This window comes from Humulus lupulus, chromosome 4 (assembly GCF_963169125.1).
Source record: "Humulus lupulus chromosome 4, drHumLupu1.1, whole genome shotgun sequence".
NCBI lineage: Eukaryota > Viridiplantae > Streptophyta > Magnoliopsida > Rosales > Cannabaceae > Humulus > Humulus lupulus.
In genome coordinates, this window is record NC_084796.1 from 16,375,034 (window position 1) to 16,447,122 (window position 72,089).

At 38.2% G+C, this 72,089-nt stretch overlaps 6 protein-coding genes across 9 annotated transcripts; 4 read left to right on the forward strand and 2 right to left on the reverse strand.

Annotated features, from left to right (window-relative positions):
* The first annotated feature begins 11,062 nt into the window (after window positions 1–11,062).
* Window positions 11,063–13,464, forward strand: LOC133830052 (acetolactate synthase 3, chloroplastic). Its single transcript, XM_062259954.1, has one exon. The coding sequence runs from the start codon at window positions 11,126–11,128 to the stop codon at window positions 13,130–13,132; it is 2,007 nt and encodes a 668-aa protein (XP_062115938.1). The 5' UTR covers window positions 11,063–11,125; the 3' UTR covers window positions 13,133–13,464.
* A 3,650-nt stretch (window positions 13,465–17,114) lies between these two features.
* LOC133830053 (uncharacterized) lies at window positions 17,115–18,970 on the reverse strand. 2 transcript variants are annotated; one of them, XM_062259956.1, is made up of 3 exons: window positions 18,696–18,970; window positions 18,488–18,580; window positions 17,115–18,384 (listed from the first exon to the last, which is right to left on the reverse strand). In XM_062259956.1, exons 2-3 carry the CDS (start codon window positions 18,575–18,577, stop codon window positions 17,431–17,433), a joined length of 1,044 nt encoding a protein of 347 aa, XP_062115940.1. In that variant the 5' UTR covers window positions 18,578–18,580; window positions 18,696–18,970; the 3' UTR covers window positions 17,115–17,430. The 2 variants fall into 2 exon arrangements, with proteins under 2 accessions (XP_062115940.1, XP_062115939.1); XM_062259955.1 differs by lacking the exon at window positions 18,696–18,970 and having other exon boundaries at window positions 17,117–18,413; window positions 18,488–18,581.
* Window positions 18,971–23,174: 4,204 nt separating this feature from the next.
* On the forward strand, window positions 23,175–24,292 carry LOC133830055 (glucuronoxylan 4-O-methyltransferase 1). The gene has a single exon (XM_062259960.1). The coding sequence runs from the start codon at window positions 23,189–23,191 to the stop codon at window positions 24,185–24,187; it is 999 nt and encodes a 332-aa protein (XP_062115944.1). The 5' UTR covers window positions 23,175–23,188; the 3' UTR covers window positions 24,188–24,292.
* A 135-nt stretch (window positions 24,293–24,427) lies between these two features.
* Window positions 24,428–28,369, reverse strand: LOC133830054 (TITAN-like protein). 3 transcript variants are annotated; one of them, XM_062259958.1, is made up of 9 exons: window positions 28,114–28,369; window positions 27,075–27,450; window positions 26,632–26,755; window positions 26,159–26,486; window positions 25,533–25,954; window positions 25,386–25,430; window positions 25,249–25,293; window positions 25,113–25,157; window positions 24,428–24,760 (listed from the first exon to the last, which is right to left on the reverse strand). In XM_062259958.1, exons 2-9 carry the CDS (start codon window positions 27,401–27,403, stop codon window positions 24,740–24,742), a joined length of 1,359 nt encoding a protein of 452 aa, XP_062115942.1. In that variant the 5' UTR covers window positions 27,404–27,450; window positions 28,114–28,369; the 3' UTR covers window positions 24,428–24,739. The 3 variants fall into 3 exon arrangements, with proteins under 3 accessions (XP_062115942.1, XP_062115941.1, XP_062115943.1); XM_062259957.1 differs by having other exon boundaries at window positions 26,632–26,758; XM_062259959.1 differs by lacking the exon at window positions 25,249–25,293 and having other exon boundaries at window positions 26,632–26,758.
* A 23,495-nt stretch (window positions 28,370–51,864) lies between these two features.
* On the forward strand, window positions 51,865–53,223 carry LOC133831937 (uncharacterized). Its single transcript, XM_062262340.1, has 2 exons — window positions 51,865–52,542; window positions 52,642–53,223. The coding sequence occupies exons 1-2, from the start codon at window positions 51,865–51,867 to the stop codon at window positions 53,221–53,223; spliced, it is 1,260 nt and encodes a 419-aa protein (XP_062118324.1).
* A 276-nt stretch (window positions 53,224–53,499) lies between these two features.
* LOC133831938 (uncharacterized) lies at window positions 53,500–53,955 on the forward strand. Its single transcript, XM_062262341.1, has one exon. The coding sequence runs from the start codon at window positions 53,500–53,502 to the stop codon at window positions 53,953–53,955; it is 456 nt and encodes a 151-aa protein (XP_062118325.1).
* The last annotated feature ends 18,134 nt before the right edge of the window (window positions 53,956–72,089 follow it).

The following is a 72,089-nucleotide window of genomic DNA, read 5'->3' on the forward strand; positions in this document are numbered from 1 at the left end:
AAAGGCAAAAGAAAGATGGACCATCCTTAAGTTGGAGAGCTTAGGTGACAATGCAGCTGCTCGACCGCCACGGCCGAGGTTTGAAGGAGAGGAACTAGGGTTAAACCTTGTTTTGCCGCTTAGATCGGCTGGTTGTAAATATTTTCTTGTAATAGACCTTTAAATTATATTTTTGGGATCCCAATGTCTACAGTAAACGTTCTAATGAAACATTATATCTTAACCGAAATTTGTAATCCCTAAACTGCTAATCATACTTACTTACACGATTTTGGCCAAATGACTCGATTAGTGAGTTTAGCACTGTTTATAAGGCACACCGTAACGGTCCCTGGAGTTTAAGGCGTTACATTGATGGAGAGTAAGGAATTGCGAGCACTGACCCCCACCGATTCTCAGAGTTGTGCAACATCTAACAAGAAAAAAGAGGGTGAGGGCCAGGCATGCAAGGGATCACAGAATATGATTTTGGTGATTTGAGCTTGAAAGCCTGAGATCACGAAGTAAGCTCAATCGAGACCAAGGTCTCGAAAGGACAGATCGAATTCAAAGTGGAACCCCAAACTATTGTAAAGTTCGGGCTTTGAGCGTGTACTTAACACGAGAGTGGGAAAGTTTGGATTCATTTTAAGAATCCCAGATTTTCAGGGATAAAATTGACAGTTACCCAAAAAAGTTTGTGCAATTAAAAACCCTATTACAGAACCCCCATTTCTTGGCTTACACGATACACTACCCTTAATCTGAAAAAACCCTATGTTTGCATTTTTTTACACTAAATCTTGGTGTCAGAATTGTGTTGTCAAAAAAAAACTTTGAATTGAAAGTTCGAGTGGTATCAGCTAAACAATGTGGCTAAAATTACTAACTACAACATACATTCATACAGGAATGCAAAACATAAAAAATGTATGAAGAAATAGAAGTACGAGAGTCAAGAACAGAAACTTACACAAAGAACCTTATGGATACAGTGAAATCGACGACTAGAGGAGTGGTTGCAAGAATGATCTCACGGAGTCGAAAATGCCAAGGTTGTTTTGTCTTCTCGGTTTAGAGAACATGCAAGAGGAACAAAGAGAGTTTTTCGGCACTGGTTCGTCTTTCTTTCTCTCTGAATCTTGAAACGTAAAGATGAAAGTGAAGAACAAGAGAAAGTGACTATATATATATGTCCCAAAAGGAAATCAAGGGTCGGGCTAATCAGGGCCTTTGGTTGGATTTGGTATTTGATCAGACGGTCGGGTGCAAACATGACAATGGTGGCAAAAAGCTGAATGCGAAAAGACATGGGCGTGTTGGAAAAAATACTCAAGTACTTTGTTTGAGCAACCCGTGGCTAACGCGTGTCCACACTCGAGTGTGGTAGGTGGCTCAATTTTCAAAGGTGGAAGTTAAAAAGTTTCATTCTCATAGGATTCGAACTGATACTTTTGAAGGGGCAAAATGTTACACTCAAATTTCAAGAATGGAGATTTTTTATCTCGAAACTCAGGCTCGTAAGGTGTAAGCTCGAGATAAGCATACTCTTCATGTAAATCAGCGTTGATGAAAAAGTCAAGGACAGTCTCGCTAAACAGTAAATGCGATAACATTGGAATTGGTGAGCGCGAAAACTATGTGGTCTCGGAGGAGTTCTGAGGTTATAAGTCAAGCTCGAAACCACAATGACAATAGTTCAACACTTGTATAAATCTCCTGAGTTATTTCCTACTATCAGACAAGATGGTTTGAGCTCGAGTGTTGTGAGCTTGGAGAAGATGATCTCGACAACATTAGTTGTTGAGAGCATAGGCGAACCGAGGTGTCGAGTTCGCGATGGATGAACGGTCTCCAAGGTGTGAAAGTTTAGTGTCCAGGCTTGTAAGTTGTGTGTGAACATGTTTTATTGTTGTAAAATCCTTATGTTTAAGGGATCAGATGTAATATGTTATTAAATCTCAAATATCATGAGATTTATACGCCTATGTAGTAACTGTATGCATTTAATTGTATTTATTTTAATTGATTTGTATCATAACTCCCTGAATTCTGTGGGAGGATATTTGCTGAACCACTCTATATATAGAGTGGAACAGTTCGTTTGTAAGGACGAAAAAGTTTGTATTGAGAAAACTCTATAAAATTGCTTCCAGAAAGCTTTGAGAGAATTTCAACAAGTGAATAACACAGACTCGTGTACTAGGCATATTTTAACTGCTGAACAACGTAAAAAATCGTGTCTATATTGTTTATTTCCTCTTGTATTTTTGTTTAATTGCTCTTCATTTCTAAGTTGACGAAAAACGGCGTCAACATGACCAAAATATCCTCATTTTTTATTAATTAATGAATTAAATATATAATGAAAAAATATATCTTAAAATAAAAAATAAATTAAATTGTTTTTTAAAAAAAAAATATAATTAAAAAACTATTTAAATAAGAAAAAATCCACATAAATAGTTTTCTAAAAATTAACAAAAATAATTAGATTTAATAAAAAAAAATGGTATACATAAATTAAAAATTAAATACCAAAATTAACTCAACAAACTTAATATTAATAAAAAAAATTCCTAAAACAAATTTAGAAAGAAAAAAAATTAAATCTTTGCATCTCCCTCATCCTCATCTTCTTCTTCTCCTTCTTGATGTTCTTCTTCAGCATCTTCAGATCGGGTTCCCTTTGAGTTTCAACCACTAGCTCTAACCCCAGCACCCAACCACCAGTCCCGACCCTAGTATCTTCGGTAGCACCCCATTCGCTGTTGCAGAAAGAGAACGATGACATCTTCGACAGCCTCATCACCTGCTTCAGGCATGGTGGTCCACAGAGTCAATGAAGACCCACAAATCTCCTCCCCCTTTCTCTCTCACATACCCAATGAAAATGCCACTGAAGATTAAAAAACCCAGATTCGGCATTGTTGATATCTCGCACCCAGTCGTATGACCCCGATCCAGTTGTGAAGCTGCCTAGGTCACCACCTCCATCTCCAGCTTCATACCTTGTGGTTGTGTTACCTGCAAAAAAATAAAAATAAATGAAGGAGGCATGGAGGAGGGAATCAAAAGAAGTGGATGATGATGAATGTAAATTCTATAATTGGCATTTTTATAGAAATATCTTTTTTTATAAAAAGAGAGAAAATGGTTGATTGAATTGTTTCCTTTTATTATAATTTTCGGAAATATTTGTTTTCCTTTTATTATAATTTTCGGAAATATTTTGTTTTTCCTTTCTTATATTTTTTGGATTTAATTGGAAAATATTTGGTTTCCTTTATTTTAATTTTTGGAATCTCTCTTTCCTTTTGTGTAATGGTTGGTCAATAATATGCTTCCTTATTTAGCATATATTGTCTCTTTTTGGTTATAAAGGAAACAAAGGTTATTGCAAATATTCTGTACTTACCCAAAGTTATTATTGGATTATTTGCTGATGTATTTTCGTGCAGCTCAAGGATTACAATCAGGAAACTGGTTTTTAATATCATTAATTATTGTTTCCTTTTTGAGCTTGTTTTGATCCGACACAGGTCTGAGCTGTCCCCTCCGATATCGCATCTGTCGGATCAGAATCTTCTAAATAAGGCAACTCTTTGACAATCAAGAATATCTTCTGCGATTCTTGCCTTTATTAGAAGAATTCTTTTTCTGCCTTTGTGAGCACGAAAAAGACTCTATAAATAGGGCTCTAAAGGCAGTGAGAAATATGAACTCTTTGGTGCATCATTCGTGAGCTTTATTGTAATATTTGAGAGTTCTTATTTATATTCAAGATCATAAGTTTTCGAGTGATCTTGTTGAATTATGTGTGTTTAGTTATAAGTGGTGAGCTTATACCATGTTCATGAGTGAATACACATTGTAATCTGAGCACAGCGTTTGTAGTCTTCGGGAGAAGATCTTTTACAAGCCTTGCGTCGGGAGGATGCAAGCACTCGCTGACCATTGAAGGGAGTTCAAGTGGTTGAGCGTTTCAATCAAAATCAGATTAGTGAAGAGAAGTACAACAAGTTGCGGCAAATCTCAAGAGGGAGTCTTGTTTTGTTTAAGTCAATGTTTTTGTACTTGTGATTCTTTATTAATTGGTTTTATTCTCTGGGCGTGGCCCCAAGGATTAGGTTATCCGAAAGGATTTCTGAACCTTGTAAAAATTCGCTGTGTTCTTTATTATTTTGCACTGTCTTTTTATTGTGTTCAGTTTCTGTCGTGACAAGTTTGGTTTCTGTCCCGACAGAACTGTAATCTGTGTAAACAGTTAATTACCATTCCGCACTTTAATTAATTTACTTGGTTTAATTAATTTGGTAATTACTAAAAACGGAATTTCAATGAAGAAGAAAACACTCCAGCCTCATGACCGTGGGTCTTCATTTGATTTCTTATTTTAGCAAAAAGATGATGATGATGATGATGGAGGCTCTTTGAAGAAGAAGATGGACGTTGATAGATTAAGAGTAGGGTTTAGGTTGATTAAGTTTTGATTTCTTTAGTTTTATTTGTTTATTTTAAATTATGTTTAGTGAATATTAAGACTGATAGATTAGGATTAAAACATGTTTAATATTTTTTAATTAAATCTGAATGTTTTTGTTAATTTTTAGAAAACTTCAAAATTCGATCGGTAACTTTTACAAAACATATGGTCTAAAATGATATTTACCCATAAAAATATATGAAATTAATTTAAATTTTATATGAACTTGACTAATTCTTAAACAGATTTTGACACTTACTCCTAACATTGAAATATAAATGTACTTCTAGAAACACACTTGGTTGGTGGCTGCTGGAATAAGATGTAATTAGTAAGAATTAATAAATTAGACGTATTCATTTAATTAAATAATTATATTACAATTATGTAATTGAAGATGATTAAGAATTCTCAATTATAATCTTTAATTCTCAAGGATCCAAGAAAATCGGTATGATTGGACTATGTATCTTGTAAAATGAATAAATTTTACTTTGTTTTAAGTTACCTTTTGAATATAATTAATACTTGACCTGTATTTTATATATTAACTTCCAACTCACATATATAATTTTACTTTATGTTCAAGATGACACATAAATTTAAAAACTGGGCGGACTGAAGAGAAAAAAATTAATAGATCTCCCATGATATATTCAATCATAGTCTAAACAAAGAAGCCAATTGGTACAAAATTTCGTTTAACATTCAAAACTATGCACCCAAAAGTTATTAGGAACTTCTTACGTGAGGCATTACATTTGTTCTTATCATTTGGGCATTTTTTATTTTTGGTACTTAAAAAAATTATAATCAATTTTTTTTATATAATAACGTATATTATAATTATAGTAGGCATCTCGCTAGTTTTTAGGAAATTCTAAATAATTTACAGTACTCAAATCTGAGTACAGATAGTCTGTTTTCTACGTGTATAAAAAAAATTAAGCACGCGAGCAACTAATTGTTTGAACTCTGATGACACCATGGTAAAATAGTCGAAATTTCCTAAAAATTGGCGAGATGTCTGTTATAACTATAATGTACGTCATTATGAAAAAATAATTGATTTATAATTTCTTCAAGTATGGAAAATAAAAAACATCTCTACGCTAATATCCATATCCCTAAAAAAAATTCCAAAGTTATTTATTATATTTAGAATAAATATTATGGTGTTTTTTTTTCCTTGAAGCAATTTAACGACATAACCTAACTTTTATTGAGCTAACTCAATTTCAACATAAAATTAATAAACTAAAAAAAATTTGGCAGATTTGTACATCACAATTTGTTAGAAAGAAATAGTGTTCTTATGTTTGCTTTACTCATTTAGACAAAAGAATCAGCTTTCTTTTAAAAGCATAATTTGGTGATCATTATATTCATTCTAAAAATAAGGATTAATGATTCCCCTTTTTCAGCACTATTATTTAAAACTCAATTTTTGTTTTATTATTACATCCAGTGAGAGATTTTAGTCACTCAAATTCAACCATTTTTAATTCAATTCATTACTAACATAATTCCATTCCATAAATTAAACATATATTTACGTAAAAATTATAAACCAATACATTTTATGTAAATTTGTCAATCATTGTTTTATATCTTTCAAATTTATGGTTCAGTACAGACTTACTTTGTCAAATAATTCTACCATTAATGTGACATTTTTAAGAAAAAAAGAACATTACCGATAATAAACTAATAAAGGTGTATGGAAATTTAATATTATGACTGCATGACGGAGCACCATAATAGCAAAAAGGCTTACCCTATTTTCAATTATTTTAAAAAAAAAAAAAATTGTTATAAATTATGAGCTAAAAAATAAATAAAAAAGTCAAGAATTTTTGTTTTTGAGCAACTGTAAGCTAATGTGTGAAAGAGTTATTAGAGAAATATACTTGCAAATTCTTGTAATTTAGGGGATCTAAGTTGAGTATGGAAGGATTTGTTGCCAGCTACCAGCTTTGATTGTTTATTATTATTATTATTATTTGCTTAGGCTATGTTTGGTAGAAGGGTGAAGTAGGTAGATGAATAAAAAACAAGAGAAAGAGAAATGACTAGTGGTGGAAGGGAAAGATAGAGACTCAAATATTGAAATCCTTTCAAATTTTCTCTTTAGAATCTTGTCATTAATGGAAGGATTTATCGTTTTTGCTCTAATTTATTTCAAAATATAAATATATTGAGTTAAAAAATTATTATAAAGACATTATTATTGATGTGCATGGTTTTCGCACACATAAAATGACAAGTAACTTTTCAAGTGAATCCATTTAGTTCTTCGAGTGCAGGGAAGACGAGCAAAATTCTACAAAAGAGCGAACGGACACCTACTTCTTGCGACAAACAATATCCAAACTACGAACATCACAATCCCAGTAGAAGTGCTTGCGACCTGGACATTTATGCCCATAATCACTAAATGATGTAGAATGTATTTGAGAAACGTATTCAATGCACGATGTCCACAAGCAAGTGCTCGAGTAATTTGGCGGAATAAGCAAAATATCAATAATCGAGGAAATTAATTACTTAATCACCAATTAATAAGATATTTGATGCGAGGTTGGTTACTATGATTATGGGCAGTGTCACCTCGGTTCGCTACCAAATTTGTCATGGGGGTCAGGTCTTTGGGGAAATTGTTCCTGGTCGCGGACTGCGTCAAGGAGATCCACTATCTCCCTACCTCTTTATCATCTGTACAGAGGGCTTTTCGACACTTCTTAATATGTACGAGCAGCGACATTTGATTAGTGGAGTGCAGGTGGCGAGGGGTGCGCCTAAAATTTCCCATATGTTCTTCGCTGATGACAGTTATATTTTCTGCAAGGCTCGCTCTGAGGAGGCTTCCCATGTACTTGATCTTCTCCATTCTTTCGAACAAGCGTCTGGCCAGAAGATTAATTTCGAGAAGTCTAGTATTTTCTTCAGTCATAATACCGATGTCTCTACTAGAGATACTATATGCGGCGATATGGGGATTCATGAAGCGGATGAGGAGAGCACTTACCTAGGCCTTCCTAATATTCTAGGTAGGAAGAAATCTGTGATTTTGGGATACTTAAAAACGAGAATCCAGCAGCGTATTGAGAGATGGGAAGGCAAGCTTTTGTCTAGGGCGGGAAAGGAGATTCTGCTCAAAACTGTTGCTCAAGCTCTACCAAATTATGCGATGAGCGTCTTCCTCTTACCACTTGAGATTAGCCATGATTTAGAGCGTCGGATGCGCAAGTTTTGGTGGCACAATTCTTCTTCCACCAAAGGTATCCATTGGATGAGTTGGAAGCGTATGTGTAATCCTAAGGCATTGGGAGGTTTGGGTTTCCGAAACCTTAACCAGTTTAACGTTGCTCTTCTTGGAAAGCAGGCTTGGAGGCTAGTTAAATATCCCCATTCCTTGGTTAGTAGGCTGTACAAAGCCCGTTATTACCCAAAGTCTACCTTTTTTTCGGCCAAATTAGGGGGGAGCCCTAGTTTCATTTGGCGTAGCATTCTTGAGGCTCAGAATCTGGTTAGGAGTGGGGCGAGTATCCGTGTGGGGTCTGGGCGTTCTGTAAGAATTCTTTCGGATCCTTGGCTTCCTGATATCACCAATCCCTTCGTTATTTCGTCCCACCAGGCGCTGGAAGATAAGTGGGTTTCGCAACTTATGAGAGTGGATTGCAATCAGTGGGATTTGGAGATCTTAAGAGATCTTTTCTGTGAGCGGGACGTTGATTTAATTGCTAATATTCCAATTTCTCAAGAGGATGATGATTCTTGGTTTTGGCGTCATGATAGATTGGGGGTTTACACTGTCAAGAGTGCGTACTCTCTATTACAAGCTTCAGCCCCTAACTCTGAGCTTAGTGATAATTCGGGATTCTGGAGGCGATTATGGAACCTCAAAATTCCGCCCAAAGTTAAGAATTTTTTATGGCTAGCTGCGAAAGAGTGCCTCCCAACCAAAGTCCAGCTTCAATTGAAGCATGTTGCAGTTGACTCCACATGTCCGTTTTGCCAAAGGGAGCCCGAGACTATTGCCCATATTTTGATTGCTTGTGACTTTTCTGCTTTGTGCTGGTACCAGTTAGGATTCGGGGTCTCCGTCTTTGCTCCAGGTAACTTCTCATCTTGGCTTTCTGCCCAGTTTGACATCTTTCACGGTGATCAGCGTGCCCAAGTAGCGGTTTTGTGCTGGGCAATTTGGCATTGCCGAAACCAACTAGTTTGGCATCAAAGGCATCTCTCTGCTTCTGAAGTGGTTCGTATGGCTCGGACAGTGTTGTGTCAATGGGTCTCTGCCCAGGATAGGTTGGTTAATTTGTCTCTGGGTCTTCTTCGGCCTGAAGATGGTGCTGAGAAATGGTGTCCACCTAGAGAAGGGGTTGTCAAGATTAATACTGATGCTGGGCTGTTTGATTCCCTTAATTGCTTCAGTTTTTGTTGTGTGGCAAGGGACCATTTGGGTCGTTTTTTAGGAGCTTCGGCTACCTGTCGAAGAGGTTTGGTTGCACCTGATGTGGCGGAGGCTCTCGGCATAAAGGAGGCTTTGAGCTGGATAAAGGATGAAAATTGGGACCATGTGGAAATAGAAACTGATTGTATGGTGGCTGTTCAATCTATTAGAAGTGAGATTTCTATGCATTCGTATTTTGGCCGCCTGGTCCTTGAGTGTAAGCGAGCTCTTTCTGAGTTAAAACCAAAAAATGTCTCTATTACGTTTATTAGGCGATCTGCTAATGCTTTAGCCCATTGTATTGCAAAGGCTACAAGTGTTGTTTCTGATCGTCGATTAGGAGTTGCTGATATTTCTCCTGAATTCCAACATGTATTGTTGAATGATTTGAGTTAATAAATTTTCTCTCTTATTGCCAAAAAAAAAAAAAGATATTTAGACAACCAACAAACTAGTCATTTAAGACTAATTGGTCAACTCTAACAAGTTAGGAAACAATATTATTTAAGTTTCTTGCTTTCACCTTTGTATATGAATTGGAGTTAATTGGAGAGTTTATGTGGATAGGGTTTTTGGCTCCATGTACTATATAAATGGAGACTTCATGTTGTAGAGGAAGATTCTCTTGTATGCCAAAATGTTGCAAAAATCCTTATTGAGATCAATCAATAAAAAACGCTAGTGGACGTAGGCTAGATGTTTGGAGTGAAACCACTATTATTTTTTGTGTTCTTCCCCTTTCACACCCTTATACACATTTCTTGTCGTTTATCCTAAATAAATTGTTGAAGAAAAATTGTGTCAACAATTATGATTTCATAAATAAATAATAATTTATACTTCCATTTCTCCATATCTTCTACCAAATAATTTAAAAGGATATAGTAAAAAAAATTACAGTCTTTTCCATTTTCCCTTTTTCTTGGTGAAAAAAAAATTAAAAAACTATATTTAGGGTTTTCCCCTCTTAGTTGAAGTGTTGTCAACACGTTTCTACGTGTCGGTGGAGCTTTGACTAAGGGGTCCTATATTTAGTGGTTTAAGGTGGCTCTAGTGTATGGGGTTTGGACATTTTTATTTTGCTGCTTCGACAGTGGTGTGTGCTCGAGAAGGTAATTTAACTCCTTTATTCTTTGGTTGATCTTATGCTTTCTAATGGTGGTCGTTTTTTGACTTCGACAAGTCCCGTGCAGATGGTGGTGGTCCAATGGGTGGTTTCATGGTGCTTTGTCAAGGATGAAGATTGCCTCTCGTCAAACTTAGTGAGTCTTTGGTCGAATGGATGGTGGTTGATTAGTGGTTTTCGACAATAATGGCTTTAGTGCGACAAATCTAGGGTTTGTGGGTCTAGTTAGGCCTCTCTTTTTGGCGATATAGTGTTTTGTAGCTAAATAGTGACTTCTCTCTTTTGGCTGCTACATTTATGATGTTGATATTTCTCATGTTTGTTGTTTCTATTGTTTTAGTTTTGAAGGTATTGCTTTTGTATGTTCCTATTAGGAATTTTTCGTGTGTGAGGTTTGGTAGAAAGTATTTTAGATGTTTTTCGTTGTCTGTTATCTTAGATGGTATGGTATTTGTTGATGGCCATGGCTTTGGCTTGTATGTCCTATTAGTATTAAGTTAGTTTTATTAGTGTTTGTCAACAATATTACTAGCTCTATCTATGCATTAATCCTTGTTTCCCATTAAATGAAATTCCAATTTTTACATAAAAAATAACTAAATAAATTGAGTGTTTTCTCTTTCATTTATACTCTTCATCTTTCACCAACACTCTATCTCACTATTCTCATATTAATAATATGAGATGTTAATATCAATCACTATTCTTTACACTAAATTTCCAATCAATTATATCTATTTTATTTAAGATTGAACATATTATATATACATATATAAAAAAAATAATTAACAATAAAAATTAATCCCTCCTACCAAATTTTTACCCCAATACATCCTCTTTGTATGTAATGCACTAAAGTCAAAACAGTAACCACCCTATATCAAAAGACCCCAAAGTCTGCCACTACTACTCAAGTCATTAAATTGAATATATAATATATATTTTAAAAAATATATTATATAAATATATATTTTTTAAAATAAAAAATAAAAACATAAAATTTTTGTGGTGGTTTGTTTAAAGCCATCCTCTTCAAGTATTTGCCACACAGATACTCTCACACTGAAACTCATTCTGCATGTCAACCATGGCGGCCGCCACCTCCAATGCCCCAACCTCCTCCTTCCTCACCAAGACCTCTACTTTCCCTTCTTCCTCCTCCTCCTCTTCCAAACCCATTCTCAGATTCTTACTCCCTTTCTCCTCCTCTCCCCAAAACCCCTCTCTCCTCCGCCGCCCCCTCCACCTCACCAATAGCTCCCTCCCTCGCCGAAACCCTCCTTCCGCCGTAACAACCCCCGCCCCCACCATTTCCTCCGAGCCCGAAACCTTCGTTTCCCGATTCGGTCCAGACGAGCCTCGGAAAGGAGCTGATGTCCTCGTCGAAGCCCTCGAGCGCGAAGGTGTTACCGACGTCTTCGCTTACCCCGGTGGTGCTTCCATGGAGATCCACCAGGCTCTCACCAGGTCTAGCAGCATTCGAAATGTCCTCCCGCGCCACGAGCAAGGTGGTGTCTTTGCGGCTGAGGGCTACGCTCGCTCCTCTGGTCTTCCCGGTGTGTGTATCGCGACCTCCGGCCCCGGCGCGACCAACTTGGTTAGTGGCCTCGCCGACGCGCTCCTTGATAGTGTTCCTTTAGTCGCCATTACTGGACAAGTCCCCAGGAGGATGATCGGTACTGATGCGTTTCAGGAAACCCCCATTGTTGAGGTAACTAGATCTATTACCAAGCATAATTACCTTGTTCTTGATGTGGAAGACATTCCTAGGGTGGTTAAAGAAGCCTTCTTTTTAGCTAAATCGGGTCGACCCGGTCCGGTTTTGATTGATGTACCAAAAGATATACAACAACAGCTTGTGGTTCCCAATTGGGACCAACCTATGAAGCTACCTGGGTACTTAGCTAGGTTGCCCAAGCTCCCTAATGAGGCTCATTTGGAGCAGATTGTTAGGCTGATTTCTGAGTCAAAGAAGCCAGTTTTGTATGTTGGTGGTGGGTGTTTGAACTCGAGTGAGGAGTTGAAGCGGTTTGTGGAGCTCACTAAGATTCCAGTTGCTAGTACTTTAATGGGTCTTGGAGCTCACCCTCTTTCTGATGAATTGTCTCTTCAAATGCTTGGAATGCATGGTACTGTGTATGCTAATTATGCAGTTGATAAGGCTGATTTGTTGCTTGCTTTTGGAGTTAGGTTTGATGATCGTGTGACAGGGAAGCTTGAGGCATTTGCTAGCCGAGCTAAGATAGTTCATATTGATATTGATTCAGCTGAGATTGGAAAGAATAAACAGCCCCATATATCTGTTTGTGGAGATGTTAAACCTGCCTTGGATGGAATGAATCAGATACTTGAGAAGAACAAATCAAAACTTAAGCTCAACTTCTTTGCTTGGACACAAGAGTTGGATGATCAAAAACAAAAACACCCTTTGACTTTCAAGACTTTTGGGGAAGCAATTCCACCTCAGTATGCTATTAAGGTTCTTGATGAGCTGACTGGTGGGAAAGCAATCATAAGCACTGGTGTTGGTCAACATCAAATGTGGGCAGCTCAGTTTTACAAGTACAACAGACCTCGTCAATGGCTGACATCAGGTGGACTAGGAGCTATGGGTTTTGGCTTGCCTGCAGCCATTGGAGCTGCTGTTGCAAACCCGGATTCAATCGTTGTTGACATCGACGGTGATGGGAGTTTTATCATGAATGTTCAGGAGTTGGCAACCATCCGGGTGGAGAATCTTCCTGTCAAGATACTCCTCCTGAACAATCAGCACTTGGGCATGGTTGTTCAGTGGGAGGATCGGTTCTACAAGGCTAACAGAGCTCACACGTACCTTGGGGACCCGTCTAAAGAAACTGAGATATTCCCCAACATGTTGAAGTTTGCTGATGCTTGTGGCATACCAGCCGCACGTGTGACAAAGAAGGAAGAGCTTAGAGGAGCCATTCAGAAGATGTTGGACACGCCTGGCCCGTATCTGCTGGATGTAATAGTTCCTCATCAAGAACATGTCCTGCCTATGATCCCTAGTGGTGGAGCTTTCAAAGATGTGATTACCGAAGGAGATGGGAGAACAAAGTACTAGAGATATCAAAGGACTAGCAGTTATGTTTTTTCCTTACTTTCTATGTACATTTTTGTTCTCTTTTCTAATCAGGCCCCGCTCAAAGCTGTGCCGGAGCTTTTAGTTTATGGATTAGAGCTAGTAGTTTTCTTTGTTTTTGCAGGCAACATGATGTACTTTCTAATATCTATTAACATAAAAGTGTGGTGGAGACTTTATCAAACTAGGATGTATTTCAATTTTCTGGTAGCATCCTTGTAATACTATTAAATGCCTGTCTTTCTTCAATAATATATATATATATATGTGGTATGCTAGGGATTATATTCAATCTCAAGCTTTAAGTTTTCTAACTGGTTTTGTGAAGCTGTTTTCATGCATGGTTTTGCGGTATGCCAAGGTTTTGCACGGCTCAATTAGGAAAAAAAAACAGCTTGGCTGTGTTGCTACTCGTTCTCGGGAGCATTGCTTGTTACTTTATTCTTGTCATCACTGGACTTGTTTGTACAGTAGCCTAGTTTTCATCAGACTCAACGTTGAATTACGAGGCAGGAATCAGAGAGCCTGCTCATTTATCAGTTGGAATATTGGTCTGATTCAGAGTTGATTTTAGTCTGGTTGGAATACTACTCAATAAATAGGGTGAGTGCGTTGTGATTGGGCGGTGAAAATGGCAAAAAAAAAAATCACCGACATTTTATTGTATCAAGTGCAAGCCTTGCACCTATTTGATTAATGTGGTCAATTTTTTTAAGAATATACATAGAAGTACTTTTTTTAAATATAAGTATACAAATATACAAAATAAAACATTTTTTTAAATAATATATACTAGTAATGCGATTTGGAATGCCCCGAGCTTGGGTAACCCTTGTGCATTCGGTCACTTGCTTGGGCTCATATAGAGCTTACAACCTAATATGGTGTTTTTAATGGAGACCTTGCTTCAAGGAAATCGAGTATGCCGAGTTCCCGAAAGGTTAGGCCTTCCTAATGGGAATCCTTGTCAATTGTCAAGCATGCTGGTACTTATTTTGTGCTGGGAGTTGATACTGATGTTGAAATTGTCAAGTATGGGGACAACTGTATTGACGGTGCAGTGACGCTTCCTAACGATCTTAAGTGGCGGTTAACTTGGGTATATGGAAATCCGACCACTTGCCATAGATGACATACGTGGGACCTGGTTCGGTGTCTTCATTCTTTGTCAACTTTTTTGTGGTGTATGGTGGGTGATTTTATTGCCATTCTTTGCCAAATAGAGAAATGTAGGGGGGATCGCCAAAGAGTACAAGTTCTTTGTCTTGCTTTTGAGATGTATTGAATGATTGTGGGCTGCACGACCTTGGCTTTGTTGGAGCCCCATTTACGTGAAATAGCAGTAGAGGAGGTCCGGCCAATATATTGGAAAGATTACATAGGGGTTTGGCTGGTTATTCGTGCTCTTTGTTTCCAAAAATATAAACTCTCTCATCTAGAGTTTTGGGGTTCCGATCATATAGCTATCTTGATAGATATGTTCTCGTCAACACCGGTACATAGTGGTATTGAGAAAGGGAGGGGCTTTCGTTTTGAACCCAGCTGGTTAAGAGATGAATGTTGTGTGGACACAATGAAAGAGATATGGAAGAATGAGGCATTTAGCGGCTCCGTTGAACCTTTCCTCACTGGACTTCAACGTTGTGGGGTTGCTTTACGAGCATGGAAAAATGCTAAATTTGGACATATTCCTGAGCGTATTAAGTAAGGGGATTGATCGAAGTGTTACACAATGGGTCTCAATCAATGGTGAAAGTGGAAAGACTTAAGGAGTTGAACAGAGAGCTACATAAGTTACTTTCCATGGATGAGCTTTATTGGAAACAACGTGCCTGGACCAAGTGGTTAGCTCACGGAGATAGAAATACAAAGTTCTTTCATGGGAAGGAAAACTCAAGACGGAAGAGGAACGAGATTAAGGGATTGGAGGATGCTAATGGGGTTTGACATGAAGACGTAGACAATATCACTCAGATCATTGCTGGGTTTTATGCAAAACTCTTTTGTTCTACTGGTGGAGACGCTAGTGCTACGAAGAAGAATACCTCTTTTATGACCAAGGCAGTCTCAGATGGATGAAGAGGGGAATCTATCCATCCGTTTACAAATCCATGGCTGCCTAGGTTAACCATATTTCATCCTAAAACTCTGTTAGGAAGGTTGGGTCCCAACTGGAAAGTGGTAGACTTCATTCATGGGAAACAATGGAATGAAGAGTTTGTCAGACAAGTTTTTTGGGAGGTGGATTATGAGTATATTCTTAATATACCACAAAGTTGTCGTGATATTGTTGATCAGGTGTTCTGGCATTTTGATACTAATGGTTGTTATACAGTTAGATCTAGATACAAAGCAATTATGGAATGTGCTCATGAAGCTTCATCATCAACTAAGACGGTGTCGAAATGGTGGAAGGGACTGTGGAGACTCCATATTCCATCTAAGCTTAACATATTTATGTGGAGGGTTTATCATAGGCTTCTTCCTACTGCCCAGGTGCTTAACAAGAGAAGTATAAATATCAATCCAAGATGTTTTCAGTGTTGGTCAGATGATAAAACAATTAAGCATGCTCTATTAGATTGTCCTTTCTCAACATCTTATTGGTAGCACTTTGCTTGGGGTGGTAAGGTGGCAGACTCGAGTAAGATCAAAATAGAAAATGTCATATCTAGGTGTATATTTCAACTGCCTAAAGAAGAGATTGAGGTTTGTGTGAGTGTTATTTGGATGATTTGGTTTGACCGAAACAAGTCTAAACAAGGTGAGAAGGTTCGTGAGCCTATCAAAGTTTGTCAGGTAGTTGGATACTTTATCTTTGAATTCCGGGAAACCGCTAAATGCATTATAGTCGACTATCCTACTGCCAAAATGGTTCGGACAACTAATACTAGCAAGGGTAGTGAATGTAAGGCAACTGGAACTAATGACGTTACTGCAGCTGGTTTGATCGAGGACCATGTAGGTGGACAAGCTACAATGATGGAGAAGGGTGGACAATCTACCATCTAGAAACCACCTGATCATATGCAATTCAAAATGAATGTGGATGCAGGGGTGTGTACTCGGCGGGGTTTGCTTGGATTTGGAGCGGTGATATGTAATGATAGAAGAGTGGTCATTCGATTACTCACTCATCAAGTGTGATCCAATCAGTCTCCTTTGATGGCCGAGTTGTTGGCTTGTCTTGAGGCGTTGAAATGGTGCTACCAGGATAGTCTCACTATCCACTCTTTTGAAAGTGATTGTCTAAACGCTATCTGGGCTATTCAGAGAGGTAAATGCTATTCTGTAGATAACACCATGGTTGGAGACATCCAACATTTTATGTATCTTTGCCAAGTTGGTTCATGCTACTTTGTTCCAAAAGTGGTTCATTATTTGGCAAAACTTAGTCTACAACAGGATGATTATGATCATTTGTCTTATGATGTATTTTAACGTTGTATTACTCATCTAGTTGATGAAGATTTTTAATCTATAAAATGAATTGCCTTTTTAAAAAAAAAAAAAAAACACACACACAAATATAAAGATATAAATTAACTAATAATTGATATATGCAATAATATATTAAAAATTTATGAAAATAAAAATTAAATATACGTAGTACCGTGTGATTTGAAATAATAAGTGCATTGCACAAAGTGATGTGGCTTAGGCGATTCCCTTTGCTAAGTGAATATTTTGATGAGCTCTAATATTTAGTGAATAGACCCTGTTACATTTGGGAAAATTCTATTTTGTTTACATGGTTTTAAGGCTTGACTTAGTGTAGCTTAATTTACCTAACAGAGGTAGCATTAGCAACTAGCAAGATTTTATCAGCCAAGAATGTTAAATCTTACATGAGTAGCACTTTATAAACCCCAAAAAAATTATTTTCCAAACATATTACGAACTTCCCCACTAATTATGCAATTTGCAAGCCAATGTATCATTTGAAAAAATATATAGAGCCAATGTATCATCTTTTAGATTCTTAAGAGTTAGATCCAATCCAAAATGAAAATGCTTGCTATTTTGGGAGCTTTTGGATTCTTGTGTTTCAGTGAAATGAAAATTTGTAGCCATATAAAGTAAGACTTAGTTTTGGGACTTCAAACCTGAGATCTTTCTTTATATTGTCTGTTGATCACAATTTAAAATGGTAATCTGAAACAAAATTCCTTATCCCTTTAGCCCAATTTGACACTTGGTTGCTACTTCTGTATGTGATTGGACTAAAGATAGATTTTTCCCTAAGCAGAGAAAACAAAGTCTACATTTACAAGTATTGTTTACTCACTGACTTGAGATGAAGCTGTGGTGGTATCAAAAGACTTCTTCCTGACCAAGAGGCAAGTTATTTTTGAAGGAATTGCAGGTGTATTGTCAAGACTGCATAACACAAAGTCAGGCCTATGCAGGACCAGATTCAAGTGGTCTTTGCCAATAACTAGTTCAGTGGCATCAAGAAGAACATGCCATGAATTCCGATGAGCTTCTGAAACCCAATGCAGTGAATAATGAGTCCCATTTACAACAGCAGGATAGGAGAACAGACCCTTTTGCTTGTACTTGCTTTTTTTCCTGAAGTACTGGCTAAGCTGTGAACCTTTGATCCTCAAGTCCAACCAAGTCACTGGTGCCAAAATCACTCTTGATTCTTTGAAACTAGCATACTCCCTTATGCAGTCTTCTTCGTCCTCTCCTATAATGGTCATGTAGGTGTTTCCCTTGAAGAATGGATAGCTCTCCCCTACTAACTTCATGGAATCGACATAATTCGGTGTGAAGAGAACTAGGTACTCTTCATCAGGCAAGCCGCAGTGCTTCAAAACCTTGTTTCGAGCTTGTATCTCAGGGATTGAGATGAAACTACCAGGAAAGGAGGATTTTGTTGTGAGGATATCGAGCAATCTTGATGGCGCTAACTGTGTCCTATCTAGCTCAGGAAGGTTGCCACCAGAGGAGGGTGTGGTGGGCTCTCTGGATGCTCCCCTTGGAGACTTTCTCTTGTCATCTGTGACAGGATCGGTAGTAGACTCATCATTGATGCAAATACTAGAGAGGTCAAATTTTTCACCTTCAACAAGGCCCGCATATTGTGGATACTTTGCTAGGACATATTGCTCAACATATTCCATTTCTGTTGGTGTAATTGGACCTGACCATCTAAGGCCAAGACCATCATCATGTAATGTTGATATTGCTTCGGCTATGATATGAGATGGAATTACAGTATTTGCTTTCTGTTGTTATTTGTCGACCAATCAAAAGTCTGGTCAGATACAGAACGATATTCAAGAACTTAATAAGAGAAAATTCTCAAAAAAAAAAAAAAGTTTGATTTACCTTAATAACCATGCTTCTTGGCCTGCTATCTTCTGTTGATGGTTTGTGAATTGAAGCAAAAAGAGATTTTTTACATTGACCTTGCTTCATGGCCTAATTTGTTCCCAAACCAACATTCAGAATCTTAAAAAAAATTAAACTGTATATAAATGACGTTTAACTAAGACCATAGTAAGAACATGGTCTTGGAATGATTATACTCACTCACCTTGGATTCAACTTGTTCAGGAATCTCTTCTTCAGTGTTCCTCCCCACAGAATTAAATCTTTCTGTGCTGCTAAAAGGGTTGTATGAATTTGTTTTGAATACTTGGGCTACAAAACAAAATATTGGGAGAGAAAAAAAGATGTCTTTTTTGTATGTGCAAAAAGTCTCCCAAAAGAATATCGGGTAAAAAATCTGTGTTTCCTCAGAGGTTGAAAGTTGAGGAAAAGAAAGAATTTGTAGGAATAAAAATAACACAAAAGAAAGGCTAAGGAAGAAAGTGTTAAGTTATAAACTTGGTAAAAGAAACCATGAAAATGGATGAAGAGGTCCACAGAGAAGAGAAGACCAAGCCAGATTTTGACTAAATGTTTCTTGTTGAAGTTAAGGATGTGAAATTTGAGGTATTAATTAATCAAATTAAAAGAGATCACATCAAAGAAAAGTTCCGGACAATGACATTAGCCATGAATTGTTTTGAGAACTTAACCATGATTTTGATGATGTTGTCGATCAACATGTGGCACGTAATCATTGGTTGGGTTTGTTCTCATACCAAAACCTTGATTAAACAAATGACCTATATAGCTTAAATTCCTCAGTTATATTTCAACCTAGATCATATGTCATGGCTTGAAAAGTCTTTTATTTATTGAAAGAAAAATGACTTGTTGAGGACAGTTTGTGGGCGGATATACTAAGACCTTATGGGAAGATTACATTGAGTTCAAACACTAAGCTCAATAATTGCATTTTTTTTTCCTTTTGTCTAATCCTCTTTTGGCTGAATTATTGGCTAGAACTCCACCTATCTACTTCTGATTTTTTTTATTTGTATTTTGAGAAAAAAGAAGGGGTACATTTAATGTTTAAGTACTATTAGAGCTCTCTCAGAAAAATAGTTTTCAACAACATAATTATAAAGGATTGAACTCACAATACACTAAAAGCTCGAAATAGCAATGTTATACGTATTCAAAATATGTACTAAATTTTTGCACGATAATTACACATAAAATATGCACTAATTTTTTTACAGGCAGTGACATAATATAAATCCTATTTTAAATTAAAGTTGAAGACATGTTATTGTATATAAAAATTTAGTAAGACTTTATGTGAATGTATTTACTCATATCCGAAATAAAAGCTTTTTGCTATGCCACTATCATAGTGTTATAAGTGTTTGAATACACAAGTAAAGGAGAAGTAACGGCATATAAAACGAGTGCTAAAATTGTGTCTAGCAAGAAAATTTATATATATACATATACAATACAACTGCTTCAATTATCTTGGTTTAGTAGAATTGAAACAATGAAGTTTCAGGAGTGAACAGAATATAAAGATGCCGTTTAGAGATGCCATAGACAGAAGCTTAATAAAGCCAAATTCTTAACCTCTAATTGTATATGCAAGTTGGCATTAACATAAAAACGAATATACTTCTAATTAGTCTTAATAGTTAATTTAAGAGGATTAAGTGTGAGATGATAAGCTTAATATACTAACTAAAGAAACCAAATGCATTATTAAAATCACATATAGCACCCTATAACACTCACATAATTAAAAATATAAATATAGTTCCCCTCAAAAAAAAAAATATATATAAATTTAGTTAACTTGTTCACAAATACTCCTTGGTTGTAATCCACGGCATGGGCTTTCCACGAAGGTGCTTTGGAAAAGGACTATAATTTTTTTTTCTTTTTAAATAAATTATATATATTTAGGGTAATACAACGGTATTAACTGCACTGGTGCAGCCAGTGGGTTGTTTTCTTCACATCGATAATTGTTTTTTCAATTTTTTTATATGACGGCATACATTGTAGTCATTTACGACATCCTGCAAATTTTTAAGAAATTCTGAATAATTTACAGTGCTGAAAACAAAGTTCAAATAGTTAAATTTTACACGTATACAAAAAAAAATAAGCACGCGTGCAATAAGTTGTTTGAACTTAATTTTAAATTACTCAAAATTTCTTGAAAATTTACAGAATGTTTTAAATATCTATAATGTACACCGTCAAATAAAAAATTTAGAAAAAAAAATATTATTGTGTAGAAAGCACTCACTGGATGCACCAATGCAACCAAAAAAAAGTGCTGCACCTTAGTCTTTCCCATTATATTTATATATTAGAACTCTGTCACTATCACTTTTTCGCACTTGCTGACTTTCAAGTAGTTCGAAAATAATAATAATAATTTGCGGCAATTGTTAGTATATTTTAAAGAAATATCAAATGGTGTTTTTGGTGTCTGGCAATCTAAATTACCACCGAAATTAGATAAGGTCCCACCAAATCATTTACAATCTTCAGTACTAAGTTAAACACACCGAGTTTAGCCTAATGCATACATGGTAGTGATTTTATTAGGACACTTCCATTTATTTAGACTATTAAAACCTGTCTAGTAATTTTTAACTATGACCTAATATAATAATATTCAAAATAAATAAATATAGTTCTCCTAAACAAAATATAATTACCTCTTAACTCCCTTTAACCAATAATTTTGACTGTATTAATAAGAAAAAAAATATCATTTTAGCTATACTTAAATATCAGTTTTAGAAAATTCTAATAGTAATTTTTAGTTTTACAAAACCTATTAAATATTTTTATTTTGGTTAGAATATTTTTGAATATGACTCTTAAATATTTATGTAAGTTATCTAATAAAAATAGAAAATATACATTATTATTTTGATCATCTCCATTTTAGCTAAATACCATACTTATCTCTTTGTTTAAAAAATTTCAATAACAACAATTTGTTTTATAAAACATGTCAAAATAATATTATGCTTAATTTTGGCCAAACTTTTTAAATATGACTACTTTACTCTAATTAAATGACTTAGCATAATTGAAAATAATTTATCGAATTTTTATACTAAATCTAAATTAAAATTAAAAATAATTAAATCTTTTTATTAATTAGTCTATCATAAGGAGGAAGACAAGGGGTAGTTAGAATTTTTTTATATAATTTTAATCTAGGTTAGTATAAAATTTGATAAATTATTTTCATTCATTTAACTATAAAAAATAATAACATTTAAAAAAAATGTGACCAAAACCAACCGTATAATTAATTTTGACATTTTTTGTAAAATAAAAAGTTATTATTAAAATTTTGTAAAATAAAGAGATAATGAGCATAATAGTATTTTATATGATTGCCATTTAAAAAAAATGATAAAAATCTAGTGTAAGTTTATATTCTCTAAAAACAAGTTTAATTTTAATATATTTAGTAAAACAAAACAAAGAAATTACACTATTTTAGTACTATATTGTTTTGTAACCAACTTAATACTCTATTGTTTACTTAGTAATATTTTAATACCTTGTATATTGCAAAATAGTTTAAAATTGTACATTTAACTAAAATTTTTATTTTTAATTTTTTTAAAAAAAATTAAAACATATTTATAAATATTATCCAAAAGATATAATTTCGAAAAGTTTTACAATATACAAAATATTAAAATGATACTAAATAAACAACAAGGTACTAAGTTGATTTCAAGACAAACGTACTAAAATAGTATATTCCTTAAAATAAATGACGAAAATGTTCATAATAAATTATTAAGTATGGTTTAACTAAAATGGGGTCTAAAATAATACTACTTTTATAAATAAGTAAATATGAAACTTCTCAACTAATTTTGAATTAATGGCTAATATTTTATTAATCATGATGAGACCACACCTCACCATCTCTTATATTTTAAGTAAATTAATCTCAACTAGTGTACAATAAACGGTATATAAAATAACATATTTTGGAAAGAAAAATGAACATCAATGGTCACAACACTTGAACAACCACAGTGACCTCAAATCTCCACAGTAGTAGCATATGACAATGAAATGCTGATTACCCAACAATATTAATGATTTTCTCTTTGCCATTTCAGCACCTGTAAGCAAATCAAAATTTGCCATGCAGAACTTAACATCATTTTACATCAAATCGACAATCAAGAGGCTTACCTTATAACTGATTAGCCTTAGAGAATGTGAAATTGATTGAAAGTGACCCAGCAACTACTGACAAGCCTTCTTCAACTTCACTCATTATCACCAAACAATCCCTAAAAAAGAACTTTTAATACAACTCTAACCATACAATTAGTATAAAGTTTCATGTCTAGTAGCATTTAAAAGATGAAGTGGGAAACCAAACCTCATGACTTTCAATCTTTCATATGGGCAGTTTGGTATCTCAAATGCAACTAGGCAACCTCACCAATTAGGTGGCAAGCTGATGGCGAAAGTTAAAAGACAAAAGAGAAACACTTGAAACAAAAGCAAAACCATTCCTTCTTTCTCACTCAATGAAGTAGACCCATCTGCATAACAACTTAAAATCACCCAAAAAAATAATCCCAGATATACTACTTCTTTCCACAAGGAGAATGTCTTGGTGGCTGTTTTGGTGTTGATAACAGATAGAGACTGAAAAAGAAAATGCCCCCAGAGGTGCCTTATTGCCGTTCTTTTGTAACTCCAGTACTAGTTCGATCCTTGAGTCCAGTTTCACCTGAGGCAAAACAAGAGTTACCTACTAGCCATAAACATTGGGAAAGAACCAAAAAGATGAACTTTTCCAAGAAAAAAGTCATCCCTTTTCTTGTTTTGATCCTAGCAACAGTTTCGATCCTCAGACTTATTAGAATCACAGTTACTTCGTATTCTTCTTCTTCTTTGCCACTGCCTGCTTTTCCTCCTCTCCAGAAAGAAAAATGTTCTTCGCCTTCAAAATCTTGTACTTATGTTCCATTACACGCATCTATGTCCTCCACAAATAGAATAAGTACTTTAGCAAACATGACTTGGCAGACAGAAAAAGAATTCCAACTCCTATCAAATCTGGTTACTCGTAGAGCTCCCTGCAACCTCCTCATTTTTGGGCTTGAACATCAATACACATTCCTTGCATCAATCAACGCTGGCGGTACCACCATCTTTCTAGAGGACGATCCTGATAAGCTAAGAAAGATCAAGATCAAGACAAAGCTCAACACTACAAAAATCTACAAGGTTGAATATAAGGTACCTGCAAAAGATGCATACAAACTGCTAAAGCATGCAAGAAAAAGCCAGGCTTGCACAGTGATCTCGGGACAGCTTCAAATGTCAAAATGTCGACTGGCATTGAGAAATTTACCACAAGAAGTTTATGATCTAAAATGGGATGTGGTGGTCGTGGATGGGCCTAGCGGAAATGCACCGGAGGCACCAGGTAGGATGGCAGCAATATATAGTGCTGCTGTGATAGCAAGAAATGGGAATGATACGAATGCAGTCGTACATGATGTGGATAGAACAATTGAGAAATGGTTCTCCTGGGAGTTCTTATGTGATGAGAACTTAGTTTCTTCTAAAGGTAAATTGTGGAATTTTAGGATCAGAGGTCAATTGAATTCTACAAGGTTTTGTTCTTTCGAACCAGTTATACTAGTTTAATAGCTTCTCTCTTTTTTCCCCTTAATTTTTTTGTTGTTTTGAGATGTAAGTACAAAGAAAACAAGTTCAATTCAAATATTCAAGCAAGAAAAGTCTAATAAATTATTCACGCATCAAGCGTCTTCGTGTACATAAATCATAGTAAAAACGAGTATTATGTTTACCTGATAGCTGATTCATGGAACTGCTACACTCAAAACACGGCACCACGTATTCTCAAAAGTGATAAGTCAAAATATAGATGGTCCGAAAAGAAATATCATTCACATTTGCCAATGTACAATATATAGTGAAAAGATTTATGATGAGTTTTCAGTGCTATGGACTAAGATCTCCCAGACTCCCACGGAAAAATTATTACACATTTTTCTGACCAACAGGCAGCAGCACTTAGCCACTTACTACAGAATTGCCTAAAACAAGTTCGAAATTATGGCTACATTCTTGCTAGGACTGCACATAATTTTTACAAAATTCTGGCTCAATTTGGTCTCAAATCGAAAGATGTAGGAGGAACAGCTCAGTCCCTCACATCGTACCCCTCAGCAACAGTCATTTACTTGCGTCTCTTTGCTGCAATAAGAACAAGTAGTAGTTAATTAAAGGGGCAGACAATATTAGCATATAGCCATACTATCTTTGAAAAAAGAATTAAACCAGCAGTGAAGACATGAAAAACAAAAACAGGCCAACTTGTTCATAATCCCAAAGGCTTGTCTTAAGCAAACATACCGCATCTCATTTGGATCCATGTTACTATGTTTTTTTATGTGAGATAGATCATGTAAAAAAAATAGTTATAATAGAGGCCAATAACAGAACTTCCACTTGATCAGGTTTCAAGTTGAAACGGATGGCACAACAGCATATTTTACATCTAGTGGGAATATGGAGAAGAAGCAATGAAGTGGAAATTTAGCCTTACCATTCGTTTGCTAATGTAAGGCTGTATCTTTACTGGCTCTTCATCCTGGTTTCAAGTTAAAACAGATAGCATAACAGCAGATTTTAGTTCTAGTAGTATACAAAAAACAAGCATTGACGTGGGAATTTAGCCTTACCATTTGTTTGCTAATGTAAGGCTGTATCTCTACTGACTCTTCATCCTGGTTTCAAGTAGAAACAGATGGCACAACAGCAGATTTTAGTTCTAGTGGGAATATGAAAAACAAGCAACAACATGGGAATTCAGCCTTACCATTCGTTTGCTAATGTAAGGCTGTATCTTTACTGGCTCCTCATCCTGGTTTCATGTTGAAACAGATTGCATAACAGCAGATTTTAGTTCTAGATCTAGTGGGAATTTGAAACCAATCAATGAAGTGAGAATTTAGCCAGGCCATACCATTCGTTTGCTTATGTAAGGCTGTATCTTTACTAGCTCCTCAAGATGACTTTCAACCTTGATTACGTTTTGCTTTTCCAACTCAAATTCTTTTCTAGACTCTCTTCGGCTACCTGATTGCCAAACTCTACCAAAATTTGGAAGCCAGTTTGCATCACACTCGCTCTTCACACGCTCTCCTCTCTTTTCCATCTCCAGCTCCAATTTTCTCTTTTCTGCCCAAGCTGCCCCAACCCTTTTTGGATTCAATTTCTTCGACTTCCCCAATTTACTTGATGAAGAAACAAAGCTACCTAAGTCTGGTTTTACTCCAACATTTAGTTGACCTTCGCCGACTGCTTCAAACCAAGGAGGAGGTGCTCCAGAATGCACATTTCCTCCAGCAACCTCAGATACAAAAATTTGGGTAAGATTCTGCATACCTGAATAAAAGAATCACAAGATGAGGATTGTTCCATGTGAAGAAAATACACTTGATCAATTTTCTGCAAAAAAAAAAAGCTTCCCAAACAATTGTCTGGATTTTACTGCAATATCGGCAATTGAATACAAAGCTCAAATTATGTATTCATGTAACAATGAAATAAAACAAAAAAGGGAACAAAATGTAAACAAGGAACGATTACCTGCTACACCATTCAAATTCTTGGATCTAGTACCGGAATTTGTCTCCAAAGGTAAAGAAGAGATAATATCTTCTGAATACATGCCAACATTTGAAACATCTGTGATTCCTGAATGAGATACCTGATACTCATTTGTAAGATTTTGTAAAGGCATAACACCGGTTGAAATGCTTGGATCAAAATAATGGAGATTATTATTTATATAACTATTATTATCTACATAGTTGAGTTCATTGTGGATATCATTGGAAGGTCCAAAAACTGGTCCATGAGATGCTTCTTTAGATGATACAGCTCCACTTTTCAATGATTTACACTTTTTCTCCCACTGCAATGACATGAATTCACAAATTATAAAAACTTAGCTTTGAGATTACGTAAGAAGATACATCACCTTCCCTTGAAAAAGAAAACATAAGAAATGTAATGAAGCCCAAATCCATGAAAATTAAGAAAAGCTCAGGAACATATACCTTAGTAACATCAGCTTTCGTTATTCTAAAATTATCAATGCAATCCATTCCTCCACCATTTTTCCACAAAAAGTGCTTCAAATTCTTCAGATGACTCACACTTGCCAAGTGATGAATTGCATTACTACTGAAAACACATTTCATAGCGAGTAAGGCACCAAAATCAAACTACATTGTTTGGTGCTAAGAAAACGAGGAGGGGAAAAAAACTAGAAGTTAAAAAATTTCCACAACAGAAGGTTGAGAAATCTCCAGTGTGCTCAGCCCGAAGAACCTTGATCAAAATTACCATATTTTGAAATAGAAACGACAATAATTTAATTGGGGAAAAAAAACAAGTTCCCTCTCAATTCTATTCTCTTCCTATTTTTAACGTTGTCCTCCGTTTTCTCACCACCCAAACATAAAACTATAAAAATTAAAAACATGAATGTAATTCTCACCAAGCAAAAGAGCTGCCAAGCTCATCGATATCTTTATTGCAAAAGACGCACCATACGCGGTTGTGAGAGGCGTGTTCCGGGAGGAGGAGTGTAGGATTTTTCAGAAAGAAACGAACATCGGAGAGCTTGGTCTGGAACCGAGAGAAGAAGATGGAGAGGGACTTTTTGTGGCTTGGGAAGTACTTGTGGCGCTGGCCCTGATCGTGATTCAGTTTGCAAACTTCGCAGTACTCGAATTCCGAAACCTTCTTCCTCTTCTTATCGTCTCTCTTGGTAGTGTTTGTTTCAGAATTAGGGTTTGATTTAGTCTCTGCATGCCCTGCCTCCATTATCGTACGGACAATCCTCTCACGTCTTCAGAGTCTTCTTCTTCCCGCTGCAACTCGTAAAAATAAATTTTTGGGTGGAGCTAGAAAACAGAGAAGAACAAAACTACGAAACATTGTCGTTTGACATCAACCGAAGCGACATAAAAAATATGTCGTTTCCGATGAAAGAACACGACAATTTTTTCTATTTATTTATTTCTTTTCCATAGTGAAAATTGACATTTTTTTTTTATTGATGCATTTTTGAATTGAGGATGGGCATACTTATATTCCACTTTTAGAATGACTCAACAATTTAAGTTTGCTTCAAACCCGTTGTGTGTAAAGGAACTCAATCAGTTTTTTTTTTTGAAGTGAGCCTTGCTTAAAGCAAGGCCACACTAATATCATTAAACCAAACGAAGGAGAACAAGACAAAGCACACTTCCATACAAACAACCCTTGATTACAGGACTAACCCAGCTACAATAAAACGAGTAGACATAACTAACAATAGAAGACAAGCAGTCAATTGCAGCAGCAACTAACTGAGAACAAACACAAACCATAACAAGATTACAACCGACTACTACATATAGAACCCGAGCTGGCAGGGACAAACATTCCCTGATAGCCACAAAGACGCTAAACATGACAACAGAGTTATTAACTAAAGCACCTACAACCTTGTTAAAGAATAGGCAGAAAACAACCAGAATTATGGGAGATACCACGATTTGTAGTTGTTGAGAAGTGAAGCTTCGGCATGTTTCCAACTGATGTTTCCTTCAAGACCGAAGTGCATAGCATATTTTGTAAAATTATGAGCAATATAATTCATTTCCCTGTCAATTTTGGAAAGTTCCGAGTGATTTAGCTTTGAACATAGTAGAAAGAATTTTGCTCTATCGCTTTCAAGTGTAAGAACTAGGGGTGCACATGGGTTGGCTTTAGCAACCCAATAATTATGGTTTGGAAATATTACGAGTCATTCACTTATTTTTATTATACAACCCAACCTTATCCTACGAGAATATAAGTTGGGTTGGATTGGGTTCGTTGGGTAGAGGCTAAAATGTTGGGCTTTGATTTTTATGTAAAAAAATGATAAAATTTAATTTTACAAATTTTAATTTTATAAGAGTTTAGATCATTCATAACAAAAAATCCTATCAAAATGATAATATAATTAGAACTCACTCATGCATGCTAATAACAGGCATATCAAGCAAAATATAAATATATTCAAATCAAACTTGGAGTTTATTTTATGCTTGAAGGTTAGCTTGGTTGATTTGTTGATTTGCATGCATGCATGTGGCTAGAGTTTTGTTAGAATGTGTAAAAATGCATGCTGCCAAGTTTTCGTGGTCTGATTTCTAATGGGTCAGATCGTACCCTAACACCTTTATTTATGGAAATAATTTGTATTTTTGCATACTTCTAGATGAGTACTTGAGTTTAGTCTTTTTAAAATCGAAAAAAATATATGTTTTCAAACTGAAGTTATGAACTTTTTGGCATCTTGATGCAATCTGGAAAATTTGTGGGCAGCATGCACTGCCTAGATTGTTTTGAATATTGAACAAGTTATACTAAGCCAAAAGCCATGAAATTTGGTCAAATGTTATTTTAAATATGTATAAGGATCACATAAATTTTTTAGAGGAAAATGCAAATTGGTTAAAGTGTAATGGTTTTTCAAAGTTTGCCTTAGTAATTTGAAAACGAATTTCTAGGTAGTAAACACTGCCTAGATTGTCTTACATTTTTGAATGGGTTCTCATATCCTAAAACTTATGAATTTTTTAGAGAAAATAAATTAGATATGATTAAATATCATGGTAGAATTTTATAAAAATATGGGCTACTATGTAAGAGAAATTATTTTTCTAAGAACCCTAAAAATCTGAGAAAAACTCATGGGCAGCAGGCACTGTCCAAATTTCTTTAAATGGTTTAATGGATTTTGCCTTTCCAAAATTTTTGAAACTTGGTGAGAAATTTTTTAAGATAGGTATTAAGGCCCTAGTAAAATTTTAGAATAAAATGTGTCACATTTTAAGAGTAATAATTTTTCTAAGTTACCTAAAAATGGGGAAAAATAGTAATTTCAAACCTTAACAAAAAAATGAGTTTTGAGAGGTTAGTTCTCCTAACCTAAATTGAATTTTTGACGTGAGCTTTTGCCTAGTTCTCGTCATTAGGATGCATAATACGTGAACGAAATTTTAAAGGGTTGTGGTTAGAGAACCTAACATTGAATATGAGCTTAAAAGCGGGATATTTATCACGTTAAAATGAATAGTGAAAAAGTTAGATTTGAAATTAGAAATGAAGTTGTTTTAAAAAATAGTTAAAGTTTTGGATATCTAACAAATTCCAAATTAGTTTAAGGTTATTGAGAATTCATTTTTTACCATTTTCTAAACTCGGGTTCCAATTTCCCTTTCTTTTCAAAAATGACGTAATAGAGATCCTAGGTTATGGATTTAAAGATGGTAAAAATGAGAGTTAGGTTTTATAAAACCGTAAATCAAAAAGTACTATCGTTAACAGATAATAAATTGAAAAAGGTCGAAATGCGGTATTTTTGGGTAAATAATGGAAAACGGTAATCTCCGTACTTGATTAGAAAATGGGTGGTTTTCCTAAGATTAAGAGTCGTTTAAAACTTCTTTTATAAGTAACCAAAATACGCGTAATACAATTTAGAGAGTCTTCGAGAGATAGAAGATTAAAATGCACAACACGGAGAATATGTTGCGGTAAGGACGATTTTCTCAGGAAATCGTAAATTTATTTAAAGCAGAATCTGGTCTTATACACTGTAAAGTGTATAAGAGAAATTTATGTATAGAGTCTCTAAGAGAACTTTATTGAATGTAGCTATTATGGAATATTAACTATAAGAATATGTCATAGTTTAATTCGAGTCACTGTGTGGTTTCACTACAATGTTATCTAAGCGTGAAGGCTTGCTTCTGGATAGAAGGTTTCCACAAGCAAGCGCTAAGGAATCCAGGCAAGACAACTTATGCTATGTTTGGCTACAACATGTTAATGACTAGTTGAGATAATTAAGCTATAGGCTAATAATTTGAATTAGTCTTAGAAGGTTTACTCAAGACCGTGGTCCTAGAGGGTTCGTGTAACGCCCTGGATAACCAAGACCGTTACACTGTGTGTTTGAAATAGTGCTGTAACGCCCTACTTCCTTAGAGCCGTTACAGGTGAGTTTAAAAATGTGCTTACAACTCGCTAATCGAGGTTTTAAGTCAAACAGTGTAATTAAGCCATAAACAGAGGAAAAATTTAGAATTAACCCCATAACATTGAAAATCATAAAAGTTTGACACCTGGGATCCCAAAATACAGTTTAGAAATGTTTACAACATAAAAATATAACCAAGTCGGCTAAACGACAAAATCTAAGTTCATTTACAAGCATCTCCCAATATCCTCTAGCTGTGGCTGCCAGGCTAGCCAAACATGTACATGCCGCCTCACGCCTGCTGTACTCATGGTTGGTTGACCTTCTCTTTACCCTTACCTGCACCACAGAGCATCTGTGAGCCGAAGCTCAGCAAGAAAACCCACAAACAGAAAACATATGCAACACATATATCAAGCATATAGATAGGCCACCAATGGGCTAAACACATACGGCCTAGCCGTCCCAGGCATTTACCAGGCTCTGGGTTTGCGGACCACGCCGTGAGGATATCCCAGGTATCCTTTTAGGGACTCGCCCTGGCAACTCGCACTCCACGTGCTCAACGCTGCTCCCGACCCCTTGCCGTTCTCGGCCTTGCACTCAACGTGCCCAACGTCGTTCCCGACCCTTCGCCGTTCTCGGCCTACACCGTTCCTGGCTCTTGCCAATCATTCACCTAATAACATACATAGTGTAACAAGCAAGTACAGAATTCTAGCATAATCAGTTAAAGGGCTACACCCCGCAGTTCTAACATGTTGGGCTCGGCCCTGCATATCAATTCTATTCAAACACAATGGGTTCAGCCCTGCACACAAGCTCTTTGGGAACAAGGGTTTTCTTACCTGAGTTCCAAGCTTTCTGAGCACCGATGCCCCGAGCACAGTCCTCTAACTTGAGCCTAGCCAAAACCCTAGTCACAACACATTAACAATATCCATCCATCAAGTTCTAATCCAATAAATAACTTCGAGCCATAACCCTAACCTTCGGGACCTTGAATTATGTCAATCCGGGTGATAAAATCCATCCCGAGTCTTACCCATTGAGTTCCCAAGCCTAAATACCCTTAAAAACTCAAACTGGCACTAAGGGCCGCAGCCCCACCCCCAAGAGCTGCGGCTAGCCTCAAAACAGAGGCCAGCACACCCCTGCAACACACACGGGCCGCGGCGCGCACACCAAGCGCCGCAGCGCACATGAGCTTCTCGGCCACCCTCGGCCGCGCGCGTACACGGGCCGCGGCGCTCCCATCCTAGGGCCGCGGCCCTCATCACCGAACCCAGATTTTCTCACCATTTTTCTACACCTTTCCTCAAGCCAATTCATCTTAAACTCATCTATCAAACCCAGATAATTAACACATATATTCCAGCTCAATAACAACTCAATAACAACATCAAAACCCATCAAAATCTGCTCCAAAACCCAACTAAAATACACAAACACAGATCAAGCTTAACTAACATGCATACTCTAACAAACCAGCAACAATTCTCAACATAATCCCCATAATTAGAGCTTACCTTGCTGAACTCAATCCCTGGGGTTGATCCTCAATCCTTAAGCTTCAAGCTCTTAAGATATCTTAGCTGAAATCCTTCTAGTTTCTAGCCAATTCCTCCAAGTTTTCCTTTGAGTTTCCCTTTGAGTTTGCCTTAGAGAGTAGAGAAGAGAAGAAGATAAGAGCAATCTCAGTTATGAAAGATTGTATATGTCGGTTTCCCCAAAGTTCTAAGTAATTCCTCCTTTTTGTTTTATTCAGCTTAAGTCTATGTGGTTACCTCAAGGCTCGGGGTACCAAAACGTTCCCGAGGGCAAAATAGTAAATTTCCCCAATATTCCCGCCTAGACATTCTATCCTCAAATATATCTCCAAATATTTATTTTCATGTCCCGATAACCCCATAATACATCTAGTACCCAAATCACCCCTTGACTCGCCCCGAGTCCGAATCTCAACCCTGTTGTGACTTTCTGACTAACCGCTCACCAGGACTGCTCGGACCGTGCTGCACAGACATATCACATATATATAACATTTATCACATTTATACCCCTAATATCCAGACGGGATCCACATGCACATTTAACTCAACTAAACATGCATCATAATCATATATCCACATAAATCCACGTATAAGCATATTAAATCATTTATTGCCCTCCAGGCACACTAATCAAGGCCCTAAGCCCGATTAGCAAATTCGGGTCGTTACAACTATCCCCTCCTTACAGAAATTTCATCCTCGAAATTACCTGAACAACTCGGGGTACCGCTCCCTCATCTCTGACTCAAGTTCCCACGTCGCCTCCTCAACCTTGTTGTTTCTCCACAGCACTTTCACAAAGGCGATGGTCTTCTTCCTCAAGACTTTATCTTTTCGATCAAGAATCTGAACCGGTTTCTCCTCATAGGACAAATCCTAATCAAGCTCCAGATTCACAAAAATTAGAACATGCGTTGAATCGGACATATACTTCCGGGGCATGGATACATGGAAAACATCATGAACCCCTGATAAAGCTGGAGGCATTGCTAGTCTGTAAGCTACCTCTCCAACTCGTTCCCAAATCTCGAAGGGGCCAACAAACCTAGGGCTCAACTTGCCCCGAACACCAAACCACACCCCTCATGGGTGAAACCCTAAGGAACACATGATCACCAACCTGAAACTCCACGCTCCTGCGTTCCAGGTTTGAATAAATTTTCTATCGACTCTGGGAGGCGAGCATATGCGCTCTAATCTTCTCAACTGCCTCATTGGTCCTCTGGACCCAGATACCTCCTCTCACCTGTCTCATTCCAGTGAATAGGTGATCTACACTACCTTCCATAAAGCATCTCGTACAGAGCCACACCAATGGTCGCCTGATAACTGTTGTTGTACGAGAACTCGATCAAAGGGAGATACTTACTCCACGATCCCCCAAAATCAAGCACATGACTCGCATCAGATCCTCCAATATCTGGATCGTCCTCTCAGACTGCCCATCCGTCTGAGGATGATAAGCGGTGCTAAACCGTTACTGCGTGCCCATAGCCTTCTGCAGACTCTCCCAAAACTTGGAAGTGAAGGTGGGGTCTCTGTCCGACACTATCGACCTCGGAGCCCCATGAAGTCGAACAATCTCCTTCACATACAACTCGGCATACTGCTCCACAGTATAAGTTGTCCTAACAGGCAAAAAGTGGGCGGACTTGGTATACCTATCCATAATCACCCACACTGAGTCATGTTGACCCACAATTCTTGGTAAGCCAACTACGAAGTCCATAGTAATATCTTCCCACTTCCATTCTGGAATCCCCAAAGGCTGCAACAACCCCGCTGGCCTCTGGTGCTCAGCCTTAACCTGCTGACAAGTTAAGCACTTAGACACATAATCCACCACATCCCTCTTCATGCCCGACCACTAATACAGAGCTTTCAAGTCTTGGTACATCTTCGTCGTACCCGGGTGCAAAGAATAGGGAGTGGTATGTGATTCATCCAAGATCTCTCGCCGGATACCAGAATCCATCGGAACACAGATCTGACCCTTGTACTTTAGTAACCCCATCTCCGAAATGGAAAAGTCCTTTGTCGCTCTGACTAAGGCGCTCTCCCTATGACCTCGCAAATGAGAATCTTTCCCCTGTGCTTCCTTGATCCTCTCAAGGAGTGTAGACTGAAGAGTGATGTTAGCCAACTGACCAACCTCCAACTCTATACCTGCTCTGGTCATCTCCTCAGCTAACTTATCAGATATCTGCCTCGAGCTAAACAGCTGTCCTGGGCCCTTCCGACTCAATGCATCAGCCACTACATTAGCCTTCCCAGGATGGTATAGGATATCACAATCATAATCCTTAACCAACTCTAGCCACAGCTTCTGGCGCATATTCAAGTCCTTCTGTGTAAAGAAATACTTCAGGCTCTTATGGTCGGTGTATATCTCGCACTTCTCACCATAGAGATAATGCCTCCAAATCTTAAGTGCAAACACCACCGCTGCCAACTCCAGGTCATGCGTAGGATATCTCTGCTCATATTCCTTCAACTGTCTCAATGCATAGGTTATCACCATGCCAGCTTGCATCAACACGCACCCCAAACCCTGCCTAGATGCATCACAGTAGAACACAAACTTTTCATTCTCTGTCGGCAAGCTTAACACTGGCGCAGTAATCAGTCGCCGCTTCAGTTCCTTAAAACTTTTTTCACATCTATCCATCCAGACATACCTTGTCTTATTCTTTGTCAGTTTTGTCAATGGCGTAGCTATTCTGGAGAACCCCTCAACAAACCGCCGATAATACCATGGTAAACTTAGAAAGATTCTCACTTCAGGAACACTGCTCGGTCTAGGCCAATCTCTGACCACCTCAATCTTACTTGGGTCAACCAAAATCCCCTCCTTAGTGATGATATGGCCCATAAATGTAACTTATGGCAACCAAAACTCACACTAACTGAACTTAGCATAAAACTTATGCTCCCTCAACCGTTGTAGAACCAACCGCAGATGTTGCTCATGCTCTGCTTCTGACTAGGAGTACACTAGGATGTCATCGATGAATACGATCACAAACTTGTCCAGATAATCCTTGAAAACCCTATTCATCATGTCCATGAAGGCTACTGGGGCATTGGTTAATCCAAAGGACATAAGAAGGAATTCATAATGTCCATACCTCGTTCGGAAAGCGGTCTTTGGTATGTCCTCCTCTTTAATACTTAGCTGATGGTAACCTGATCAGAGATCTATCTTGGAAAACACTGTTCTCCCCTGTAGCTGATCAAATAAATCGTCGATCCTAGGCAGTGGATACTTGTTCTTAATGGTTAACTTGTTTAGCTCCCTGTAATCAATACACATCCTAAGGGACCCATCCTTCTTCTTAACGAACAACACTGGAGCACCCCATGGCGAGAAACTCAGTCTGATAAACCCCAAATCAAGTAACTCCTGCAACTGAATCTTCAACTCCTTCAACTTTGCCGGAGCCATTCTATAAGGTGTCCTAGATACTGGCTCCGCTCCTGGTACCAACTCTATAATGAAGTCAATCTCTCGCTGCGGCGGCAACCCCGGCAGATCCACTGAAAACAAATCCAGAAACTCACACACCAATCTAGTCTCACCCGGTCCAACCAACACCAACTTAGAGGTATCCACAACGCTCGCTAGGAATCCTATGCTACCTTCTTGCATCAGGTCCCTAGCCCTTAAGGCTGCAATCATTGGTACACGCGGTCCATTAACTGACCCCACAAATACAAAGGCTACCTCCCCTTCTGGTTCAAAAGTCACCATTTTGCGCCTGCAGTCAATCGTTGCCCCATACTTGGATAGCCAATCCATTCCCAAAATCATGTCAAAATCATCCATCTCTAACTCAATCAGATCAACAGACAGCTCCCTACCATCTACCTCTACATGCAATGCTCTAATCCACTTCCTAGAGACTACCAATTCTCCTGTTGGCAACAAAGTCTGAAATCCCCTAGTATACACACCACTAGGTCTACAAAGCTGATCTATCACCCTAGCAGATACAAATGAGTGGGTAGCCCCTGAATCAAACAATGTAGTATACAAAGAACCAGCACAAGAGATCTAACCTATCACAACTGAGGGGCTAGCCTCCGCCTCAGTCTGTGTCAAAGTGAATACCCTGGCAAGAGCAAGACTGTCACTTTGCTTCTGCTCCTCCTTCTTAACTTGAGGGCAATCCCTCTTCAGATGACTAGCACTCCCACAAACAAAGCAGGCCCTGATCCTGCACTCACCCTGGTGTCGACGCCTGCACCGAGGACACATAGGAAAACACCTCTAGTTATCACTGCCACTCTGACGGCCAGTAGAAACACCCCGTGCCCTCCTATCTAAGCTGGGAGGAACAAAGGAATCTGGGGCCTTCCTCTTCTGCTCACTAGAACCACCACAACTGAACCCAACAAAAGGAGGCACTGTCCTCCTGGCATCGCGCCTAACAGCGCTATCCTTCCAAATCTGATCCTCATCCCTCTCAGCAGTAAGGGCCTTGTCCACAGCTTGACCATAGGTAGTAGTCTCTGGATCCAAGGTAATATTCACATCACGGGTGATCATCACATTCAACCCCCGCACAAACCTATCCCTCCTGGCTGCATCTGTCGGCACTAGATCTGGCGCAAACTTCGCCAATCTATCAAACTTTATTGCATACTCTGTCACTGTCGATCGATTCTGAGTCAGGTTGATAAACTCATCAACCTTTGCAGCTCGCACTGCCACACTGTAGTACTTCTCATTAAACAAGTTTTTGAATTCCTCTCAGGTCATAACCGATACATCCCTTCTCTGAACCACCACGTCCCACCAGATGCGGGCATCCTCTCTGAACATGTAGCTAGCACAGGCTACCCTCTCGTTCCCCTGAACTCTCATAAAATCCAGAATTGAGGCAATCATATTCATCCACTGCTCTGCCCGCAGTGGGTCTGATCCACCCTCAAAGGTGGGAGGATGCTGCTTCCTGAACCTCTCATACAAAGGTTCCCACTTATTCTCCATAGCAGACTGCACTGGCACTGGCGCTGGAACCTGCTGCACTGGCAGCCCAGTAACCTGAGGCGGGGTCTGTTGCCTCAACTGTCGTAACTCTTCCTCTGTTCGCTGCAGTCTCGCTTCCATCTCAGCAAACATCTCTTGCCAATTCTGTGGGGCAGGTGGAGGGTCCTGACCCTGGTTGTCGTCCTCGGCCTTACTGCCACGGAGTCTAGCTGATTGTCGAGGCATCTCAACAAATATGCCTGCAACCAACAATGCAGCTCATCAGGCATGATAAAAACATCCAAAAACCACCTCCCAAACACACCAGTCATCCACAATAATATCTCATATAACATATAACACACAACGGGCCATGCCCTAGCATCATGCATATGTTAACTCATTCACCATGCTCTATATAAAATAAGCAGGCATACAGGGCATTCAAACACATTTTCAGACATATTAGCCAATCTTACCAACCAACCCTGAGTTAAGCCTGTCACTGACTGCGTGTGTACATGTTCGGTCAATCTCCAGAACCAATAACCTTGGCTCGCTCTGATACCAAGTTGTAACGCCCTACTTATTTAGAGTTGTTACAGGTGATTTGAAAACGTGCTTACAACTCGCTAATCGAGGTTTTAAGTCAAACGGTGTAATTAAGCCATAAATAGAGTAAAAATTTAGAATTAACTCCATAACATTGAAAATCATAAAAGTTTGACACCTGGGATCCCAAAAAACAGTTTAGAAATGTTTACAACATAAAAATAGAACCAAGTCAGCTAAACGACAAAATCTAAGTTCATTTACAAGAATCTCCCAAAATCCTCTAGCTGTGGCTGCCAGGCTGGCCAAACATGTACACGCCGCCTCACGCCTGCTGTACTCATGGTTGGTTGACCTTCTCTTTACCCTTACCTGCACCATAGAGCATCTGTGAGTCGAAGCCCAGCAAGAAAACCCACAAACAGAAAACATATGCAACACATATATCAAGCATATAGACAGGCCACCAATGGGCTAAACACATACGGCCTAGCCATCCCAGGCATTTACCAGGCCCTGGGTTCGCGGACCACGCCGTGAGGATATCCCAGGTATCCTTTTAGGGACTCGCCCTGGCAACTCGCATTCCACGTGCTCAACGCTGCTCCCGACCCGTTGCCGTTCTCGGCCTTGCACTCAACGTGCCCAACGCCGTTCCCGACCCTTCGTCATTCTCAGCCTACACCGTTCCCAGCTCTATCTGATCATTCACATAATAACATACATAGTATAACAAGCAAGTATAGAATTCTAGCATAATCAGTTAAAGGGCTACGCCCCGCAGTTCTAACATATTGGGCTCGGCCCTGCATATCAATTCTATTCAAACACAATGGGCTCAGCCCTGCACACAAGCTCTATGGGAACAAGGATTTTCTTACCTGAGGTCCGAGCTTTCTGAGCACCGATGCCCCGAGCAAAGTCCTCTAACTTGAGCCTCGCTGGAACCCTAGTCACAACACATTAACAATATCCATCCATCAAGTTCTAATCCAATAAATAACTTCGAGCCATAACCCTAACCTCTGGGACCTTGAATTCTATCAATCCGGGTGATAAAATCCATCACGAGCCTTACCCATTAAGTTCCCAAGCCTAAATACCCTTAAAAACTCAAACTGGCACTAAGGGTCGCGACCCCACCCCCAAGAGCCGCGGCTAGCCTCAAAACAGAGGCTACCACACCCCTGCAACACACACGGGCCGCGGCGCGCATGAGCTTCTCGGCCACCCTCGGCCGCGCGAAAGATTGTATATGTCGGTTTCCCCAAAGTATTAAGTAATTCCTCCTTTTTGTTTTATTTAGCTTAAGTCGATGTGGTTACCTCAAGGCTCGGGGTACCAAAACGTTCCCGAGGGCAAAATAGTAAATTTCTTCAATATTCCCGCCTAGACATTCTATCCTCAAATATATCTCCAAATATTTATTTTCATGTCCCGATAACCCCATAATACATCTAGTACCTAAATCACCCCTCGACTCGCCCCGAGTCCGAATCTCAACCTTGTTGTGACTTTCTGACTAACCGCTCACCAGGACTGTCTCGGACTGTGCTGCACAGACATTTCACATATATATCACATTTATACCCCTAATATCCAGACGGGGTCCACATGTGCATTTAACTCAACTAAACATGCATCATAATCATATATCCACATAAATCCACGTATAAATATATTAAATCATTTATTGCCCTCCAAGCACACTAATCAAGGCCCTAAGCCCGATTAGCAAATTCGGGTCGTTACAAGTGCGAGACTTGATAATAAAGTCTTTTAAATAAAAATGTGAATCTAAAGACATAAACATGTTAGGTTTGAAAGATTTTGGTTATAAACGAATAATTTTCATTAAAATAAACGTTTGTTACACGGGATCCCAAATCAGGGTTTAAATGGCATAATTACAGAACTTCCAAATATTATAAATAATCAAGCCACTCTAATGGCAAAATACAAATTTTAGGTTTTTGTCCCTGTACAATCCTTCGACCGTGGTGGCCGAGCAGCTGACAATGTGCACCTCACCCCTAAAGCTCTCCAACCCATGGTCAATTCGTCTTACCCTTGCCTTTACCTGCACCACGTAGCACCCGTGAGCCGAGACCCAACAAGAAAACTATAACATCATAGCACAATCAATATCGATAACCAAATAGTTCACAGAGCATAACCAAATGATTTACAAGACATTAATCAATTATCCAGCAAGCCAATGCATTCACTAAATCAAGGACAACAGTCAATCACCAATGATCTAGTTTCCAGATATTCAGCATACCATATACATCAAATTAACAACAGTACACATGTCAAGCAACAACTAGGGTTGGCGCCCTTAGGCCGCACCTCTATTTAATCCACTGTCTTTGGCTCACTTAGGCCAAGCCCAGTGTTCACCCCACTGACTCCGGCCCACTTAAACCGAGCTCAGTGATTATTAAGCTGTCCTCAACTACCAATGGCTGAGCCGCGCCCTGTGCGCAAGTATTGATTTCAACATTATTATGTCGTTTATCACATGTCCCCATGGCATAATACCACCCATGACATTCAAACAGTTATAGGGAGCTCTTAGTCCCAACGTATTCACATGGTTTATCACAATCATATAACAGAGCATACAAATATAGGGAACACTTAGTCCCATCCTACCACATAAACGGGTGCAGTTTTCTTACCTTCAATTCCAAGTGCTTTGATTAGGTAAGACAACCCCCGAGCACGAGCCTACCCCGAGCCCAAGTGTACACCTAGTCACAACCATGAGAAAGGATTCCATCAATAATTGTATAAAGGTTTCCAGATAGAGTTCCATCCTCCGGGACATCGAATTCCACCAAACACGGTAGTGGGATAGATCCCGAGCACCCTAGGTTAGGTTCCCGCGCTTAAAATCTCCAAAAGGCCAAAAATGCCCTTAAAGGTCACAGCCAAGCTCCCTATGCCGTGGCATGCCCCCAACCAGAGGCCCAGCCTCGCCCAAAAATTGATAGGGGCCGCAGCTTAATACTCCCCATGCCGCAACCCGCCCTTCTTCCTCAGCACCAATCAGCTTTGAAGGGCCGCGGCACACCAAGAACTGAGCCGCGGCCCGACCCCTTCGAACCCAGAAAATCCACCATTTTTAACTCTTAAACCTCACTCAAACCCATCCAAATTCATCCCAATGATACAACCCAATTATCACAACATTCTAACATGTTTTCTGCAACATAACCCAGCAAAAACCTAGTCTAGAAACTCATCAAAGTAACATTTTAATCTCTGAAACCCATTAGCTCAAGAATACAAAAACCAGCCAGGAAATCACAGAATTCAAACACTAAACCATAAATTGGAACTTACCTTCACTGAAGAACCAATTCTCCAAGAGATTGCTGAGCTATCTCCCAAATCTTTATCTTGTCATGTCCTATGCCGTGGCACCTTAGCTGTACTCCAGCATTAATCATTGTGACCATTCCCTCAAAGGATTATTGTAACGCCCTAAACTCTAGGGACCATTACGGTGTGCCTTATAAACAGTGCTAAACTCGCTAATCGAGTCATTTGGCCAAAATCGTGTAACTAAGTATGATTAGCGGTTTAGGGATTAAAAATTTTGGTTAAGATATAACGTTTCATTAGAACATTTATTATATACATTGGGATCCCAAAAATATAATTTAAAGGTCTATTACAAGAAAATATTTACAACCTGCCGATCTAAGCAGCAAAACAAGGTGTAACCCTAGTTCCTCTCCTTCAAACCTCGGTCGTGGCTGTCGAGCAGCTGCATATGTACACATCGTCACCTAAGCTCTCCAACTCAAGGATGGTCCAGCTTTCTTTTGCCTTTACCTGCACCACATAGCACCAGTGAGCTGAAGCCCAACAAGAAAACTCAATATGCTCATGAACAGTCATATCATGTTATCAAATTATATCTGGCATGCCTAGCAAACATAACTCTATTCAAGCATGCAAGTAAATTCAAATAATGATGGGGAACCTAGGATAAGAAATCTTGCCCTCCTGATTGGATGACTATCAAGTCAATCCTAATCAGATGAGTGATTTAACACTTGAGGTTCTGGTAAACCATACTAAGTGACCGACAAGAAAGTCACTACGAGGCTTAATACCCAATGCCATGCAAATGATGATCAGAATGATCATACAGAGCTTATAGCCCTGAACAAATGAATGAATATCATTTTGAGGTTCTGTTAAACCATAATGAGTGACTGACAAGCAAGTGACTATGGGGTTCAGCACCCCTAGCCGTGTGATGGAACAGTCACCTGGGCTTTCCTGCAATGGCTCTAAACAGATGAGTGACTGATGGGTAAGTCACTAGCTTAAACAGATAAGTGACTGATGGGTAAGTCACACAAGCACTTTTAGTTTTCATCGAACTTGAGGTCGGACCGACATTAATGCACTTATTGAGTCATCTAATGCAGATGTCGATTAGATCTAATCTTTTATCGAATCTGCGTTCATGACGCTTATGCCGTTTCTGGCTCTTAGGTCAATAACACGTGACCAATGCCAAATCTGAATAGTCAAGGCCATGCATAAGTAAGCAATGCTACCAAACATATATCATATGTCAAATATCCAAATACAGGACATTCAACATGCTTACTTTACAGTTGCCAACACAATTAGGATCATGCATAAACACAAAGGCTCAGGCTTTGAACAATCTCATATTCAATATTCATAGCATGCCCTAATCAAATGTTTATCGTGCATCACATTTAAACATCCAACATGCATCAAGAATAACCATGCATGTCACATATGGGGTGTAGTTTTCTTACCTCTGGTTCGAGCAAGAATTAGAACAAGAACGACCCTTGAGAACGATCGACCCTTTTAATCCTTTAGTGGTCACCTAGTCATAACCAAATACACTCTTAGATTAATGAAAATCAACAAAAATAGGGTCTTGATCTAAACCCCACTCTTGGGACCCCGAAATGTACCCACACGGTGAGTAGATTTGATCCTGGGCCTTAAAGATTGAAACCCCGCGCCAAAAACCCTTAAAAACACTCAAAACGGGGTTCTAAAGAAACAGGGTAGCACTGTAGCGCTACCCTCCTAGCGCCCTAGCGCTCTTCACATAAACCAGCGCACTTCACAGAACCAAAATTGCCCAACACCTCTTTAGGTAGCGCTGTAGCACTTCCTTCAACCAGAAAATGCCCAGCAACCTCTTCCTTCGATTCCACCATTTCTAACCCAAACCAAAAGCTTCTAAACATCAAATTAAGTCCCAAATGAACCCAAAAACCATCCCCACACGTCCTAGGCACCATAACTGTAACGCCCTGGTTGCCCCAGAACAGTTACGGTGAACGGTGGATTGGAAATTTGACTCGCTACTCAAGTCCTTTGGTCAAAAACGTGCTCTAAGTGTAATTAACAGGTTAAGGTGTAAAACCAATAAAAAGGAAATGGAGATTTTCATTACAAACTGCTCTGCAGAGCTAAACAAAACGTTTACAAGTTGTTCTTAGTACAAATGGTCACTACTGTTTCAAATTTACAATCCCGCCGACCTAAGCGGCAAAAATAGGGTAAACCCCCTAGTTCCTCTGAGAACTCCTTGGCCGTGGTGGTCAAGCGGCCGCATATGTACACATCACCACCTAAGCTCTCCACTCAAGGCTAGGTGAGATTTTCTTTTCCTTTACCTGCACCACATAGCACCCATGAGCCAAAGCCCAGCAAGAAAATATAACACTATTCAATAACATTATCAAATGATTATCATTATAATCACACTGAGCATAAAGCTTTCAAACAAGTGAGTGAACGTCACACGAGGTCCTAATAAACCCTACTGAGTGACTGGCAAGCAAGTCACTAAATCAAATGGAAGAGTGGCTGCTAGGTAAGCCACTAGCCTTCAACAGGTTCTGGTAAACCATACTGAGTGACTTTCAAGCATGCCACTGTTTCAAGTGGGAGAGTGGCTGCTAGGTAAGCCACTAGCCTCCAAGCGCTTATTTCATTCATTGACCCTCGGGGTCGATCTGGCATTAATGCTCTTTGAGTCATTCTGTAACGACCCAAATTCGCTAATAAGGCTTAAGGGCCTTGATTAGCGTGCCAGGAGGGCATGATGGGATTTATGGGTGATTTTATGAGTTAAATGCATGGTTATGATTTAAAGCATGTTATATGACTAATTGAACATTCGAGATGCATGACTACGTGGTTAGTATGCATGTTAGGTGAAATAAATATGCATGTGGACCCCGTTTGCATGATAGGGGTAAACTGGTAATTTTAGCCCGCTAAGGGCATATATGTGATAATTGTATTATGTGAATTGTACCACGTGAGTGTGGTGTTATTATTGTGATGCACGTGCCGAGACGGTCCTAGAGAGCTAGTTTACTCAAGAGTCACAACGAGATTTTTATACCCGGCTCGGGAGGAGCCTAGGGGCACCTTGGGAATTCTATGTTTAAGTTGAGGTTTAGCGGGTAATGGTTATTGGTGATTGAGTAATCTGGGTAACCATTAGTTACTGCTGAGAGTAACAAGTTTAGGTGAAAGAAATGGTAGAAATGAAATAGAAGTAAAAAGACTTAAGTGCCCTTGAGGTTTAGTTAGGAAAGGATAGGCAAGGAGGGGTAAAATGGTCATTTGGATGGGAATTTGATATATGGCAGCTGGGTTATATGGGGTACACGGTTTAGGCTTGGTGATATTTTGGTTTTGTTAAAAAAATTAGAAGAGAAGAAAAGAAAAGCTAGAAGAAGAAGAAGAAGAAGAGGGGAAGGAGCTGATTTTTGGAGACTTGGAGATGGATTCAAGGAAGCAAAGGGTGGATTCTCCACTTAAAGGTAAGGATCCTAGGCAATTTTAAGAGTTTTATCTGTTGTGGTTTAAGATTTTTGAGGTATGGTTTAGGTTTTTCAATCTTGGGTTTGTGTTTTTGGCCTATGGGTTTAAGTTGCTGAAGTTGAAATCTATTGGGTGGATTTGTGAGTGTGATTGTGTTTTGAGCTTGAAACTAGTGCTTATGGGTTGTTAGATGGTCCATTTGAAGTTTTAAATTTATTTTGGGGTTTGGGTATTGGTTTGGTATGATTTGGGAAGGTTTTAGCTCGGTGAAAACGCAAGAGAAAACCCAGAAATCTGGGTTCGCGTATGAGCGCCGCGGCCCTGTTCTTGGGCGCCGCGGCGCGAGGTTGCATCAGGAGGAGGCCAAGTCGCTGGGCGCCGCGGCCCTTGAGGGGAGTTCCGCGGCCCTAGGCCATTTTGGCAGGCAAAAATTCTGGTTTTTAGGGCTTTTTCCCGGGGACTCGGGGGATGGTTCCAATGTATCGTTTTAAGGAATTAGAGGTTCCGAGAGTGCGGGATTGGTCCCAGGAAGTGGTTTTGGATTGGTTAGTATTAAAAGTGTTATATGTGTATTGTGACTAGGATTTCGAGGAGGCTCGTGCTAGAGGACCGTGCTTGTGGCCTTGGTGCATCGGAAAGCTATTGGATGGAAAGGTAAGAAAACTATAACACTCGTAGGATGGGGCATGGGCCCATAGTGTGATTGCGGGGCACGGCCCTATATTGACTGTTGCATGATGAGATGTTTGCCAGGCACGGCCCTATATTGCATTACATGTTAGGGTGCAGATTTAAATGAATTGTTATTTGTTTGAATGTTGTTTGATTTATGCTATATATGATTATAGTGAAATGAACGGCTATGGCCGAGGGCGGCAAGGCCGAGAACGGCAGCGGGGCCGGAAGTAACACTTAGCACATGGGATGCTTATAGTCAGGGTAGGACCCAGGGGATACATGTGATATCCCTACGGTGAGGACCGAGACCCCAGGCTTTGGTAAGGCTTCTGGGGCGGCATGGCCGTGTTTGCTTAGTCTAACGGTTGACTTGTTTATCTGTGGATTATCTGATTTGATAAACTGTATAAATTGCATATGTTATGTTCTGCATGAGTTTTCTTGCTGGGCTTCGGCTCGCGGGTGCTCTGTGTTGCAGGTAAGGGCAATGACTGAGCCAACCAACCATGAGTACGGAGAGCGTGAAGCGACGCGTACATGTTTGGCCTGCCCGACTGCTTTGGTTGGGGGTTTATTCGAAAATGGCTGTAATAATCTATGATTTTTATAACTGATCAATTGTAAACTCATTTCAAGATGTAAATAGTTTTCAAACCTTATTTTGGGATCCCAAGTGTTTAATACTAGAAGTTTTTAATGAAACGTCGCATTTTCAAAGATTACAGCCCTAACTTTTAATTAGTCACACTTTTGTTTCAAAACCTCGGTTAGCGAGTTCATTGCACACTGTTTTGTCTTAAAACTCACTTAGTAACGGCTCTAAGGAAGTAGGGCGTTACACATTCAATGCTGGTAGTCGATTAGATCTAATCTTGTTGGCTTGTGTTAACACGCTAAGGCCGTCCTGACTAATGAGTCAGCTCAATGTGACCAGTGTCCAATACCACTGCCGAACCTGACTAATAAGTCACAGCTTCACAGTTGATACTAGCACCTTTGCCAAATCTAACTAATGAGTCAGTACCATGCACAAGTGAGCAACATATGCTAAACATTCTATATTCAGTCCAAGTCCATATTTACACAACTAGCATGCCTCATGAATATCCATGCATGTCACACTTGGGGTGCAGTTTTCTTACCTCTGGTTCGAGCTAGAATGAATAAAAGAACAACCCTGAGAACGATCAACCTTTTGGTCCTTTAGCGGTTACCTGATCATAACCAAATATGGGATTCCATCAATAAAATGAATAATAAAATGCTCCCAAACCAAAACCTAACCTCCGGGACATCAAACACTACTCAACTAGGTAGTAGGTTCAACCCCGAGGCCTTAGGCTTGAATCCCCATGCTAGAAACACTATTTTGGCCTAAAATGCCCTAAGGGTCGCGGCCCTCGTCAGCTGCGCCGCGGCGTGCCCTCAAACAGAGAGGGCCTCCCCTGCCAGACGCCAAGGGCCGCGGTGCTCCACAGCCGCGCCGTGGCGCCCAGCCCAGACCAGCAACACGACAGCACGCAAACCCAATTTTTCCCTTGTATTTTCCCTCTCGAACCAGCTCCAAACCTCCTCCAAACACACAATTGAACCCCTAAACATCACCCATAACTTCCCCTCATCAAAACCCAACCTAAACATCACTTAAAACCTCCTCAAATCCACACTTCCATCAAGAAATCAAAAGCTGAAAACTTAAAACGAAAACAGGGTATAACCAGAAACTCAAGACTAAAACTCACCTCAATCCAACTTTGAACCTTCCTCAATAGCTAAACTAGGTCCACTAACTCAGCCCTTTGATCTCCTAGCTTAATTCCACACTTTGAGCTCAAGAACACCAAAGAAGAAAGTGGAGGAAATGAACGTACGGGAAGGAAGAAGAATGCCCTGTTTTTGTTTTGTTTCTGTACGGTTTCTACAGCCATCCAAAGCCAACTTAAAGGTCATACAAATCCACCCAAATGACCAAAATACCCTTAAGTCACTTAAAGCCTCTAAAACCACTTCAAGGGTAAAATTGGTACTTTCCACTTACACCGTTAATCATAATTAACGCTTCCCAACTCCCGCTAATCTCAATATTCTCAAACACCAATAATTCACATCCCGTTACCCTTTAATGCCCGGTAACACTCTAATCATTAAAACACCCCGAGACTCACCCCGAGCCCCGAGCTTAAGCCTGTTATGACCAAACCGATAATTAACACACCATGATCCTCTCATGCCAAATGGCTCGAACAAATCCCACATCATAATGTGGTCTCAAAATATATCACCAACATGCATCCAAATAAACAATTTACCCTCAACGGGCCAAATTACCATCACACCCCTGTAATTAAAAATATGGACTCACATGCATGCATTTCACATCACATTATAATATAATCAACATATACATGCATTTTATCAATTAATAACACAATATAGCAAGTATGGCCCTCCCGGCCTACTATTCATGCCGTTAAACACATCGGGGAAATTCGGGGCATTACAACAACCCCAAGAACCCTAGCCAAAACTCCAATCAATTCCCAACTTTCCAACTCAAAAACCAGCTGAAACCCAACTAGGAAAACATAGAAAAAACAAGAGCTCTAATGGATAAAAACTCACCTCAATCTCAGCAACATACCCTCTTCAATGGTGGAGCATAACCCTAGCTTATCACAGCTTGGTTCCTCAAAAAGAGCTCGAAAATTCGAAGAGAAATGGGGGAGAAATGATGTACAGGAGAAGGTGATTTTGGTGCTCTGTTTTGAGAAGGTTTCTACAGCTTTCTAAGCTTAAATGGCTGAAACAAATCCTTTAGGGTGAAAAGACCTAAATGCCCTCAAGTCTAAAATAAACCTTAACATCCACCAAGGGCACAATCGTCCTTTCGCACCTATTTCGTTAATTATAATTAACGCCCTCCAATTCCCTCTATTCTCAAACACCAATAATCCATATCTCGTTACCCTTTAACTCCCGGCAACGCTCTAATCATTAAAATCACCCCGAGACTCACCCCGAGCCCCGAACTTAATCCCGTTATGACCAAACCGAACAATTTTTTTCATGATTGCCTCATGCCGAAAGGCTCGAACAAATACACATATAATGTGGTACCATTCATAACTCACTCACATGCACGAAAATACACAATCACGCCCTCAACGGGCCAAATTACCAAAATGCCCTTATAATTAAAATAAACCCATATGCACACGTTTATCATCATATAATAATACAATTCACATAAACATGCATATAATCACTTAATATTGTAATAAATCAATTATGGCCCTCCCGACCTCCTAATCCAGGTCCTAAACCTTATTAGGGATTTTGGGGCATTACAATTATACCTTCCTGGATATCTCAAATATCCACACATTCAATGCATACTCTCTTAATTAACAGTTAAGTCTTCAGATTTCCATCCCATCTGCAATCAACCAATAATTCCAGGTTCCCACTCTATTCTCTTCATTCTCTAGTTCTTTCCACAGCTTGGAAGACTATATGGTTTCAACTCAGCATTACCAATGCTCTGCCCCATTACTAGTTCACCTGAACCAAGTTACATTAACTCATTCAGCTGAGTTATAACTTTCCCTGTCCAATCACTTTACTCATAATCTAATGTGGTCCACTCCTATGATCCACCACTATAACACTTTACTTTCCAATATCCGAGCATATTAAATTCTATCACCCGCTTAAACCTCCCAGTACCACATACCTTAGGAGGTGGAACAACATCCACTTAGAATTTTCATCTCCACACCAAACTCCCATCGGACCACTCATCCGACCCTTGAACCTTAACTCATATTATATTCATAGGGTTCTTCCCTATCTCCACAAAACCATCACTTTGGATTTTATTGTCGAAAGGGATACATAACTGTTCATCACCACACACCGATGTTATTCCAACCTTAATCAATACCTTGTTCGTTCCACTGTAGCCCGTGGTGTTCTGTTCAAGTGACACACACACCTCCCAAATAAGAGATCCACCTCCATAAAAATCCTCTCCTCGTACAGTCGAGGATTTCTAACATCAACCATCCATCCCTTACATTTCACTAAATCTTGCTCTCAAGGTTATCCTTCCTACAAATGACCAAACGCTCAAATACCTTACGCTATGCATACACTGCCAACTTAACGTTCCATGTATATCAGCCATGTTCTCATTCTTTTACCTCCCACGAGGCTCGATCCATCCTCTCGTCAGTCTGAGCCTGGGCGTGCCCCAACCTGTGATGTACCCCTCACAGTATCATATCTTTATCAAGAATTAGGTCATTCATGCTACCCTTCTGTATTCAACCCTAACATGCATATTATCACATCACCATGTGCTAATCAATTCTCACTCTGTCTTCTAAACTTCTAATTTGACACTATCCATTCAGTCTAACTTCAAGTTTTACTGTCCTTCTGATCTCTGGTGTAGCAGCCTGTGAAGATACTTACGTAGTAGATGACGCATTTACCGATCTCGTTGTGATCCATATCCTTCAGATGCTCTTCAGTGGCTTCTCTGTGGCTTCAGGTCAAATCTCTTCATACTTGTCCCCTCTCTTCTTGTAGCACTATCTTGAATACCCCTAGAGAGATCGAAACTGACAATTCCTGGAGCCTTACCTGTGACCCTGCTTCCTTAGTATCAACATCATCATCGTAGTAGTCGATCGCATTTCACTTTTAACGGGAGAGTAGTCCACATACCGCCAATAACCCTGAAGGAGACTTGTCCATATTGTTCCTATATCTTCTGCTTGTAGAGCTTACCTGTGTTGCTGACGCTTGAATCAATTAAGAACCTTTGTTACCAATTCATCACACCCTACTTGGTACAAGTAGTAATTCCTGTATGTATCTTTCCTTGATCCTCACCTGGTATAACCAGATCGTAGATCAATTCCAAAAGACATTGTCATGTCTTGTAACTGGGCATTAAACTCTTCATCCTTAGCAGACGATGCCAACAATTCTCACAATATGATGCTCTGTCTGATCCACCCCGAGGTCAAACTTCTTCGACTGCTTAGTAGTTCTTTCTGTCAAACCATTACCATCTTCTACAATGTCCCTGATACCAAACCTATATGTAGCCCAGTCCTGAAACGTACCCAATCTTTCCCTGTATACCCATCTGAATCCCTACTGGTCAACTTAGTTTCCATTCAGTCTAATTAAAGTACTCCAAATGTTATCCCCTACAATCCATGGTTGTCTCTTAACAATTTAACTCTTACTACAAACCTCTTTATTACTTGTATTCCAATTCCTCTTCCAGAAGTTTCTAATTCTTCCTCAACAAATACTAATATCTCCAGTCCCTCATATATTACCCTTGAGGCATATTCTCTATGTCTGAACCTTTCCTGGAAAATACCCAACACCGAACTCTTCTAGCTCGCTATATAACCAAAAACGCAAACTAATCAGTCAACTGATCATCTCCAAGGAACTAGCCTTGGGCTTCGCCACTTGAGGAATATCAATTTTGGCTGAAGTAGAAACGACAAGAGATATTGCGTTTTCATCGAGTACATTCGACAGGCGATATATCGGCACAAGGGTATTTATGGAAATTGTTATGGAATTTCGTAGGTTTTGTTTTGGGGAAAATAAAAAGAAGATTTGGAGAGAGAGGGAAGACAGTTCTGACGGCATGAGAAAAAGAAACAGAGAAGAATTCATTTTTTTTTATTTTCATTTCTTTATGCTTTTGAATTTTAGATTAGATGATGATGTTTAATATTATGAACTAAATTCTTATTTAGAGTATTTTAATGTAGTCACTGGATATTCTATTCATCTTTAATGCAATTTCTATGATTCTTTGAATTTATGTTTATCTATTGTTCTTGTAATTGATTGGCCATATTTTGCATGATTATTGATTTTAATTCAATATCTGAAAAGTGAGAATTGGAATAGCTTTAGGCAATAGACATAGATTTCAATTTAGAATGAAAGTATCAAATTGGTTTGTGTAGCAATTAGGTTTTTATTCTTAATGCGGTTTATGTGTAGAATTTATCACATATATGTAGAGAATTCACAGGTAAACTGAATATTTTATATCTTGAGAAAGAATAGAATTGTCAATAGTAAACCTGTTATAATCATAGGTTAAAGAATCATATTAGTAGTATTATTGTTTGAATAGAATTGAAGGTTGATGAAATTAGAATGCTCTAATATTTCTCTTATATTAAATTTCATTAATTAAACTTTGCTTTTCTAGTTATTGTTAGTTGTTAATTTGTCATTCGATTTTCATTAGTCAAATAGAAATAAAAGTTTGCTATTGGTAATTAGTGGATCAATTCCCTGACGGAACGATACTGTACTTCCATTACTATTACTTGTTTATTCGATTGCGTATACTTGCGCAGCAGAAAAATCGCAACAAGTTTTTGGCGCAGATGCCGGGGAATTGATATTCGATTAATATCAAAATAGTAAATTTTTATTCTAATTTGGCTGTTTTTATTTATTTGTACTAATCTAAGTTGTCGCACTTTGCTATTTTAGGTGAATCTTTTGTATGCAATGTGAAGGGTCTACAAACCTTTTGCCTATTAATCCTAAAATTGAAAGATCCTGCAGACAGAACAGAAAGAATAAGAGGTTAGAAGCATCAATGGCTGCCAACCAAAGAGACGGGGCTAACAACAATAATGGTCAAAATCACATCACTCAGGACCAAAATGTGCGAGCATTAAGAGATTATGTGTTCCCTGCTGTCACAGGAATGCACTCGTGCATTAGACCGCCGACTGTTACTGCCAATAACTTTGAGATTAAGCCGGCGATGATACAAATGGTTCATAATTCTGTCCAGTTTGGTGGTCTCCCCAATGAGGATCCTAACTTGCACATAGTGAACTTCCTTGAGCTATGTGCAACGTTCAAGTTTAATGGGGTAAGCGATGATGCAATAAAATTGAGACTGTTCCCTTTCTCACTAAGGGACAGGGCAAAAAGTTGGCTTATTTCTCTACAGGCCAACTCAATCAATACATGGGAGGATCTAGCTCAGAAGTTTCTCTCCAAGTTCTTTCCTCTTGCAAAAGTTGCCAAGTTAAGGGGGGAAATCAATAACTTCTATCAGAATGAGGGAGAGTCATTGTACGATGCTTGGGAAAGATTCAAAGACCTACTTAGGAAATGCCCTCATCACGGTATTGAGAAGTGGATGTTAGTCCATAATTTTTATAATGGGTTGTGCGGTACTACTCGCACTATCATAGATGCACCAGCAGGTGGGGCTTTCATGAGTAAAGGGGCTGATGAGGCCTATGAATTATTAGAAGAGATGGCTATGAACAATTATTAGTGGCTTGCCGAACGAGACACCTCACAGAGAAAAGTAGTTGGGGTACATGAATTAGATGTTATCACTGCTTTAACTGCTCAGGTTGCTTCATTGACAAAGAAGTTGCAACAAAACAAGATATCAGCTCAAGCCCAGGCTATACAGATGCAATCAGGGCGTGAATTATGTGGAGGGCCTCATTTGTATGAACAGTGTACAGTGGCCAACATGTATGGTAGTATGCGAGTTGATCAGGCTCAAGTACAGGCAGTTGGTAATTTTCAGAGGCCATATCAAAACCCGTTCTCCAACACTTACAATCCTGGGTGGAGAAATCACCCAAATTTCTCATGGAGAAACAATCAAGGTCAACAGTCACAGTTTCAAGGGCCATACCAGCAGAACATGTCACAACAGCCTATGAATCAAGCCTCATCGTCACACCAGCCTAGGCCACAAGATCAACTAGAAAAGCCTAATGATTTGCAAGCAGCTTTGTTGACTCTCACTAATACTCAGACTCAATTCAAGATTGAGACCAGATCCTCTATTCAAAACCTTGAGACACAAGTGGGTCAGTTGGTCAACATGCTTAATAACAGACCGCAAGGGAATTTGCCTAGTAATACTGTAGTAAATCCTAAGGAGAACTATCAAGCAATTTCCTTGAGGAGTGGTAAGTAAGTGGAGCAGCCCAGTTTACAACAGTCAGAAGTTCAGAATGAAGAGTTGGGTGAGAAATCTGATACAAATGAAAAAGGGGTTACTAAAGACCACAAGAGATCAAAAAAGAGTCCTCCAATTGTTGTTGACCAGCCAATTCATGTTCCATATCCTCAGAGGCTTAGAAAAACTACACTAGATAAACAATTTTCTAAGTTTCTAGAGGTATTCAAAAGGTTGCACATCATTATCCCTTTTGCTTAGGCCTTAGAGCAGATGCCCAGCAATGTAAAATTCATGAAGGAGATTCTATCCAAGAAGAGGAAGATGGAGGATTATGAGATGGTGGTGCTCACTGAAGAGTGTAGTGCAATATTGCAGAGGAAGTTGCCCCAAAAGTTGAGAGATCCGGGGAGCTTTACTATACCTTGTACAATATGGAAGTTTGAGTGTAATTTGGGGGAGAGTATAAATCTGATGCCTTTGTCTGTATTCAGAAGACTTGGTTTGGGGGAGGCTAGTCCTACTACAGTCACATTACAGCTAGCCGATCGTTCAGTTAAACATCCCAAGGGAATTATAGAGGATGTTCTTGTTAAAGTGGAAAAATTCATTTTTCCAGCAGACTTCATAGTATTGGATATGGAAGAAGATGAAAATGTTCCAATCATTCTGGGAAGACCATTTTTAGCTACTAGGCATGCTCTAATTGATGTGCAGAAATGTGAACTGAAACTTCAAGTTCCAATTTGAAGAAATGGTATTCAATGCGTTTAAGGCTTTAAAGTTTGCAAATGTAAATGACAACTGTTTCAGAGTTGACATGGTAGAGAAAGCAGTGGCAGAAATTGACCTCACAGAGGATTCACTTCAGAAAAGTTTGACGACCGATAATATAGATGTTGAGTTAGACAAAGAGGTCAAGAGTGTGTACAGTGGATGAATTCTAAAGGGCCAATTTATAATTGAAAATATGAAGAATTGGGTCAGGGACCTAAAAGACCATTACCATCAGTTCAGAAACCTCCAGAGTTAGAATTGAAATCATTGTCAGCACATCTTCAATATGCTTTTTTGGGTGAGAAGGAGACTTTACCAGTCATTGTGTCTTCCTCTCTTTCTATTTAGGAGACAGAAAAATTGTTAAGGGTATTGAGAACCCATAAGTTGGCAATTGGATGGACGTTGGGAGATATTCAGGGAATAAGTCCATCCATAGTTATGCACAAGATCTTGATGGAAGATGATAAGAAGCCCTCCATTGAAGCACAACGTCAATTGAATCCAGCAATGAAAGAGGAAGTAAGGAAGGAGATCCTGAAGTGGTTAAATGCTGGGGTGATCTATCCCATTTCAAATAGTAGTTGGGTAAGTCCAGTTCAGGTAGTCCCTAAGAAAGGAGGGATTACAGTGGTAAAGAATGACAATAATGAACTTATCCCAACGCGTCCAGTAACTGGTTGGAGGATTTGAATTGATTATCGTAAACTGAACAAAGCAACCAGAAAAGATCACTTTCCACTGCCTTTCATTGATCAGATGTTAGATAGGTTGGCTGGACACCAATATTATTGCTTTCTGGATGGCTATTCAGGGTACCATCAATATAGCCATTGCTCATGAGGATCAAGAGAAGATGACTTTCACTTGTCCATATGGTAAATTTGCATTCCGTCGTATGCCTTTTGGTCAGTGCAATGCTCCAGCCACTTTCCAAAGGTGTATGATGGCTATTTTTTTTTATATGGTGGAACGAAGCATTGAGATCTTTATGGATGGTTTTTCTGTTATGGGGTCTTCTTTTGACGATTGTTTATTGAATTTGGAGGCTCTGTTGAGAAGATGAGAAGAGGCTAATTTAGTTCTGAATTGGGAAAAATGCCATTTCATGGTAAATGAAGGCATAGTACTTGGGCACAAGGTGTCTAAGAATGGTATTGAGGTTGACAGGGCTAAAATTGCCACTATTGTGAACTTTCCACCTCCAGTTTTAGTGAAAGGGGTGAGAAGTTTCCTTGGTCATGCGGGGTTCTACATAAGATTTATAAAAGAATTCTCCAAGATTGCTAAGCCACTCTTGGCATTGTTGATGAATGGGGTGCCATTTGAGTTCGATGAGAAGTTTCTTGAAGCTTTCAGGATACTAAAGCAGAAATTGGTGTCAGCACCTATAGTAATTTCACCAAATTGGGAGCTGCCATTTGAGTTAATGTGTGATGCAAGTGATTTTGTAGCGGGTGCAGTTCTGGGGTAGCGTGTTAACAAAGTATTTCAGACTATTCATTACGCTAGCCGAACACTCAATGGTGCTCAATTGAATTATACCACCATTGAGAAAGAACTTCTTGCCATTGTATATGCATTCGATAAATTCAAGCCTTATCTGATTGGATACAAGGTTATTGTGTATACGGACCATTCAGCAACCAAGCATCTTATTGCTAAGAAAGATGCTAAACCTAGACTTATTCGTTGGGTGCTTCTTTTACAAGAGTTTGATATGGAGGTTCGGGACAAGAAGAGTGCAGAGAATTTGGTAGCGAATCACTTATCAAGACTTGAGTAGGGGGATGAGTCAAAACTTGCTGCAGGGGAGATTAATGAGAGTTTCCCAGATGAAAAATTATTTGCAGTGGAAGATGAGTTGGTGCCATGGCTTGCCGATTATGTGAATTATCTGGTAGCCAACGTAGTGCCACCGAAAATTGCAGGGCAGAGATTGAAAAAGTTTTATCATGATGTGAAGCATTATTACTGGGATGATCCTTTCTTATTCAAACAATGTTCGGATTTGATTGTCAGAAGGTGTGTGCTAGAAAGAGAAATGAAGGACATCTTGTTTCATTTCCATGCATCACCTACTGTTGGACATTTTGGGGGAGCAAGGATTGCTGCAAAGGTCCTTGAATGTGGATTTTATTGGCCTACTCTATATAAAGACAGCTATGACTATGTTAAACTTTGTGAACGTTGTCAAAGGGTAGGTAATATCTCAAGACGTCATGAAATGCCTCTCACTAACATATTGGAGGTTGAATTATTTGACGTTTGGGGTATTGACTTTATGGGACCCTACCCACCGTCGTTTGGTAATTTGTATATCTTGTTGGCGGTGGATTATGTAAGTAAGTGGGTTGAAGCAGTAGCTACTTCAACTAATGATGCTAAGGTGGTAGTCAAGTTTCTAAAAAAGAACATTTTCTCTCGTTTTGGCACACCTCGAGTGATTATAAGTGATGAAGGGACTCATTTTGCCAATAAGATTTTTGATTACTTAATGGAGAAGTATGGAATTAAACACAAGATGGCATTTGGATATCATCCACAGTCGAATGGGCAAGCGAAAGTGTCAAATCATGAGATTAAGCTGATTTTAGAGAAGACGGTGCAAGTTAATAGAAAGGATTGGTCTAATAAGCTTGATGATGCGTTATGGGCTTATCAGACAGCTTTTAAAATGCCAATTGGTACGTCTCTGTACCGTCTTGTATATGGTAAAGCTTGTCACTTGCCATTTGAACTGGAGCATAGGGCGCATAGGGCGCAGTGGGCATTAAAAAAGTTGAATTTCGATCCGGTAGCTTCAAAAGCATTAAGGCTAGCTCAACTGAATGGGCTAGATGAACTGCGTCATGATTCCTATGAGAATGCAAGAATCTACAAGGAGAAGACAAAGAAATGGCATGACAACAATATTGTCAATCGGACTTTTCAGGTGGGCGATAAGGTGTTGTTATTTAATTCCTGGCTCAAGTTATTTCTAGGAAAATTAAAGTCTCGATGGTCGGGGCCATTTATTGTTACAAAAGTATTTCCATACGGGGCTTTGGAGATTCAACAAGGTGATTCTTCACCGTTTAAAGTTAATGGACAGCGGGTGAAGCATTACTATGGAGGTGAAATTGAGAAGAAGGCCAATATTACACTGGTGGATTCTTAAAGTCAAGAAAAGAAACATCCGGCTAAATGACGTTAACGACAGCGCATTTGAGAGGCATCTCATTATTCTTACTTTTTAATTGTTTTAAGTTTTAAAGTTTATGAACAATTCTTAGTTTTTATTTTTTAGTAATTTTTTAATGTAATAGAACCGTGAAAAATGTTTAAAAAAATAAGTATTTAAAACTGCATTCAAGCGATATATCGCCTAAACTAGGCAATATATCGCCTGGACAACAGATTTGAATGGGATTTTGGGCATTTTTCTAACATTTTTTTTCAGGTGCTCAGGAGATATATCGCCGAACAATAGAGATATATCGGCACACGAGGATGGGCTTGCGATATATCGGTGATGTTGGTGGCGAAATATCGCCAATCTGGGCAGAGACGACGTTTCGCCTGTTGCATATTTTGAAAATTAAGTCATCACGTGGGGAGCACATGATCTTCTAATATCAGTTATTTTCTTCCAAAATAACCCCAATTCGACCCACTCTTCTAGAACCGAAACATTCAAATTATTTTCTCCCATTTTCCTCTCAATTGTATCATCAAGTCAAGCATCCAATCACCTCCATCAAGCATCAAGGGTCCGAGTGTTGCTATGATTCCAGAACCATTTTCTTCATCCTTTTCAAGGTACATTGTGGAGTTTTGATGTTTTTATTGATATATTGAGGAAATTTGAAGAACTTAGGTTTTCTTTTGGGTAGTAGACGAATTTTTGGGAGTTATTGTGAGATTGGTTTGTGGAACTTGTTATTGACATATTGTGAGATTATTCTGTATATTTGGGAGATATTGTGGGGCTAATTGAGTATATTTGGACACTTTTTCAAGATTGCACACTATGTGTTCGATAAAAGTACTCAGTGAACGATTTTCACATATTTTGGGGATTCTTGTGAGTTTCTGAGTTGATTTGGGGTTGTGAGTGTGTTCAGCGACTTTTGTTTGTGTTTTTGTGATTGAGCAACTCCACAGCACCTAAGAAAGCGAAGATCATGTTCACTATCCAACGAGCAAATGTCACTACTCCTCATACGTTTGTTAACCCCACTGCTCAAAACTAATTTGAGGAATGGATTGTCAAAAATAAAACAATGATTGTGGAGTCTCACTTTCGCCCAAGTGAATTGGATGGCATTCTTCCACATATGATTATTAATAGAAATTGGCAGCAATTGTGTGAGCCCAAACTTTTGGCCAATATCAGTTTGGTAAGGGAATTTTATGTAGATGCTTCTGTGGAGAAGGAGGATTATACTGTTTTAGTTCGTGGTAAAAAAGTTTGTTATTCTCCTCAAATTATAAACAGGTTCTATGGCCTTAATGATCCATGGGATGATGATTATCGAGCAGGAGTCAATGACAAGGATTGTGATTTGCTCTTAAGAGAAATGACTAAACCCGGATCTACATACAAAATGAGGAGTGACTTGGTCATTCCACGATCTATCAAGGCCACATGTTTAAGTCCATATGGGCGGCTTTGGAACAGGTTTGTCATAAGTACTCTTATGCCTTCCACTCAACAAATGGAGGTAATTGTTGAACGCCTCTATTTGTTATATTGTATATGTTCGGGGAAGTCCATCAACGTTGGGAGGCTTATCGCAGAGAGTATTAGTTATATTGCTTGAGGGGCCACATCTGGTGGTCATGGCCATGCTTCATTGATTACAAGTTTAAGTAAGGATCAAGGGGTGCCCATGAATATCAATGAAGTCTGTGAACAATCTCCCATAATTAGTCATCAGTCAGTGTTGCATCAAGATGAAAATTATGGGGGTGTTCCTAGGCCAACTAGTTTGGGATATGAGCCTGCAGACCCGAGTCTGCTGCGATTGCCACCTACAGCTGAACAACCTGATTCCACTTAGCCGAAGAGAAAGGGTAGAAAACCATCTGCTTCTAGAGCTACTAAAGGTTCTAGTTCTCGGCAATATAGCAGCATGCAGCAAAATATTGAAGATTTAAAGAGACAACAACAGCTGTTGTTACATGGTCAGGCTGATATTAAAGATCATCAGTTCCACATGACCAACTACATGGCATATTTTTGTGGGGCCACTACTACAAAAAAGGTCTTTCTCTGCGGTTTTTTTTACTTAATACATTACGGTTTTCGAGAGTATTGAAAAGCGCAGTGTATTCGACCGCAGAGAAAAGTGGTATGAAAACCGTGGAGAAAAGCCACACTTTTCTCTGCGGTTGTGTTGAAAAAACCGCGGAGAAAGGTACCCTTTTCTCTGCGGTTTTGTTAATACAACCGCAGAGAAAGCCATTTTAATAAAAAAAAAATTAAATTTCGATATATATAATTATTTTCATTTCCGATTATATATATTCTATATTATATATATATTTCATAAAAAATATAAAAAATTATGTCAAATACAATACATTTTAAAGAGTAAACATAATTAATATTAACATTATCAAAATACATAAAAACTAGATAAATAATATAAAAATAACAAAAAACTGAAATAATTAAAAAAAAAACAAAAAAAAGTCAAGTTTTAGTGATCAATACCTGATTTGAACAATAAAAATGACTTTTATTCCTTCCCAAACGTTCAAAAACGTTGGAAAAAAGCTTGAAAATCACCCTATAAACATATATTCAAAACACATTATACTCAATCAATATATCTTCATTTTTGTCCTAAAACTTCAAAACAAATCAATATATGTATATTTACATGAGTTGTAGCCTAAATATGGAAGAAAATGAAAGAAAAAAAACTAAAAAAAAGGTGAAAAAAGCACTAACCGTGGCTGGGGAAGAAAGGTTGCGCCGTTCCTCTCGAGTCTGCCAAAGTGGAAGAAATTATAAGAATGAGTAAGGTTGTAAGTCGAGGGTATTATGTAGGGTAAAGGCTTTCTCTGCGGTTCCATAAAGAAAACTGCAGAGAAAAGTGTACCACTTTTCTCCGTGGTTCCATAAACAAAACCGCAGAGAAAGGTACCCTTTTCTCTGCGGTTTTGTATAGAAAACCGCGGAGAAAAGTGTACCACTTTTCTTTGCGGTTTTCTTTATGGAACCGCGGAGAAAAGTCTATTTTTTTCCCATTTCGTGTTTCAAACTCATTTGAACCTTTTCTCTGCGTTTTTAATTTAATGCTAGAAAAAAAGCGCAGAGAAAGCATATATTTGTAGTAGTGGGCATTTGCGCAATACACAGGATTTCTTGATTTTCCACAAGGTCCTCCAGAATTGCGCCAACCATATCAGCCGCCTCCAGATTCCGAAGAAGACGAGTAACGGTTCTGTTGTCAGGATTTTATTCTTTTTTTTTTCTTTTCGTTAAGTTCCTTTGGATTTCATACAACAGTGAGGACATTGTCTCTTTTAAGTTTGGGGGACTATTTATTTTTCTTTTGATTATTTATTTTTATTTTTAATGTTGGATGACTGTATGAAACTATTATTGACTAAGATAGGTGGGGCTTCAATGATGAATTATGCTAACTCTTTGATATTGTTAGATTGATCCTTTGGATATGTAGATTGTGTGCTTAACTTGTTGATAATTGATCTAAGTATTGTCATTTGTTGTATTATATGTGTTTCATTTAATTTTTGCTTTACATGATATAAGTTTACAAGTATTGTGGGAATTGGTATGTTTGGTGGATATTGAAATAAGCTAGATTTGCTCAGTTGATTTGTTGAGACGAAATTCTAAATGAAGTATTAAGTAAAGATGATTTAGGCACTTTTCTTTTGTAAGCGTTTGAGCCTTTCCAGCTAACCGATAAAAAATGTATCCTTAGTTACCCTTTTTCAGCCTAAAACTTTGGTTTTTGTTATTGATTGTACTATTTGAGCCTAAATTTCCTAACTTTATTATTTTTCCTTTTCCTTTGTTATCATAAGCATATAAATTGTGGGAAAGAAGAATGAAAAATGGTGAAGTTTTGGTTTGATTTGGATGTAGTATGATTATACAAAAAGAAGAGAGAGAGAAGTTTATGAGTTTATAGAAAGAAAAAAAATTGATTGTCACACTCCTTAAAAAAAATATATATATGGAAAATATTAAGTTTGGGGGAGTATGATTTGAAAAAAAAATGTTATAATTCTTATTAGTACGAGAATTCGGATAAATATCTGTTAAATTAGTTGAAATTGGTTAATATTCGGAAAATTGGCACAGGCAATATATCACCTATCTTGGGCGATATATCGCCACTTGAGGAATATCAATTTTTGCTGAAGCGGAAACGACAACAGATATTGCGCTTTCATCGAGTACATTCGACAGGCGATATATCACAACATTGTAGGCGGTATATCGGCACAAGGGTATTTTTGGAAATTGCTATGGAATTTCGTAGGTTTTGTTTTGGGGAAAATAAAAAGAAGATTTGGAGAGAGGGGGAAGACAGTTCTGACGGAAGGAGAAAAAGAAATAGAGAAGAATTCTTTTTTTTTTTTCATTTCTTTATGCTTTTGAATTTTAGATTAGATGATGATGTTTAATATTATGAACTAAATTCTTATTTAGAGTATTTTAATGTAGTCACTGGATATTCTATTCATCTTTAATGCAATTTCTATGATTCTTTGAATTTATGTTTATCTATTGTTCTTATGTTTAATGCTTGTAATTGATTGGTCAACTTTTGCATGATTATTGGTTTTAATTCAATATCTGAAAAGTGAGAATTGGAATAACTTTAGGCAATAGACATAGATTTCAATTTAGAACGAAAGTATCTAATTGGTTTGTGTAGCAATTAGGTTTTTGTTCTTATTGCGGTTTATGTGTAGAATTTATCACAGATATGTAGAGAATTCACAGGTAAACTGAATATTTTATATCTTGAGAAAGAATAGAATTGTCAATAGTAAACCTGCTATAATCATAGGTTAAAGAATCATATTAGTAGTATTATTGTTTGAATAGAATTGAAGGTTGATGAAATTAGAATGCTCTAATATTTCTATTATATTAAATTTCGTTAATTAAACTTTGCTTTTCTAGTTATTGTTAGTTGTTAATTTGTCATTTGATTTTCATTAGTCAAATAGAAATAGAAGTTTGCTATTGGTAATTAGTGGATCAATTCCCTGACGGAACGATATTGTACTTCCACTAATATTACTTGTTTATTCGATTGCGTATACTTGTTTATTAAACCTAGGACGCTCTGATACCAAGTTGTAACGCCCTGGATAACCAAGACCGTTACACTGTGTGTTTGTAATAGTGCGAGACTTGCTAATCAAGTCATTTAAATAAAAATGTGAATCTAAAGACATAAACAGGTTAGGTTTGAAAGATTTTGGTTATAAACGAATAATTTTCATTAAAATAAATGTTTGGTACACGGGATCCCAAATCAGGGTTTAAATGGCATAATTACAAAACTTCCAAATATTATAAATAATCAAGCCACTCTAATGGCAAAATACACATTTTAGGTTTTCGTCGATGTACAATCCCTCGATTGTGGCAGCCGAGTAGCTGACAATGTACACCTCGCCCCTAGAGCTCTCCAACCCATGGTCAATTCGTCTTACCCTTACCTTTACCTACACCACGTAGCACCCGTGAGCCGAGGCACAGCAAGAAAACTATAACATCATAGCACAATCAATATCGATAACCAAATAGTTCACAGAGCATAACCAAATGATTTACAAGACATTAATCAATTATCGAGCAAGCCATAGCAATCACTAAATCAAGGACAACAGTCAATCACCAATGATCTAGTTTCCAGATATTCAACATACCATATACATCAAATTAACAATAGTACACATGTCAAGCAACAACTAAGGTCAGCGCCCTTAGGTCGCACCCTTTATTTAATCCACTGTCTTTGGCTCACTTACACCAAGCCCAGTGTTCACCCCACTGACTTTGACCCGCTTAAACCGAGCTCAGTGATTATTAAGCTGTCCTCAACTACCAATGGCTGAGCCGTACCCTGTGCGCAAGTATTGATTCTGGCACTCTTAGGTCATTTATCACATGTCCCCATGGCATAATACCACCCATGGCATTCATACATTTATAGGGAACTCTTAGTCCCAACATATTCACATGGTTTATCACAATCATATAACAGAGCATACAATTATAGGGAACACTTAGTCACATCCTATCCACATAAACGGGTGCAATTTTCTTACCTTTAATTCCAAGTGCTTTTATTAGGAAAGACGACCCCCGAGCACGATCCTACCCCGAACCCAAGCGTACACCTAGTCACAACCATGAGAAAGGATTCCATCAATATTTGTATAAAGGTTTCCGGATAGAGTTCCAACCTCTGGGACATCAAATTCCACCAAACACGGTAGTGGGATCGATCCCGAGCACCCTAGGTTAAGTTCCCACGCTTAAAAACTCCAAAAGGCAAAAATTTCCCTTAAAGGCCGCAGCCCAAGCTCCCTATGCCGCGGCTTTCCCCCAACCAGAGGCCCAACGTCACCCAAAAACTGACACGGGCCGCGGCTCAGCACTCCCCATGCCGCGACCCGCCCTTCTTCCTCAGCACCAATCAGCTTCGAAGGGCCACGGCACACCAAGAACTGAGTCGCGGCCCGACCCCTTCGAACCCAGAAAATCCACCATTTTTAACTCTCAAACCTCACTCAAACCCATCCAAATTCATCCCAATGATACAACCCAATTATCACAACATTCTAACATGTTTTCAGCAACATAACCCAGCAAAAACCTATTCTAGAAACTCATCAAAGTAACATTTTAATCTCTGAAACCCATAAGCTCAAGAACACAAAACCAGTCAGGAAATCACAGAATTCAAGCTGACAGAATTCAACCATAAATTGGAACTTACCTTCACTGAAGAACCAATCCTCCAAGAGATTGCTGAGCTATCTCCCAAATCTTTAGCCTCAATTCAGTTTTAAATTCAAAACCCTCTTAGAACCCAGCCAAAACAATAGAATTTAATCAGCTAACCCACAATTCAATACTTACCTAAAATCTTGGTCTGAACCTTCAAATTGCTGCTGAAATTCTCCCCACAATCCCAGCTCAAATTCATGAGTTTCCATCCCAAAAATCCTTTTGTTTTTGTGGTTCCCTTGAGAGAGAAAGAGAGAGAGAGAGAGAGAAAGAAGGTCGGTTTGGGTATCTTCTACTATTTTCTCTGCTTTATCTAACCTATCCTTAATTAATCAAGTCAATCCTGAGGCTCGGGGTACCGAAAACGTCCCCGAGGGAAAAATGGTAAATTTCCCTTGTATTCCCACCTAGGCTTCCTAACCTCAAATATAGCTCCAATTATTTATTTTAACAACTCAATAACCCAAATAAATGTCCACTACCCAAAATACCCCTTGACTCGCCCCGAGTCAGGTACCGGGTCCCGTTGTGACTTTCCCGCTACTTGCTCCCTAGGATCACCCCGTGCCGAAGGCTGCAAATATATATATATATATATCCACATAATAATGTGGTCTCAACAATTATCACCAATAACCACATTAATGCCCTAACGAGACAAAATTACAATTATGCCCTTACAAGCTAAACAGGGCTCGCATGCTTATTTAACACTCATAAACATGCATTCCACATATCCATATAATCATAGGATCATATATATCACATAATCATGCATTTTCACCATTAATTCACATAACTTCAAATTATGCCCTCCCGACACACTAATTAAGGCCATTTTAAGCCTTATTAGTAATTTTGGGCCGTTACAGTTCGCATACTCATGACTAAGGTAAGCAGTCTGACTAGCTACCATGACAACTATGAACTCTGGCTAGCCACTGGGGAACTCAGTAAGAAACCGGTTCGCCACCGTTGACTATTGTTGCGATATTTTTAAGCTATGCAAGTGCACACAGTCGCAATTTGTAATAATATGGTAAAAACCAAGTATCGTCCTCAAGGACTGAATTCTCAATTACCAGTCACTTAATTTCTCTTTCTATTTGATCAATTAAAATTCTTGATTCTTTTAAACACAGCAAAAGAAACTATAATATTCAGAAACAATAATTAAAATTTAAATAAAATAACAAATAATAGCAAAACCTTGGATTGAATTCACTGTAAAACAATTAGGAATCCTAATCTTCTCTACTATCCACTCTATTAATCTTTAATGCAATTACTACTGAAACTCTTCTCATTGAAATGATAGGTATGCAAAAGTGTTAACTATTCGAGTTAAGAAATAGAAAACTCGACCTAGTATGAATTCCCTATATTTCTATGGTCAATTCAAACAATAGGAAGCAATGAACACAACCTTCAATCACATAAACCAATTTGATACTCTCGTTCTAAATTGAAATCTATGTCTATTCAATTTTAGCATATTCAAATCTCACTTTTCAGATTTTGATTCAAATTCGTAAATCATATGTAAAAGATGCGCAGTCAATTACATACACAATAAACACAAATTGAATAGATTTCAGATGAAGGAGAAATAGATAATTACATTAAATCATAATAGAGTTTCAAGAGAGTCAATTAGAAAACCTAAACAGAAATTTAGTTCATGAACATGACTAAATCAAACATAAACATGGAATCAAAAGATAAAGAAAAAGAAAAAAGAACTCTGAGTTTTTCTTGTTGTTTCTTCTCTAGCCTCCTTGCTTAATCTAGGGTTTTTGGTTAATCTCCTCATCCCTTAATCGCAGAATAATGTCCCTTAAATAGCCCTCAAGTGTTCCCAAGTGAATAGACCAGATTACCCTTCAAAAAGTCATCTAAAATCTGAAAATCGCGTCACCAGCGCTGTAGCGCTACTTCTGGAGCGCTGTAGCGCTATTAACAGAGCTAAAATACTTCAAAATCTGGTGCACTAGCACTGTAGCGCTCTTATTATGGCGCTGTAGCGCTACAGTGAGAATAGAACGAAACTCGTTTCGAACAGCCTGCAACGTCAACTCATCATATTTTGATCATAAATCCTTCGATATAACTCCGAATTGAATGATTCAAAAAGATATGGAAAGCTAAGAGAAATATCTACAACTTCTATTTATAGAATTGTTTCCATAAAGTGAATAAATCATGGTCAAAATGCGGCTTGAAGTCTCAGACTTGCGTTATATAGCATAAACGACGTGTGTGAGCATCTTCAATGTAGTATTTTCCACACATAATGTCTTGAAACTCCACAATCAACACGAAATCCATCTTATTTATCATATTTAACATGTTTCTTCTCATTTCACTCCATATTATGTACTTGACCATTAAAGCCTGAAACAAGAAGAAAACAAGCATAAATTTGCGCTAAACAATTCTAAATAACTAAAAACATAACATAAAACAATCTCTAAAACAAACCTAAAATGAACCTAACAACTATGCAACTTAGGTCGGTTAGCCACCGCAATATGTAAGAAGTCTGGCTTAACACCCGTGACATAAGAGTCTGGTTAAACTCCGAGACACATAAGTAAGTTGATTCCGATTTCGGCTAGCTACCGTGCAACTATGAACTTTGGCTAGCGACCGGAGAACTAAGTAAGAAACCGGTTCACCACCAGGGACTATGTAACTAAGGTCGGTTGGCCATCGCAAAATGTAAGAAGTCCAACTTAACACTTGTGACATAAGAGTCCGGTTAAACTCTGGGACACATAAGTAAGTTGATTCCGATTCCAGCTAGCTACTATGACAACTATGAACTCCGGCTAGCCACCAAGGAACTAAGTAAGAAACTGGTTCGCCACCGATGACTATGTAACTAAGGTCGATTGGCCATTGCAATATGTAAGGAGTTCGGATTAAAAACTATTACATAAGAGTCTGGTTAAACTTCGTGACACGTAAGTAAGTTTATTCCGGAATCAAATCTCTATGACTAAGAAAGTATGGCAAATTCTTCTAGGAGTCTGGGTAACCAGTGTAACTAGTTTACACCCGTCGATGCTATGGTAAGATATGTTAAGATATTCTAAGATATGTTAAGTTATGTTGAAGGTTCCTCCGGAACCCTAAGTAAGTATGTATGTTATGATACGAATGACTAAGTAAGTATGTATGTTATGATACGAATGAGTAAGTATTTATGTTACCAGTTGAGACTGTATGTATGCTCTGGGATTTTCTGCGTGCAGGTGTACTTTCAGGATATAAATTTTGGTTATGATGCATGACCATAAGTTTTCCAGGACGTTCGCACGTTCTCAAATTGCATGTTAAGGTTCGGTTTCATCATAATCTTATTCTTGGTTGATTATCTGCCTAGTTATAGTTAGTTAAGTTCTTGCTCTGTTATGTGGTTATGTTTGTTAAGTTGTTCTTACTAAGTGTTTCACTTACCTAGTTGTTTCGTGTTGTAGGTAAGCTCAAAGGCTAAGTGGATCAATGAGCGCTAGAGTTTATTTGCGAGGATGTACATGTGGACCGACCTTTTGGGAATTTATGTTTTGGGGATTTAGAACCCCTATGATAACTAATAGTTTATTTTGTGCTCGTTGAATGATTTAAAATTATGTCACTGTAATTCACTTTTAAGTATGCGCATACTTCCGAACTATTGCATGTTTTGAAAAGAAAATTATATGGATTTTCGATTACCTTATTTTTAGAAAACGGTTATGTTTTTCCTCAAATTATGTTAAGATATTTTACAGGACGTTACAGATGTGCATGGCAACAGGCTGGAGCGCGCAGGGGCGATGCTGGACGTAGGGGGGCGGCTGGGCGCAGGGGCGCGGCTGGCATGCACGCACGGGTTGGGCTAGTGCACAGGGGCGCTACGCCTAGCGCAGGCAGGCGCAGTGCTTGGCAGGCGCGTATGGGCTGGATGGCGTAGCTTGGGGATAGGCTCGGGCTTGGGCCACAACATAATTTTACCCATAATTTTTAAAGAAAAAATTACAAAATTCATATGCCCCAAAATGACTTACATATTTCATCTAGAAATTTTAAGAACAATTCCTAAACTCAAAAGCACCATTATAAACAACCTTAAGAATCTATCATCATGAAAATAAACATTCATCCATTCAAACATATATCACATATAATATGAAAATGCATATAATCCCACACAAAAATTAGTAATATGTATAGATTAATGACCTGCTCTTGTACCAATTGTTGGAAAAACATTCACAGCATGCAGCGAAATTGGCGTGGTGGGCCTATTGTATACAACAATAAAAAATTTCATCACTCATATACACAGTTTATTTTAACAAGAAAACAATTCAGAAGCATTAACATACAATATTATTAATCATGCAACAAACATATAAATATACAATATATTTATATATAACATATAAACACAAAAAATTCAAGAACATAAACAATTACCCCTTGAAGTCTATCAAGTGTCCTTGAGTCTTTTTGTATATTTTTTGATCTTCCTATCCAAAGCCTTGAGCACTCAAACCACAATCTTACTGAGTGTTCTCTACACCTCAAGATGTGTGCGGGCATATGGAGAACATGAGTTTGTATTTTTAGGAATCACAAGTATTTCTCAACACATGAGAACTTGGATTATGGTATGAGAATGACTAGAATAAAGAAGAAATTATCTGACAAGAATTCTGAAATTCTTTCTTACTTATGTTTTTCTCTCAATTTTGTGTATTGTCTCTTGTTTTTCTCTTTATTCTATATCATATATATATATATATATAGAGAGAGAGAGAGAGAGAGAGAGAGATATTCATATTACTATAACGCCCTGGTTACTCCAAGACTATTACCGTGATCTTTGAACCGTGTTTAACTCGCTAATCGAGTTCTTTGGTTATAAACGTGCATCTAGGTGTTATTAATAGGTTAAGGTGTAAAACCAATCAAAAGGAAATGATATATTTTATTTAATACATAAAAACTGTTCATGGGCGCTTAAAAGCATTTACAAGTTATTTACAATCCAAAAATGGTCATTACAGTTTGAAATTTACAACCCACCGACCTAAGCGGCAAAAAATAGGGTAAACCTCCTAGTTCCTCCGAGAACTCCTTGGCTCATGGAGTTTTAATGCCCCAAAATCCCTAATGCAGTTTAATGGTTGGATTAGTAGGCCGGGAGGTCCATAATTGTTTTTATTATGACATTAAACTATTATATGCATGTTTACGTGAATTATATTATAATATGATGTTAAATGCATGCATGTGAGTCCACATTTCATTACATGGGTATTTTGGTAATTTGACCTATTGAGGGCATAATTGTATATTTGTATGCATGTCGGTGAACTATTGTTGAGGCAACATTATAATGTGGATTTGTTCGAGCTATTCGGCATGAGACAACCTTGAGTGCAAATTAGCGGTTAAGTCATAACGGGATTAAGTTCGGGGCTCGGGGCGAGTCTCGGGGTGATTTAATTATTAGAGCGTTGCCGAGAATTAAAGGGTAATAGGATATGAATTATTGGTATTTGAGAATATCGAGAATAACGAGAATTGGAGGGAGTTAATTATAATTAACGAAATAGGCTGGAAGGGACGATTTTACCCTTGGGAGCCTTTAGAAAACTTTAAATGACCTAGGGGAAAAAATGTCACTTCACCCTTATGTTATGTTTAAGCCATTGAAGGCTGTAGAAGGTTGGAAAAACAGAGTATCAAAAGTTACCTCCCGTACCTCTTTTCTTTCCCTTTTTCTTTTGGATTTTTGGAGCTTTTCTTGAGGGTTCAAGCTAGGGAAGTTGATCTTGAGGGCTTGTGATTGTGTTCCATTATTGAAGAGGGTCCTAATCTGAGCTTGAGGTAAGTTTCTAGCCATTAAAACTCTACCTTTGCTCTGTTTTTGCTATAGTTTTCAGCTTGTTTTTCTAATTGGTTGAGGGGAATTGATGGGAGTTTTTGGCTAAGGTTACTTGGGTTGTGATGCCTAGGACATGTGTAGATTTTTTTTGGGTTCATTTGGGACTTAAAATGAGGTTTGTAAGCTTTTGGTTCAGGTTGGAAATGGTGGAGTCGAAGAGGGAAATTTTTTGGCAAAACCTGACTGTGTGTAGCGCTATAGCGCCCACAGCGCTACCTAAGGTGGTTTGGATCTGTCTTGGGCGCTGGGGCGCTAGTGGGGTAGCGCTACCCTACTCCTTTAGATTTTGGTTTTAGGCCTTTTTAAGGGTTTTTGGCTCAGGGTTTCAATCCTTAAGGCTCGGGATCGAATCTACTCACCGTTTGGGTACAATTCGGGGTCCCGGGAGTGAGGTTTAGGTCAAGACCCTATTATTGTTGATTTTCATTAATGAAGGTTATAATTGGTTATGGCTAGGTAATCGCTAAGGAATCAGAAGGTCGATCGTTCTCAAGGGCCGTTCTTTTACTATTTCTCGCTCGAACCAAAAGTAAGAAAACTGCACCCCATATGTGATATGTATGGCTATTATTGAGGCATGTTGAGTGTTTAAATGTGGACATGGATTGCATATCAAATGCTTATCAAATCTTTCTTACTTGTGAATGGCACTGACTTACTAGTCAGAATCGGCAATGGTGTCAGAACTAGATGTGAAGTTGTAACTTACTAGTCAAGTTCGACAGTAGTTTTGAGCATTTGTCATATGTTACTGACCTAAGAGTCAGGAGCGGCATAAGAGTCATGAACACAGAACCGATGAAAGATTAGATCTAATTGACATCTGCATTGAATGACTCATCATGAGCATTAATTCCAGACCGACCCCAAGTTCGATGAAAACTAAAAGCGCTTGCCTAGTTCTATGTAGAGTCCCAGAATTTACTTAGCTAGTTAGATAGTAGTAGTAGTAATAGTAATAGCTAGTATTAGTTATAGTATGTTCATTACTGTGGATTTTGGTTCATGCCGGGACTTAGTTGGAAACTCCTAGCAATAGTTATGGATTTTATAAGTTTAACCTATAGTTTAAGAATATTAATTATAACATAAGGTTTGATTAATATTGCTGGTTATTAATATGATGATTATTATAACCTAAGGTTTAGATAGAGCCAATAGGATTATGACACTTGTCATATGCATGATTATTAAGGAGTCATTATTTTAATAAGGGAAATATAAGACTCAGTCTTCACCAGAATCTGTTAGGAGCATGATATTTATTTAGATATTTAGACTCACAATTTTATTTATTTGTGATTTAGATATTTTATTTATTTGTGATTTAGATAATTCATTAGATTTTTTGTAACTTTAGGGTACTGTAACTTCCGGCCTATTTTTAACCCAGTTATGTTATGAATTTCGAAAAATAGTAATTCTAAAAATTTGTAGATAATTTAATTATCTTTCTAACGGTATAAAGATATTCTAAATCAGAGTCCTACAACTCCAGATATGTTGATTTTACTGTAGGTTAGTTTAGAGTTATGGGATTTAAAAAGTTAGAAGATTTTTATTCCTTAGGATTCTATTTTAAATTTAAATTTGGATTATAATTAGAAGATTTTTATCCCTTAGGATTTTATTTTAAATTTAAATGTAAATTTGGATTATAATTAGAAGATTTTTATTCCTATAACTCTATAAATAGGACCTAGCACCAAGCATTTTTCATTCATTCATCAAGCTAAGTTCAGAGGCTGCAAGTTGCTAGGTTATTGTGAGAGTGTAAACACTTGGGTTGGGGATTATAAGCTTAATCATTTTTAAGCTTACCAAACACTTGGGAAGTAAGGTTTATAACACATTTCGGTTCAAGGTTTAGATTGGTCATAAAGCATTCAAGGTATTCCAAAACTCTAGTTCATTTGGTATTATTTTCTTCAAGTTCTTATAGTTTTCTACTCAGCCCCTAACATTATTCTTTATTCTTGGATAGGAAATCTAAGTTCTTGAACATAAGGATTTTGGTAAGTATATTCTTGATGGTATAGTTCTTCCATTCTTTTCATCTCATTCTCTTTAGTATACTCACCCTTCCATTTATGGTTTTTAGGAGTGTTCCAAAGTCCCAAAACTGTTCTCATATCCCGGTATTTTGGTAAGGAAAATAGGATAGAT

Bases quoted from the DNA above. Each gene is read 5' to 3' on its own strand.
- LOC133830055 (XM_062259960.1), top strand. From the start codon at position 23,189: ATGCCCCCAGAGGTGCCTTATTGCCGTTCTTTTGTAACTCCAGTACTA.
- LOC133830052 (XM_062259954.1), top strand. From the start codon at position 11,126: ATGTCAACCATGGCGGCCGCCACCTCCAATGCCCCAACCTCCTCCTTC.
- LOC133830054 (XM_062259957.1), bottom strand. From the start codon at position 27,403: ATGGAGGCAGGGCATGCAGAGACTAAATCAAACCCTAATTCTGAAACA. The intron at 26,759-27,074 runs GTGAGAATTACA...ATGTGTTTTCAG, and splicing joins CTTGGCAGCTCTTTTGCTTG to TAGTAATGCAATTCATCACT. The intron at 25,955-26,158 runs GTAATCGTTCCT...TCTTTTATTCAG, and splicing joins GAATTTGAATGGTGTAGCAG to GTATGCAGAATCTTACCCAA.
- LOC133830053 (XM_062259956.1), bottom strand. From the start codon at position 18,577: ATGAAGCAAGGTCAATGTAAAAAATCTCTTTTTGCTTCAATTCACAAA. The intron at 18,385-18,487 runs GTAAATCAAACT...AAATAACAACAG, and splicing joins CAAGAAGCATGGTTATTAAG to AAAGCAAATACTGTAATTCC.
- LOC133831937 (XM_062262340.1), top strand. From the start codon at position 51,865: ATGGCTGCCAACCAAAGAGACGGGGCTAACAACAATAATGGTCAAAAT. The intron at 52,543-52,641 runs GCTATGAACAAT...TTAACTGCTCAG, and splicing joins ATGAATTATTAGAAGAGATG to GTTGCTTCATTGACAAAGAA.
- LOC133831938 (XM_062262341.1), top strand. From the start codon at position 53,500: ATGAAGGAGATTCTATCCAAGAAGAGGAAGATGGAGGATTATGAGATG.